Source organism: Enhydra lutris, unplaced genomic scaffold, assembly GCF_002288905.1.
Source record: "Enhydra lutris kenyoni isolate GAN:26980312 unplaced genomic scaffold, ASM228890v2 scaffoldscaffold46, whole genome shotgun sequence".
Taxonomy (NCBI): Eukaryota; Metazoa; Chordata; class Mammalia; order Carnivora; family Mustelidae; genus Enhydra; species Enhydra lutris.
In genome coordinates, this window is record NW_019154130.1 from 538,986 (window position 1) to 610,724 (window position 71,739).

The following is a 71,739-nucleotide window of genomic DNA, read 5'->3' on the forward strand; positions in this document are numbered from 1 at the left end:
TGAGTGGGGGGAAGTTTGCTGTCTTTGGAATTGGTGGGGCCCTTGGTTCATGGGGGGAGCCCTCAGTCTGTGAGGGGAGCCCTCTGTGAGATAAGCTGGCTGTCCATGGAATTGGGGGAGTCCCTCTGTCCGCGGGGGGGCTCTCTGGGGGGGAGCTCTGTGTCCGTAGGGGGAGCCCTCTGTCTGAGGGGGAAGCTTTCTGTCCATGGAATTGGTCGAGCCCTCGGACCTTGAGGGGAGCCCTCGGTCTGCGGGGGGAGCCCACTGTCCGTGCAGGAGCGCACGGTCTAGGGGGGCGCCTTTTGTCTGTGGGCAGAGACTTTGGTCTCTGTGGGGGAGGCTTGCTGTCCATGGGACTGGTGGCGTCCCTCTGTCCTTGCTGGGAGCCCTTTGTTGGTGGAAGGAGCCCTTTGTCCATTGGAGGGGAGGCCTCTGTCTGTCGGGGGAGCCCTGTGTCTGTGGGGGGAGACATGTCTGTGGGGGGAGACATGTCTGTGGGGGGAGCCTTGTGTCCGTTGGGGAGACATCTGTCTGTGAGGGCAGCTCGCTCTCTGTGGGCGAAGCCTGCTGTCCATGGAATTGGTGGAACCCCATGTCTGTGGACAGAGCCCTGTCTCGGTGGGGGGAGCGATTTGTTCATGGGGAGAGACTTCTGAGTGGGGGGAGCCCTCTGTCTGTGGGGGGAAACTTGCTATCCATGGATTTGGTGGGGAAAAATCCTCTGTCCATGGGGGCAGCTCTCTGTGGAGGGAGACATGTCTCTGTGGGGGGAGCCCTCTGTCTGGGGGGGGGGGGGCTTGCTGTCCATGGAGCTGGTGGAAATTCCTGTCTGTGGGGAGAGACCTCTGAGTGGGGCGAAGCTTGCGGTCATTGGAATTGGTGGAGCCCTCGGTCTATGCGGGAGCCCCGTGTCTGGAGGGGGAGCCCCCTGTCTGTGGGGCGCCTGTTTTCCGTGGAGGGTTGTCCCTGAGGGGAGCCATGTGTCCGTGGGGGAAGTCCTCTGCCTGTGCGGGGAGGCTTCTGTCCATCGGGGGGAGCCCTCTGTCCATGGAGTGCCTCTCCTCCATGGGGGGTTGTCGTCCCTGAGGGAGCCTTCTGTCTGTGGGGGGAGCCCTCTGTCCGTGGGGCGCCTGTCATCCGTGGGGGGTTGTGGTCCATGGGAGGAGCTCTCTGTCCCTGGGGAAGCCCGTTGCCCCAGAACTGGGGGCCGTAGTGTTGGGGCGCCCATGGTCTGTGGAACTGGGGAGCTAGGAGCCACCCTATGCAAAGGGCTGGGGGCGTGGCAGCTGGGGTGGCCGGAGGTGGGGTACCAGGGGCGACCAGATTATGGTAAATGGGTCTGAGGTGTCAGAAATGGCTCTGTGAGTCCCTGAGTGCCGGGGAGCCTGGGACATGCCCCAGCTGTCGGCGGGGCCAGGCGGCAGTGCGCGGCGGTGGGGTTGTCCTTGACCGGAGCCCACGCGCCCCCAGGAGCCAGGCCTAACAATCCGAAGGCGCGTGTCCCGAGGGAAGCAGACGGGTTGAACGATAGGGAGAAGCAAAGGCTCCCGCCCACCATAAAATGGCAGAAAGGGGCCCGTCGGGCCTCTGGTCCCAGCTGCGGCCACACCTGAAGTCTGGGACCCCGAGAGAAAATGCCCCCCACCCAGCTGGGTCCCGCCGAGCCTGCGGGAGCGGGGTCGCAGCAGCAGCAGCGGATTATGCCCTGGAAGGCGGGTTCCCGCGGACCAGACTCCTCGCTGAGGGGCCTCCGGGCACGGGGGACTGCAGGCTCGGACACCCGCCCCAGGGACAGCGTGGCCCTCCAGCTGTGCCCCGGGGGTGACAGGAGGGCCCATGCAGAATGAAGCGTGGTCTCGCAGGGACAGACAGACGGGCTCTGACAGACGCGGGGCTGAGCGCGCGCTCGCCCGCGGAAACCTCTCCAAAGCGGGTGGGGGGGGCAGATGCAGGACGAAGCAGTGTCTCCCCACAGACGACGCCGTGCGCGGCCCCCTTGCCGCCTGCACCGGGGGCGGGATGGCCGCCAGGATCTGGATCTCGCTGGGTGGGCGGACTCGGGCTGCGGGACTTGGGGGCTGTTCTCCAGCTCCAGCAGCCGCAGACCCGTGGGAGGTCAAGGGCAGCAAGGGCCTGGGGCAGGGGGGACGCGGAACGTCGAGCCAGGGCTGGTGCTGCCTGCGCTCGCACCTTCCCGACCCCTCACACGCCCCCGGCGTCACCGGCACCTGCGGGCTGGAGACCGTTTCAGGCCTGGGTGGAGCAGGGAAGCCGAGGGCTTGGGGGGCTGACCCGGCAGAGGCTTTCCGGGGGGGGGGGGGGTCGGGCCAGAGGGGGCGGGAGGCGGGGAGGGGGAGGCTCGTGTCCGGGGGGGGGGGGTGGCGGCAAGGACACGGTGGGAAATGCGTCCCAGGTAAGAGTCTGTCCTGGAAACCCGGGTTACACGGGCGAGGCTTTGGGAGGTCACGTTTGAGAGCCACGCGGAGGCTGAGGTGACCAGACGACTTCAAGAATGATGGGCGACTTTATGGACCCAGTGTTGCCCCTTGGAAAAACCGGCCTGGTACCTGGCTTCCAGAACTCCCAGGGGGGCCTGACCAGGTGAGTAAGGAAGGTCACTGCCTGGCAGGCGCGGGAACCTCAGGACGTGTAGGGACCTCCGAAAAGGAACCTGCGGGAGTGTGACGGCAAGTGTCCGGCTGGGCTCAGCCTCCGAAGGCAGTTAGGGCGGTGAAGGCTTGGGAGGTTTCGGCAAACAGATTCCAAAGAACCGGAGGGACAGTCACGGTCTTGCTGCGCTTACGTAAGGACGAGCTTTGTTAACAGCGGCCTTGTCTTGCCTTTGCGAGCAGTGAGGCGGATTTCAGAGCGGGCGTGGGGCACAACCGGTGTCACTAACACCCTTTCCGGGGTGTCTGACCCCAGCTCCCCCGTCCTTGAATGGGTCTCCGCGTGCCCGTCAAACTGGGCCGGGTCCCCACTTCTGCCTTCCTGGTGCCCCTTTCTACGGACCACTGTGCGCCGTGGGCCTACGTGGAGAGCCCACGTGCGGACCAGCTCCTGAAAACGAGACCACGGTCTAAGTGGACGGACGGGTCAGGAAGTGTGGCAGGGGCTGCTACGACGACGCCCAGGAGGCCCAAATCACAGCTCTACGATGGGGCCTCAGCCCAGTGCTGTCCGGTTCCGACCCCCACCCCTCCCAGCGGGAAGGTGCCGGAGCAGCCGTCCAGGTCTGCATAGCAGAACCGGCCCCTGCTGAGGGAAGCCTTGAACCGCGGACGCTCCCTCCAGGTGCGGTGTGAGCGCCCCACTTCTGCGCAGTCTCCCAGGCGTCTTGCCGGGCCCCCCAGGGCGGCGTTCGCTGTGCTGCCCCGGGGCTGGGGGTTGCCCGCAGGCTCCGCACGGACGAAGGGCGTTGCAGACCCCGTGGGCCAGCAGGGTGCCGGAGCAGCGGGCAGGGGTGCGGGCAGCACTCACCCCATCCCCGGCCCCCCGCCGCCTTCTCCCCCCTGGCCTGGGATCTCCCCACCGTCACAGCGAACCCGCATCGGGCCCTGCTCCGCCCCGGCCACGAGTCTCCCGCAGAACTCTGAGCCAGCGGCTCGGGGCGGCTTTGTGTGTTGGAACCGAAGGGTCTTCTCAGTCCCTCATCTGTCTCCTAACGGGAAAGAGAGAGAGCGGCATGGGGGGCAGGAGGGGGCCGAGAGCCCTTTTGTTTTTTAGGACAGGCTGGACACGGCCGGGTCTGTAGGCCGCTGGGAACGAGCAAGGAAAGGCTGTCGCGGGCCTGGGAGTGACGCAATCGCACCGAGCAGCGTCGCTGAATAACTGGGTGTCTTGGGCACACGTGGGCGGGGGCGGTGGGGGCTTGGCAGCGACGTTCCAGAAGCCTCATCCAGAGGAACAGGTGCGCTGTCCTTCAGCCGCTAGGCTGCTGCTCTGCTGGGAGCCGAGTACAGGGGTGGAGCAGATGGGGGCCCGGGGCAGCGGGGGTTCTGGAAGGGAGCAGGAGGGATGCAGGAGGAACCTCGCGGAGAGGCGGGGCACCAATGGGGACTCGCAGCCTGCGTTGCGGCACTCGGGGCCTGTGATGGCGGCCACAGCAACCGGGAAGCGGGGCTGCGGGGCGCAGGGGACAGACCGGTGGGAAAATGCTGGCCCGCGCCGGTGGTGTCGCCAGGTGTGGCAGCAAACGCCAGCGCAGGCCGGGAGTGGAGCCACCGCCGGCCGGAGCCCAGGGGTAGGAGATGCTTAGGAGAGGACGGGCTGCGGAGCGTGCAGGGGACCCAGCGGGACGGCAGGGGTGGCCCACACAGCGGCGCTACCCGCAGGCAGGAATCGTCCGGGGAGCCTGGTGTGTTCAAAGGGCTCCGAAACTCAGGAAGGGGCTGAGACACGACTGTGAACTCGGGAGGGCACGGGGAGAGGTTCGGTGGAGGAGGATGGGGGCAGGAAAGCCGTGTCAAGACCTTCCTCGGGACGCCTTCTCAGCGGGCCTTTGCCCAGAGTCCCAGGAAAATCCCGTGGCGCATGTCCGAGGGGCGGTCTGGCCAGTGTCTCCCCACAAAGTCCTGCCCCGCGCACGTGGCCCGGTGCGGAGCTCGCTGTGCGTCGGACGCCGACGGCTGGCGCTGGACAGAGCGACACCGGGAAGCCCGCCTCCAGCGCAAGCAGCAAGCCGCCCCAGGGCTGTCGGCTGAAGCTAGTCGGAGGTTTTCTGTCCCTCGCAGCCAAGTCTTTGACTTGAGTGACGGTCTCGTGACTGCTTCGGCTTCTCTAGGTCACGTCTGCCCTTCATGGTTTAAAGACAGTTAAAACCTGCTAAGAACGGCACTTTGAGGCCTTTAAAGTTCCCCACTAGCCCTACCGATCTACACGTCAACACCCGAGCTCCTCGCACGCCTTCACAGCGGGTCAGCTTCTAGCAACTTCCGTCATGGCATCCGGTCTCCGGCACTCTCCTGAAACCTCCCGTTTCCTGTGTCTTCTCGTTTGCAGACCAGGAGGTCAAGGAACCGGGCTAACAGCTGACGACACTGTTGGCAACGGTGAGGAGCCCGCAGAGCTAAGAGGAGAATAAAAGGGTTTTCATCCCCGTGGTGACGCTCAGCCCAGAAAGTCTCTATTGGGACCGTGTGCAGCGGTGCGGAGGGAGGGGCTGAGGCAGGAGCGCCGGGGCGCGCAGGCCCTACCGCGGCCGGCGGTGCTAAAGGGATTCTCCAAGTACAGTCTCACGGACGGCAAGCCAGCTCTTTGCCAAATTTCCTGAAAATTCCCACAAGCACGTCCACGTGAATAATTACAATTGTCAACCTCCCGCCATCGCCCGCCCCGCCTCTCCTGATGACCCGCGGCTCTCCGTCCCTTCCCGCGAGCCCTGCGGCTCCGGACCCTGAAGTGCAAAAGGGGACAGTGACTGAGCACTTCTAAGTGGGGCTGCAGCCTTCGGACAGAGTGCGCGCTCCAGCACTGAGAAGAATACATTACATGCAAAGAAAATGTGTTTTCAGTAAAAACCACAGTTAGTGAATAAGGTGAGAATCCAATTTTATTCTGTAACAAGTAGAAGGATGTCCCCATTGCAAACAGAACAGTGATGTGAACAGAAGTTACTGGCCTCTTTTGTGACAAAGTCTTAAAATGTTTCCTTGGACAGAAATTTAAAACTTTTCAACCCCCATGCCATCTAGCCCCCCAGAAATAAAAAATTAGCCTACTTCCCCACAGTCTCCTGCCATCCCCGCGCCTTGCACAGGTTATTCAATAGCAGCTTTTTATCTTTAAAATAGATCAGACACGCAAGTAAAAGCCTACCTCACAGCTGCACTGCGCTCCCCACCTTACGCCTCTCTCCTTTAAATTAAAAATATTTCAAGAAGATGATGAATTAATGTACGTTTACAAAGCAGGACGTGCTCACTACTGAAAGTACTTTCAAGTAAATTCTCACTTTTCAAATAGTTTAAGAAGTTCTATTTATAATGCAAAGTACCTAATCCACATTTTTTTCAAAACAAAAAATTCTCACGATGTATTTGAGAAGCAAACGATAAAATATAAAATTTTAATTTTTACCTATAAGCCAGTCGCAGCAGCAATGCTACAAACGAGACACCAAATCTCCTAATTCCCTTCCCAATATTCATCTATAAAGATAACAGCTTAACCACCCCCCCCCCCGCCCGAAGCTACAAGGTCAAACCGAAGGCGCGGCTGCACTGCGTGGTCTCCGAGGGTCAGAGGTAGTAGAGGCGGTTGGACAGGGACAGGTTGGGCTCCCTGTGAATGCTCTGGCCCACCAGGAAAGCCAGCTTGTGGGCGTACTGGCAAGGAGCGGGGACGCGGATGACACCCTGGAGTGGAAGAAACACGGGGCTGTTACTCTGGACCTGCTCCCTGCAGCACTCGGCCCCGCACTAACTAGAAAAGCCTCTGAAAGCACAGCGACTCCTGTCTGGAAAATCGGAGCTCGCAGATGAGCCAGCACGTCCCCAGGGAGACCCACTCACTGGCCAGTTGTAGTAGACGTGACACAGCTTGTACGTGAGCCGCTGTATGTGGTCTGGCTTCAGGCCGCTGCTGTCGTAGATGACATTATAGTGCGTGGGCGAGACACTGCCGCTTCTCACCGCCTGGCTCACGATAAAAAAATCATACCTGGAATTACAGAGAAAAGCCGCATGGAAGGGAGGCTTATGGGTCTGAAAGCTGAAGTTCACGTGGGTCCCGTTTCCTCCAGAGAAAAGATCCTTTTTTTTTTTTTTAAAAAGATCCCGTATTCTAAGGGATGCGGACCTCGTCGGGATGAAACGTGCTTCCTTCAGGTCCATAACACTTGCTCTCACGGACCGTTCTGGAACACTTACCTGTGACAGGGCTTCAGAAACCACGATGACTTAGATTTCAAGTTCTGACTTAGAGTTCACCACGTGCGCGGGCCGCCAGCCACAGCAGCATCGGGGAGCGCGGCGGCAGCGGGGCAAGGAGAGCAGCTCTCGATTCAGGCACTGCTGTTCCCAAAATACGCTTTTACCCCGGGACCTTTCCCCTCTCGCTGTTCCGTGGTTACGCAACAAAAACATTTTAATCGTTAAGGACGCAAAGCGGACTCTTGGAGGACCCGAGAAGCCGCAGGGCTGGCGGCAGCAGCCGCGCAGGGCCCGGACGCCGCGGCCGACCGCAGGGCGTGCGCAGAGCACAGGACGCCCGTCCCCCCACTTTCCGGGTAGCAGGAGCACGGGCCAGAGATCCGGTCGTCCGCCCTCGTGAAGCCACAAGGGAGTTACCTGTGCAGCTTGCTGGGTCCGCTGAAGCGACACACGTCAGAGCGCCGCGAGCCGACACGCGCGGCCACGTGCTCTCGGCCGCAGACAAATCCCAGCCGCGCTCGAGTCAGAGCCTTGGTCCCGACTTGGGTGCCTGAGCGCCCAGAGTGCCGGCCGCGGCTGGGACAGGCGGCGCCCACCACGGGGCTTCTCCAGGCGTGTGCAGAGCCTCGGCTGCCCGGTTCTACCCAGCGTCCCGTAAGAAGCCATGAGATGTTCTCATACTTCAAAATCCACCTTGGATCGTACCCCGTCCGTCTCCACCAGCGGTCTCCGCGTCAGGGCTGGCCCGGAGCCGCGGGCAGCAGAGCAGGGCGAGTGTCAGCAGGGGGCACGGGGGTGGGGGGCCACTCGGACCGGTCAGAAGGTCCTGCAGGGAAGGAGCTCGCTGCGTTACTGTCTCAGCCACGTCTCCCGCAGCCGATTTCCCCGCAGGCAGAATCCTCCCGCAGCACCGCCATGACGGACACGTGCCTGAGACGAGCCCAAGTAACGTCTCAACACGGCAATGTCCACTCCCTGTCGCGAACACGACTGATTAAAGGTAACTGAAAATCTGTATTATTGTTGCTCTACGTGAAGTTGGTGTAGCGAAGCCTCCTTTACCCGACGTCCGTACAGGAAGGACGTCCCCGTTGGCAGCTTCGCCCCGGGGCCGGCACTTCAGCCTGAGGAAAGCTCCTTCCCCGACCCCACCACACTGGGAACGGGGAACGGCGCTCCCGGCGCGCGCCCGGACTGGCCGGAGCCGCCACCCGGCGCGACTGACTGCACCGTAGGCCTCGCCTCCTAGAAGCGTTTCCGAGGCTCCAGCAAGCCTTAGCCCGACCGCTGCACCCTCGGGTGCCCACAGCACTGCCCCGTGGCCCCCTTGTGGCCGTGGAAGTCCGAGCCAGCTGGCTTTCCTATGACAAAGTGCAGCTCCAAGTTACACAGAAAGTTTCATTTACTCAGAAGCCACTTTTCTGATCTGCAGTCGCGTTTCAGCTGCAACTGCTTCACCTCTGGACGACAGCAAGCCGTTACAGATCAAAAACTTTCTACTAGGGGACAGGAATCTGAGGACAAGTTCGCAAGTGAATAAAATACAAAACAATCCACGGCAGCAGAGCTCACCCTCTGTATGTAGGATTACTGCCGCAGACGACAACCCTCTTCCCCCAAAGGACAACTGGACGGAAACCTGTTTACCATTTCAGAGACGAACGAATCACAGGCTTTAGTAATATTATGAGATCAAACTAATTGAAAACTTTAGTATTTATCAGCAATAGAAGAAAAAGTAAATGTGAAGTTGATAAAGAAGAAAACAATTGTGTCACCGCACAGAACTTACCATTCTGGTCTGGTAACTTCTACGTCAATAACCGTCCCGGGAAGTGGGTTCTGAAGTCTTCCTCCAGACTGAGCGAAAAATCTGGCATTCACTCGTTTCTTTACCACAATGACCGTTAGTCTTGGGCTGAAAGATGATGATGGTGAATGTAATGACTGTGTCTGTCCTGCTTCCAGGCAGCGACCATCCAGACATCCCCATTCCCAACCACCATTTAAATGGAAGCCTCTCTCCCTCTCAAGGCAGAGTATCAGTCCAAGCTGTGAACCGCCCTAGACAAGGACCAGGAGTCAGGTGGCGGGGGGTGGGGGGGGGGGACACAGGACAGCACGTGAGGCAGGGTCGTGTGCACAGCTGGCCTGGCACACGGAAGCGGTACATTCAGCATGCTTCCCAGCACACAACCTGGAACACTCTTCAGTGGGCATTTTCTGCTATGTGAGAGAGAGCATCTGGAGACTAGAGCTGTTGGGAGGGAAGCTCGTTTGAGCAATGTCAAAGTCTAACCCAGCATTACCGTTCCGTGAGGTATCGGGGCTCCCTCTGTCTCCCTCCTGGGGCCTAATCACCTCTCGGCTCACCACATAGTGGCAGAGGACGCACCCTCTGCATCCCCGCTGCACCCCGCCACCCGACGCCAATCTCCAGCTGGTCTTCCTATGCCCAGATCCCTTCCCCCGAGCGTCAGCACTGCACCTAAAGCCATCTGCTGGCCTAACACGCCTCCTGGCCCTTGGGAGACCAGCCCTTCAAGTGGCAGCGCCTGTGGGTTGGAGTGTGGTTCACACCTTTTCTACTAGCTCTGAACAGTCCATTCACAGCCGGTGCTTGAAGTCACAGCCACGCTGGAGTACAGGGACGGGCGCACAGAAGGCACTAGGGAACCGAGCTGGTGTGCATTAGACATTTGAAAGAGAAGACCATTACCCATGCCTCCATTTTTCCTGTACCCTTTTCCCAACCAGAACGTTAGTTCTTAGCAGAAATACTCCTGATTGCAAACTGTGGGACACAGAGAGCTTTACGTACAGTGGGATCTGGAAGGTCTGGCTTGGGAAGGTTGTTTACGGTGTGCTGTCTGGACAAATGGTCGAAAAGACCCTGAAGTGGGAGCTCCTGTTTGACAAGCAAGCTCACTGGGCTCCTTCACAATAGTCCAATAAGCAAATCCCAAAGGGACGGGGTGAGTTTATGTAAGCAGAAAGCACTTGTAGAAGTATCACCATCTGCCCTAGGAGGGCTAGTGCTGCCCGGTTCCTGTGGCTTCGGATGTAGCAAAGCCCAGGATCAGGAGCCTGAGGCCAAAGTGGACCTGAGTCCTCTGACGTCCTAAGAAACAACTGAGCAAATGTCAGGACAGAAAGGTCATCAGTATCCTCTGACGTTTCAGTTTGTTCTTATATCAAATATCTAAAAGTCAGGGTATCAGAATGGATAAAAAACAAAGCCCATCAATATGCTATCTATAAGAAACTCATTTTAGACCCAAAGACGCCTCCAGATTTAAAGTGAGGGGGTGGAAAACAATTTACCATGCTAACGGACCTCAAAAGAAACCTGGGGTGGCCATCCTTATATTGGATAACTTAGATGTTAAGCCAAAGGCTATAATAAGGGATGAGGTAGGACACTGTATCATACTCAAAGGGTCTGTCCAACAAGATCATCTAACAACTGTAAATATCTATGTCCCTAATATGGGAGCAGCCAACTATATAAATCAATCAATAACAAAGTCAAAGAAACATGTCAACAATAATACAATAATAGTAGGGGACTTAACCCCCTCACTGAAATGGACAGATCATCCAAGAAAAAGATCAACAAGGAAATAAAGGCCTTAAATGACACATTGGACCAGATGGACATCACAGATATATTCAGAACATTCCATCCCAAAGCAACAGAATACACATTCTTCTCTAGTGCACATGGAACATTCTCCAGAATAGATCACATCCTGGGTCATAAATCAGGTCTCAACTGGTATCAAAAGATTGGGATCATTCCTTGCATATTTTCAGACCACAATGCTCTGAAGCTAGAACTCAATCACAAGAGGAAATTTGGAAAGAACCCAAATACATGGAGACTAAACAGCATCCTTCTAAAGAATGAATGGGTCAACCAGGAAATTAAAGGATTGAAAAAATCCATGGAAACAAATGATAATGAAAATACAACTGCTCAAAATCTGTGGGACACAGCAAAGGCAGTCCTGAGAGGAAAGTACATAGCAATGCAAGCCTTTCTCAAGAAACAAGAAAGGTCTAAAGGACACAACCTAATCCTACACCTAAAGGAGCTGGAGAAAGAACAGCAAAGAAAGCCTAAACCCAGCAGGAGAAGAGAGATAATAAAGATCAGAGCAGAAATCAATGAAATAGAAAACAAAAGAACAGGAGAACAGATGAATGAAACTAGGAGCTGGTTCTTTTAAAGAGTTAATAAGACTGATAACCCCTGGCCAGACTTAATCAATTAGAAAAGAGAAAGGACCCAAGTAACTGAAATCATGAATGAAAGAGGAGAGATCACAGCCAACACCAAAGAAATACAAACAATTATAAGAACATATTATGAGCAACTATAAGCCAGCAAATTTGACAACCTGGAAAAAATGGATGCATTCCTAGAGATGTATAAACTACCACAACTGAACCAGGAAGAAATAGAAAACCTGAACAGACCCATAACCAGTAAGGAGATTGAAGCAATCATCTAAAATCTCCCAACAAACAAGAGCCCAGGGCCAGATGGCTTCCCAGGGGAATTCTACCAAACATTTAAAGAAAAAATTCTTATTCTCCTGAAACTGTTCCAAAAAATAGAAATGGAAGGAAAACTTCCAAACTCATTTTGAGGCCAGCATGACCTTGATCCCAAAACCAGACAAAGACCCATCAAAAAAGAGAATTACAAACCAATATCCTTGATGAACACAGATGTGAAAATTCTCATCAAAATACTAGCCAATAGGATCCAACAGTACATTAAAAGGATGATTCACACGACCAAGTGGGATTTATTCCAGGGCTGCAAGGTTGGTTCAACATTTGTAAATCAATCAGTGTGATACAATACATTAATAAAAGAAAGAACAAGAACCATATGATACTCTCATTAGAAGCTGAAAAAGCATTTGACGAAGTACAGCATCCTTTCTTCATCAAAACTCTTCAAAGTGTAGGGAATAGAGGGTACATACCTCAATACCATCAAAGCCATCTATGAAAACCCCACAGCAAATATCCTCCTCAATGGAGAAAAACTGAGAGCTTTTCCCCTAAGGTCAGGAACACAGCAGGGGTGTCCACTATCACCACTGCTACTCAACATAGTACTAGAAGTCCCAGCCTCAGCAATCAGACAACAAAAAGAAATAAAAGGCATCTAAACTGGCAAAGAAGTCAAACTATCACTCTTTGCATTTGATACGATATTTTATGTGGAAAACCCAAAAAACTCCACTCCAAATCTGCTAGAACTTGTACAGGAGTTCAGTAAAATGTCAGGATATAAAATCTGCAAAGAAATCAGCTGCATTTCTATATACCAACAGCAAGACAGAAGAAAGAGAAATTAAGGAGTCAATCCCATTTACAACTGCACCCCAAACCATAAGATAAATAGGAATAAACCTAACCAAAGAGGCAAAGAATCTATACTCAGAAAACTATAAAGTACTCATGAAGGAAACTGAGGAAGACACAAAGAAATGGAAAATTGTTCCATGCTCATGGATTGGAATAACAAATACTGTGAAAATGTCTATGCTACCTAAAGCAATCAAGATGTTTAATGCAATCCCTATCAAAATACCATCAATTTTTTTCAAAGAAATGGAACAAATAATCCTAAAATTTATAGGGAACCAGAAAAGACTGCAAATAGCCAGAGGAATGTTGAAAAAGCAAGCCAAAGTTGGTGGCATCACAAGTCCAGACTGCAAGCTCTATTACAAAGCTGTCATCATCTAGACAGTACGGTACTGGCACAACAGACATATAGATCCATGGAACAGAACAGAGAGCCCAGAAATAGACCCTCAACTCTACAGTCAACTAATCTTTGACAAAGCAGGAAAGAATGTCCAATGGAAAAAAGACAGTCTCTTCAACAAATGGTGTTGGGAAAATTGGACAGCCATGTGCAGAAAAATGAAACTGGACCATTTGCTTACATCACACATAAAAATAGACTCCAAATGGATGAAAGACCTCAATGTGAAACAGGAATCCATCCAAATCCTTGAGGAGAACACAGGCAGCAACACTTTGACCTCAGCCACAACAACTTCTTCCTGGAAAACAGCACGGAGGTTCCTCAAAAAGTTGAAAATAGAGTTTACCCTATGACCCAGCAATTGCACTACTGGGTATTTACCCTAAAGATACAAATTTAGGGATCCAAAGGGGCACGTGCACCCGAAGGTTTATAGCAGCAATGGCCATGGTCGCCAAACTGGGGAAAGAACCTAGATGTCCATCAACAGATGAATGGATAAAGAAGATGTGGTGTATATATACCATGGAATACTATGCAGCCATCAAAATAAATGAAATCTTGCCATTTGCGACGATGTGGATGGAACTAGAGGGTATTATGCTGAGCGAAGTAAGTCAATCAGAGAAAGACAATTATCATATGATCTCCCCGATATGAGGAATTTGAGAGGCAACGTGGGGGGCTTGGTGTTAGGGAAGGAAAAAATGAAACAAGATGGAGATGGGGAGATGTGGAGGGAGACAAACCAAAAGAGACTCTTAATCTCACAAAACAAACGGAGGTTGCTGGGGGGAGGAAGGTAGGGAGAGGGTGGTGAGGTTATGGACATTGGGGAGGATATGTGCTACGGTGAGTGCCATGAAGTGTGTAAACCTGGTGATTCACAGACCTGTACCCCTGGGTCTAATAATACATTATATGTTAATAAAAAATAAAAAAGTACATTAAAAGGATTATTCACCACGACCAAGTGGGATTTATCTCTAGGCTGCAAGGTTGGTTTGACATCCACAGATCAATGTGATACAATACATGAAGAAAAGAACAAGAACCATATGATACTCTCAAGAGAAGCTGAAAAAGCATTTGACAAAGTACAGCATCCTTTCTTCATCAACTCTTCACAATGTAGGGATAGAGGGTACATACCTCAATATCATCAAAACCATCTGTGAAAACCCCACAGCGAATTATCATTCTCAACGGGGAAGAACAGAGCTTTTCCCCTAATACTGGGAACACAACAGGGCTGCCCACTATCACCAGCTCTGTGCAACATAGTAGTAGAAGTCCTAGCCTCAGCAATCAGACAACAAAAAGAAATAAAAGGCATCTGAATCAGCAAAGAAGATGTCAAACTCTCACTCTTTGCAGATGATATGAAAATTTATGTGGAAAATCCAAAACACTCCACCCCAAAACTGCTAGAATTTGTACAGGAATTCAGTGAAGTGTCAAGATATAAAATCAATGCACATAAATCAGTTGCATTTCTATCCACTAACGAGACAGAAGAAAGAGAAATTAAGGAATTGAACCTGTTTACAATTGCACCAGAAACCATAAGATGCTAGGAGTAAACCAAACAGGGAAAGGATCTGTCCTCAAAAAACTATAAACCACTCATGAAATAAATTGAGGAAGACACAAAGAAATGGAAAAATGTTCCATGTTCATGGAGTGGAAGAAAAATATTGTTAAAATGTCCATACTATCCAGAGCAATCTACACAGTGAATGCGATACCTATCAAAACGCCATCAATATTTTTCACAGAGCTGAATCAAATAGTCCTAAAATTTGTATGAAATCAGAAAAGACCCCCAAATGGCCAAAGGAATGTCGAAAAAGAAAACCAAACCTAGTGGCATCACAATTCCAGATGTCTAGCTTTACTACAAAGCTGTCACCATCAAGACAGCATGGTCCTGGCCCAAAAACAGACACATAGATCCACGGAACAGAACAGAGAGCCCAGATATCGACCCTCAGCTCTATGGTCAACTAATCTCCGATTAAGCAGGAAAGAACGTCCAATGGAAAAGGGACAGTCTCTTCAATAAATGTTGCTGGGGAAATTGGACAGCCACATGCAGAAGAATGAAACCGGACCACTGACTTCCACCACACACAAAAGCAGACCCAAAATGGATGGAAGACCTAAATGGAATCCATCAAATTCCTAGAGAACACAGGCAGCAACCTCTTCGACCTCAGCCGCAGCAACTTCTTCCTAGAAACGTCGCCAAAGGCAAGGGCAGCCAGGGCAAAAATGAACTACTGGGACTTCATCAAGATTAAAAGCTTTTGCACAGCAAAGGAAAAAGTCGACAAAATCAAAAGACAACCGACAGAATGGGAGAAGATATTTGCAAATGACGTATCAGATAAAGGGCCAGTATCCAAAATCTATAAAGAACTTATCAAACTCAACACCCAAAGAACAAATAATCCAGTCAAGGAATGGGCAGAAAACATGAAGACATTTCTCCAAAGAGGACATGCAAATGGCCAACAGACACGTGAAAAAGTGCTCCACATCTCTTGGCATCAGGGAAATACAAATCAAAACCACAGTGAGATCCCACCTCACTCCAGTCAAAATGGCTAATATTAACAAGTCAGGAAACGAAAGGTGTTGATGAGGACAGGGAGAAAGGGGACCCTCCTACACACAAGCTGGTGCAGCCACTCTGGAAACCAGTGTGGAGGTTCCTCAGAAAGTTGAAAGTAGAGCTACCCTATGACTCAGCAACTGCATTACTGGGTACTTATCCCAAAGATACAAACGCAGGGATCCGAAGGAGCACCTGTACCCCAATGTTTATAGCAGCAATGGCCACAACAGCCAAACTGTGGAAAGAGCCCCGATATCCATCAGCAGATGAATGGATAAAGAAGATGTAGTGTATATGTACAATGGAATATTACTCAGCCATCAAATAATGAAATCTTGGGACACCTGAGTGGCTCAGTCGGTGAAGAATCTGCCTTTGTCTCGGGTCATGATCTTAGGGTCCTGAGATCGAGCCCCGCATCAGGCTCCCTGCTCTGCGGGAAGCCTGCTTCTCTCTCTGCCTGCCAGTGCTCTCTCTCTGACAAATAAATTCTTAAAAAAGGGGAGGGGGGTTGGGAAGGGGGGTGGGGTTATGGACATTGGGGAGGGTATGTGCTATAGTGAATGCTGTGAAGTGTGTAAACCTGGCGATTCACAGACCTGTACCCCTGGGGATAAAAATATATGTTTATAAAAAATAAAATTTAATAAAAAAAAATCTTAAAAAAAAAGAAATCTTGCCATTTGTAATAGTGTGAATAGAACTAGAAGGTATTATGCTAAGCAAAATAAGTCAATAAGAGGAAAACAATTATATGATTTCACTCATATGTGGAATTTGAGAAGCAAAACAGGAGCATGGAGCAAGGGAGGGAAAAATAAGATGAAAATAAAAAAGGAAGCAAACCACAAGAGACTCTTAACTTTAGGAGACAGGGTTTCTAGAGGAGAGGGGGGCTAGGGTAACTGGGGGGGTGGCCATTATGAAGGAGGACATGTGATGTAATGAGCACTGGGTGTCGTATTCAACTGATGAATCACTAAATTTTACCTCTAAAACTCGTAAATACACTGTATATTAAATGAATTTAAATAAATAAATTTAAATAAACATCGATACATCAATTTTTTAAGAAGTGCAGAATCCGCATTTAGAATCCGGCCACAGAAGACTTGGAAGTGTCCTCCAACCCAGCCGGAAATAAGCAGCGAGCCCTTAGGGCTGCCCCACAGACCCTATAAATCACACTCAGCCCGGATATACGGTCAGTCAGTGGATTTCAAAATCCCTCATTTCTCCAACAATACCAAATGCTGGCTAAAGAGGTCTGACAAAAATAACCAGTGTTGCAGTATGCGTGTGCAAGCCCAAACACGACGCTCAGGTTTCCGGAGTACCCTTAAAATCGGATTTACGCATCTTTATGTTACACTAATAAACTCTGAATACAACAGTCCCCGAGCTCCGCTTGCTCACAGTCCGAGAGAGCACAAGACAACTCCCTGAAACAGCAGTCCGGAGTGGGTATGCAGTGCCGCTGCCCGATGGCAGGACGAGGAGGCATGGAGGAGTGGAGGGGAGCGGACCCCAGCATGGGTTTCAGGGCGAGCACACTGCCCTCACGTGTGCACACCATCCAAAAGGAGAAAAGTAACATCTCCTGGGACACTACACACACGTCAACCATCTTACCGAGATCAAGTACCAGTCAAGTTCACAAAGAAATCAAACAGGTATTCACTGTATAAAGAAACTGAGAAAGAGTAAATTAAGACTGTTCAGATTTTATTCCATTAAACAATTCTGTGGATGCCTACAGATGTAGGAATTCTTCGGTCCCCGCACGTCAAGGCTTTAGGAGAGAAAGGGGCAGGCGGAGAACTGGCAGCAGTGTCACTGGTCTTTCCTCCCCTCTAGGGGAGGCCCTTAGGGAGGGGCCCTCTACATGCCCACTCTGCATGCCCAGCCCTCCCCCTTCCACACCCTCAAACCCCACCGCACCCTTGAGGTTAGGTTCGCACTTACCTTTGCATCTGGGAACACTAATTTCAAAGATAAAAGGTACAAAGAGGAAATGCTTTACAGTTTGCGTGCTTACTTGTAACCTCTGCCAACAGATTTGAGGCAATCCAGAAACTGGGGCACTTCATAGCTGACCAGCGTCTTCAGCTGCCCGTCGCCCACGCCGTCCCGGTACACAACGATCCGACTGGGCATGTATTCGTTGCAGCTGTTCCAAGCCCGCAGGGCCGCTGAAAGCCGCCAGCAAAGGGTTAAAGCAATTAACAGAATACGAACGCTGTAATTCTGCCCAGAATTTCAGTAACACAAAGACCAGGACAGCAACACGACAGGACACTAACCTTGTAAGCAGACTTTGAGCCCATCTACAAGTTCTTGTCCTCGATCTTGAAACACACAGCGCGAGAACCAGCTGTTCAGAGAGACCAGGACAAGGGCGGGACCGGCGCGGTCTACGAGCTGCTCCTTCGGAAGCGCCGCGCGCATTTGCTTCCCTCGGCAGCTCGTAACGTTTAACCCTAAGATACCCGCTACCACCTCCGATACTGTGTAAAATCTAGACAGGACCAGATACTCATACCACCACAAACCAAGCTTTCTTTTACTATAAATCGATACTACAACTCCCTTGCTGAAGACAAGATAAAATTTAAACTGCAATACCCAGAGATAGTTCGTAGTCTTAGTTCTAAGAAAAGCACTGAAAAGTAATTCACCACGTTGAAACACAAGTGACTGGATAAACTGAAGTGGATTTTCCAAAGGAAAATCAACACAAAAACTTTAAAGGACATGTCAGCAGTCAAAAAAAAATTATTAAAGACATTTCCGAGGTGGTCGCAGTTAATGACACACCCTCCCCCAAACAGAAATAATCAGAAAATAGCCTGAAACGTAATCTGATTACTGTAGATTACTGTAGATTAAGGGTCAGTGAACAATGTCAAAAACAGCAGGGTAGCTAACTTCCCTTACTTCCCTGACTTTAACTTTGTAAAGAAAGAAGGAATTCAGCCCGCACCTCACGCCTCACAGACCCCCAGAACACGGGCCCTGCACTCCCACCCACTCCTGCCCACACCCACTGCCCGCGCTCCACCGCCCAGCCCTGCGCTCACCGGGTCATCCCCTCGTTGATACTTGCGACAAATCCTGCAATGGACCTCCGTCCAGCTGTGGTGTCATGGTAACAGTCAATGCCGACTATCATCGCCAGCTTTAACTTTAAGAAAAATACTGTAGTTTTAGATACAACAGAGTACCAGCAGTTTTTAGAAAGTAAATCCATTTTTTCTCAAATAATGAAATCTCAGGTACCAGGTAACTCAAACTTACAGGCATGTCAACCCTCCAGAGCTCTCCACCCATCTTGCAGTTCATCTGCAGGGCGATCTTGGTGGCAATGGCCATGACCGTCTGCTGCTTGCCGAGAGTCCGGGCCACCACACACTGACTCGGGGTAGGGCAATCTGTGCACAAGTATTTTTTAATAGCATCATATTTGTCTTTCCGATTACTCGACAACAGACAAACAACCTGAAACCAAAAGAATGTTCTCGTTATGGAGAATCGGGAAGCGGCTGAAGTTCAAGGAAGAGAACGGGAACCACACCTGCCCCCGGGCGTAAACGCCAGCGTCTGCACGCGGAGCTAACACACCGCACGTTCACTGCCGCGTGCTGCTCACCCCACCCGCTCGGGATAGACGACGACACAAGGAAGGAGGCCATGTGAAGCCACTGATTCACAAGTGAACACCACGAGAACTTAAATACGTTCCAGCACCAGCCGGGGATAACTCACAGATGGGAAACAGAACAAAACCACGCTCACAGTTTTCATTTATTGACGATCTACCTAGAATCATGGCTTTTAAACTTTTTTTTTTTTTTTAAAGATTTATTTATTTGACAAAGACAGCAAGAGAGGGAACACAAGCAGGGAAAGTGGGACAGGGAGACACAGGCTTCCTGCTGAGCACAGAGCCTGATGCAGGGCTCGATCCCAGGATCATGACCTGAGCCAAAGGCAGATGCTTCACCAATGAGCCACCCAGGCACCACTTGGCTTTTAAACTTAAAGCTCTGGCCTGAGAACCACACAATGATCACACTATGAAATTTCCTAGGAAGTCCGTGGACAATTCTGGGGACCACACAGAGCGCCTAATCCGAACACATGCTACCGGAAAGGGGAAGATGTTAGTCAAAGACACAAACTTCCAGTTGTGAACTGAGGAAGTTCTGGGGGTCTACTGTACAGCGTGGCAAGCGCAGTCAACAATGCTGAGGTGTGGGCGTGAGAGATGCTGAAGACTAGAACTGAAATGTTCTTGGTACAAAAAAATCAACTTGTGATCATGTGAGGCAGCGAGGGAACTAGCCTGCTGTGATAGTCACTCTGCAACTCACACGTGTATCGAAGGGTCTCGCCACACACCTCCAGCTCGCAGGGCATGTGTCGGTCAGATCTCAGTGCAAATAAAACCACCAGTTCCTGCCCAGTCCGAGTCTGTGTTTACAGCTGAATCCAGCTCTCTGACTCACTGCTGTGTTCTCCAGTTTATACTCCCAGACTCTCCCGTCCTTTCCCTGGCCCCCAACAAAATCACTTTGCCGTCCTAGGCATCTTTACCACTGCAGACAATGGAATCACTCTCTACCTGTAGCATTTAAGTAAGAGATGAAGGGCCAGAAAGGGAACGGATTAGCTGAAGCCAATTTGCTTCTTCGGTTTAAAGCCACATACACATGCTGTTTACCACTACATCTGTCTCTGCCACACTTAGCTGCATGCCGAACAACTAAGTACTAACTTTTACTTTTGTGCCTATTCTCCACGAAATTTCCTGGAATTGAAGCCTTTGAATCCAAATAAATTTCCGATGGCTTTGTCACCCCAGCCCTTCCTCACCAGCTGCAGGGCAAAGAACAAGCTCCCAGACACACGGCTCCAGCCAGAGTTCACGCAGCTGCCTTATGAAGGTAAAATACATATTCCGTGGCCAGTTTGTAAACCGAATTAAAACACTCCAAACTCAAATTCTAAGATTTACAGATACAGTTTTTAAAAAAATCATCTGAGGACAAGTGCCTATGTATCAGTTAGCTACTTGCCATCTGGGTATCTGAGGTCACCTTCTGCTGTAAGACTCTCAAATAGGCTTCGGTTCGATCATCCACTTCAATCCTAGAATGGAAATTCATTATCCTACGTTCAGAAAAAGTAATGAAAGATGTACCGTACATAAAACAAATGCCCTATAGACTATCACACATGAAACACTCCTGTATAAACGTAAAATAAAAACAAGGCAGCCATGTAGGCAGAAGGTTGTTTCCAACGGAGATGGCAGCAAGTATCTGAGAAACAGTGCCACCGGCTCTCCCCCATTCTCCAGTGACTAAAACACATTTCTGCATCCCCATGACACGCGCTGTATCAGACCTTTAAACTAATATAACGTAGTTACCGTGTTTAACATTTTTATCACTTTTGTGTTCCCACACCCTCCAAATGACTATTAATCAACGTTCAGAGTAGAAATGACTTGATAAACTTACATTATTGCTTTTTTCATTTGTATGCCCATGGCTGGTGTAACTTTAAATAGATTTTGTATCAGTGAATTGGCTGCTTCATAATTTCTTCGAGTATAGATCAACAGCCAGTTATCTAGCGGCTTAACACTAATTAATGGTGCACCTCTCGTTTCTTTTGACCAATCTGCAAATTGTGGATTGTAATCGAACTAGAAGAAAGTTCAGAGACACTGTGAATTCCTCTGTCTGTTCTCAGTGACAAAGCCAACAAGTCTATACCCAGTTTCCCATGGCATTCTGACCCTTGAGGGACTACGCCTCCGTCGGGGCTCTAGGGACAGATGAAATGCCCTGCTGGGGGAGAACGGTGCAGAAGTGTGTCCGGGGAGGATGGGACCCCGCCACGGCCCGCATCACGGCCACGCAAGTGCCTCAGCCTCGGGAGCAGGCCCCCCCCCCCCCGGTACTTCCTGGGCCCTCCTCCATCTTCTGAGACACGACAGGGACAGGCGTTACATTCCTTGTGATAAAGACATAACAAACACGGCTTGGGAAGGTAGGCGGCTCGACAGTGTCGGCTCTGCAAGCGAGCAGGGCAGAAAGCTCAGCAAGTCGAAGCACCGTGACATGGGATGCGGCCCCACAGAGGAAACCCCAGCGTCGCTCCCGTGTCCCCACATCCCACACCCGCAGCACAGGGGTGTCTACACTGACCATTTCCATGGGGACAATGACCACACCTACAGGCGAAACACTAACTACATGGCCAGGGGGTCGTTCCTACACGGAGAAGGCAGAGGGCAGTCGTCTATGAAAGGACGTTAAAGTTCTGGCCCTTGCCCTGCTTCCAGGACACAAAAATACTTTGGCAATACTCGCTTTCCTTTTCTGAGGGGAAAGCATAAAAGGCCTCACGATATTTAATACATATATCCCTACAAACAAATGGTCCGGGCAAAAATGAAGTCAAATAAATTGAAAGTTTTCTGTAGAAAAGATCACCTCAGTGGCAGACAAAATACCAACCCACTCGCTTAAAATTCTTCTCTACCTGAAGTAATTCTGCTATGAGCAACACGCTAGGCCAGCCTTTAGTGAAGTCTCCCCGGTGGCCCCCCCATGGCCACCTCCTCGCTCCCCGGAGCTGACAGGGAGTGGAGGTGGGAGGAGAGGAGAGGAGGTGAGGAACGCAGGCCACCATGTAACAGGGTTTTTCGGCTTAACTGAACCAGACCCAAACCTGATGCGATCGACAACTGAAGAAGTGCCTTACTGTTTTTCCACCTTGGTGAATCTTTTCTGCTTGCAAAATTCTTCCTGAGAAGGACAGTAAGTTGGAGTCAAAGCTCAAACCCCAGTCTCGAAGCTCCCTCTGAACATTATCATCTCTGTAAATTTAACATATTTACAGACCACTCAGCATAAAGCAAACACAGCAAAATCAGACGCAGAGATCCAAGCTAACCTACAGTACGTTTTCCTATTTCTCTTAGGACTGAAAGCCTGGAAAGAACGCCAGGAAAACAGACGGGCTCTCCATTTCTCCCTCATCGTGTTCCTGTGTCCCTTCAGAACAGCCTTTAAATTACAATTCTGATGCCCAAACTACCTTCTCTTCAAAGTAAACCCTCAATGTTATAACAAAGAGAGAAAGTAAATTTGTCCAGAACATTTCACCTTCTGCTTTACTGCCTTTCGCTAATAGAAGAATTAGAAAAGGCCACGGGCTACAGCCGTTAGTATTCCCCGACAAAGTGCAGGGTCACCTAGAAACACAAAGAACCCACCCAAATACCACAAATACAAAAGGAAAACAAAATGACTTTCTCTCACTCCCCCAACCCACAAAAAATAACAGCAAATTGGACCCATGCCCCAGTGGGATGCAGAGGACTTACTTATGGATATAATCAATGAGCCTTCCGACTTCACGCTGCCTTTGTTCAGGAGTCAGTCTTGTGTGAACGGCTAAGTCTTTCATCACGTTAAAGTCATTACGCATCTTATCAGTTAGCCCTTCAAGTAAAATACCGAAAGGTGTCCAATTAGACAAACACGGATCACGTCTCAGTGTCTGGGGTACAGGGTGGTGAAGCGTAAGGAGCTGAAGCAGCGGGAAGGGCTTTCCCAGGGGTGGCGGGGCTCCTAGAAAAGGCAGGGAAGGCGGCCCAGCACAGCGGTACCTGTGAGATAGCAGAGTTCTGGAATGAGCATCGCAGGGCCTGGCAAGGTGCCGCCAGGGCCTCGCCTTCTCTTCGGCTGACTGACCAGAACAGGCTGCTTCAAGTCGGTGATTTCTTGGTTGTATTGCTAGTTACGGAAAGAAAGTATCACTGTGCATGCAAATGCCTTTAATAATAGTTCAGTGGACCAAAAAAAGGATTTGTTTTTTTAAGTCGAGAATTGATGCCAATAGCACAGCTGGTATCACTATCCAAGTAAAGCTTAAAAAGCTCATCTTTAATCCTTCCAGGAGAGCTTGTGATTTATAGGTGTTACTGAGTACCTCATCTTTCCTCTTAACAACGTACAGCCTCACTGTCCTTGACCATCTTTCTGAGTTTTACTCACAGTTCACTTTATTTTGTGATTTTTTTTTTTTTTGGTTTAGAAACAAAAGCCTGTGTATCTCTGGGTCCTCATGACAGAATTCCTCCAAAACTACTAGTTATTACAGTGAGAAGTGACGTAGGAAACACGCCTTGACATTAACACATGGGGTGAAGGAAGAAGTTTGCGTGCCAGAGAATATTTTTAATTAGGAAAAGTTTTTACAGAAGGTAGAAGTTGAATTTCAATTCAGTAATCTTTTTGTTTAAAAGATCTGACAAACTATGAGAGACTCTGGACTCGGGGAAACACACTGGAAGTTACAGAAGGGAGGGAGTGGGGAGATGGGGCAGCTCAGTGACAGGCATTAAGGAGGGCACGTGTGGTGATGAGCACTGGGTGTTACACGCAACTAATGAATCACTGAATACTCCATCAAAACCTAATGACGTACTGTATCCTGGCTAACTGAACAAGATAAAACAGACACCAACAAAAAGATGTTACTTGAGAGCGAGCAAGCAGGAGAGTGGGGAGGGTCGGAGGGAGAAGCAGACTCCCAGCTGAGCGGGCAGCCCCACATGGGGCTCACTCCCTGGACCTCGAGATCATGCCCTAAGATGCTTAACGGACTGAGCCATCCAAGCGCCCCTCAATTCAGCGGTCTTAAGATTCCCCACATGCAATCCCTAAGGCACGTTCTCACAACTGGTAAAAAAAGAAAAAACTGTGAGCTTTGGTGAGTTCACACACACCTAAAACGGCTCGCAGGCCTCGCGTCTGCAGCCCTCGAATGGGAGAGGCTTCCCTGTGTCATCTCCACTTGTTTCTGGCCCCATGTTCTCGAGACCCTCTTTCCCGGCACCTCCTGTGCCTTCTCAAGTTCAGAGAGCCACACATCCGCCTTCAGCATGCAGAGGCTGAGCACCATGACCGCCCTTCACCAACAGAGGAAGAAGTACTTCCTGTTCCTTAGTCCCATCCTATGCCAAGGTCCAGGCCACCTACCCTTAGCAACTAAGAGACCAGGAATTCCAGTCTGTTCTGGGGAAAAGTTCATTTTCCTATTTGGGGAAGGAAATTTCAAGCAGCTCTTATCTGACTCTTGCACCCTGTGCCCACGCGACAGATCTCATCACACCACCTTCTTTACTGGCGTCCTCCCACTGACCACCCCCTCCCTTGCACATCACTTACTAGGTGCACACACGAGTAGGCGTGTGGAAGTGGAGTCAGACACGTTCCTACTCCGCCCGATCTCACCAACGGGCCTTCAGTGCATGGTTCCTTGTTGTGCAACTTTGGGAATCCCCTTCCTATATTCTTAGGGGATCCCTAAGGGAAGATGTTCTTTTAACATCTTCCCTTACATCTAAAAACCTACTACTTTAAGTTTAGGTAGTAGGTCTAAAAACCTACTACGACTACTTAATGCATTTAACATTACTGCCAAAACTTTCCTTTTAAAAACTGACCATGATCTTCCCTTTTAAAGGCCCTTCTCTCTTCCACTCTGAGTGCTGCTTAAACATGATTTTTAACATAGAACATCCAAGCCATCGCTTATCATGAAAACTGCACCTGTCCTAGGAAGTCCCAAGAATGCCGTGATTCTTAGAAACATCTCAACCGCACGCCACTCTGACGGACCGTGGACGAAAGATGCCCAGTCGGTCCTGGCTGTGAGACAAGGCTTCCGGCGGAAATCATCTGCACTGAGACTAAGGCTACGATCACGAGTCAGGCGTGTAGTGTCCCAGGCAGAAAGAGCCTGGGGTCAGAGGAGATGGCCAGGGAGAGCGAGGAGATGAGCATCAACATGCAGGCAGGGGCTACATCACTTAGGGTCTCACTGGACACACACCAATGCACGCCAGTACTGTGGGGAGAAGAGTAACATCTGAAAATGGATCGGAAAGCAGGAGAAATGCAAACGGAGACCAGCAGAATGGGCATGGGGCCTGCACAGAATGGGCAGGGCGGCCACCCAGAGGTGGCGGTCGGAGGCATTTCAGAAGGCGAGGCCACCAGCAGCGCTGCACAGTGAGAAGAGGCCCGCAGGCCCGAGGTTTTAGCTACCTGTTACGCATTTGTTCACTCAGATGCCTGAGTGCCTTTCTAGGCACGGGGGAGGGGGGGCATAAACCCCAAACCCTCTGGCCCTGTGGAAGTTACAGTCTCTGTGCTGATCAGAGCACAGCACAGGGGCCAGAACGTGTTCAGCGTTGGTCACATGGAAGGGGTCTTGAGATGTGCAGTTATCGAGAACAAGCAGGCTTACACATGTCTGGGCTAGAGCTAGAAATCTGAGAACTGTGAACTATAGCACAGACGGGCCTGGAGATCACCTAACAAGTTACTATGGAGAAACTGGGAGTTCCAGGCAGAACTTGCAAGTATGTCAACAAGTAGGCCACATGGAGAGTAGTAAGCTGGTGTTTAAGACTCACTACTAGTCAGAGAAGGAGACCCTCCCCTGGCCTGGCCTCAGGTGGAAACCAAACTTTCCACAGGCGCCTCCTTTGGAACCGCTGTTGATACATACCAACTGTTCCTGTCCCGACAGTGATCAGGAAAACCACAGGAAAATGCTCACTTCTCACAGTAACTCCCACACCTAGAAGGAATCTAAGTTAAATATGACTGGGGTCCCCAAGGAGTTAAGAGGGTAAATCAAGCTGAGATGGCCCCTGACCTATTTTCATTTTGCCCAAAAGAAGAGCAGCTTTTTAAAAAGATTTTATTTCTTTATTTGATAGAAAGTGAAGTGAGCATTAGGAAGGCAGAGCAGCAGGCAGAGTAAGGGAGAAGCAGGCTCCCCGCTAAGCAGAGAGCCCAACGTGGGGCTCGACCCCAGGACCTGGAGATCATGACCTGAGCCGAAGGCAGATGCTTCACCAACTGGGCCGTGCAGGTGGCCCAGAAGAGCAGCTCTTACTGTGGCTTCTCAGAGAACCATTTCCTTCCGGGCTGTCGTCGGATCTTTTCACTCCCAGCAGAGCAGCTGAAGCTCGGGCAATAGAACGCAACCAGTACAAAAGACATTTTGAGGTCACCAGTCTGATGTGTAATTCTGACATAAGACACAAACATATAACAGATTCTTTATCCAGCTTTTTAGAAATAAGAATGTACTGAATGTGGGAAAAACATGAAATAAATCTTAGCACTTTAAAGATAAGTGTTAAGATTTTAACTGATTCATGTTTTAGAACTACTCCTCCAGCACTTGTAACAGCACGTCACACAGAACACAAGCTCCGAAGGATTCAGGGGGCAGATGTGCTTACCCCCGAGCGACGACATTAGTGTGCGTTCTGATGTAAACACTGTACTTTCTTCCAGTTGGCAGTGGGTCTTTCTTGCTCCCATTTGCCTCGGCTCTTTTTTCAAGGATTACCACACCAATAGCTAGAACCGCCTGCACAAAACTAGTATTAGAAAATCACACAATGGGGTGCCTGGGTGGCTCAGTGGGTTAATCCTCTGCCTTCGGCTTAGGTCATCATCCCAGGGTCCTGGGATTGAGCTCCTCTCAGCAGGGAACCTACTTCCCCCTCTCTCTCTGCCTACCTGTGATCTCTGTCAAATAATATAAATAATCTTTTAAAAAATAACCCTAAAATTTGTATGGAATCAGAAAAGACCCCCAAATGGCCAAAGGAATGTCGAAAAAGAAAACCAAACCTAGTGGCATCACAATTCCAGATGTCTAGCTTTACTACAAAGCTGTCATCATCAAGACAGCATGGTCCTGGCCCAAAAACAGACACATAGATCCACGGAACAGAACAGAGAGCCCAGATATGGACCCTCAGCTCTATGGTCAACTAATCTCCGATGAAGCAGGAAAGAATGTCCAATGGAAAAGGGACAGTCTCTTCAATAAATGTTGCTGGGGAAATTGGACAGCCACATGCAGAAGAATGAAACCGGACCACTGACTTCCACCACACACAAAAGCAGACCCAAAATGGATGGAAGACCTAAATGGAATCCATCAAATTCCTAGAGAACACAGGCAGCAACCTCTTCGACCTCAGCCGCAGCAATGGCAAAAATGAACTACTGGGACGTCATCAAGATTAAAAGCTTTTGCACAGCAAAGGAAAAAGTCGACAAAATCAAAAGACAACCAACAGAATGGGAGAAGATATTTGCAAATGACGTATCAGATAAAGGGCCAGTATCCAAAATCTATAAAGAACTTACCAAACTCAACACCCAAAGAACAAATAATCCAGTCAAGGAATGGGCAGAAAACATGAAGACATTTCTCCAAAGAGGACATGCAAATGGCTAGCAGACACATGAAAAGGTGCTCCACGTCTCTTGGCATCAGGGAAATACAAATCAGAACCACAATGAGTTCCCACCTCACACTGGTCTGAATGGCTAATATTAACAAGTCAGGAAACAACAGGTGTTGACGAGGACGGGGAGAAAGGGGAGCCCTCCTATGCTGTTGGTGGGAATGAAAGCTGGGGCAACCACTCTGGAAAACAGCACGGAGTTTCCTCAGAAAGTTGAAAGTAGAGCTACCCTATGACCCAGCAATTGCATTACTGGGTATTTATCCCAAAGATACAAATGTAGGGATCCAAAGGAGCACCTGTATAACTCAATGTTTATAGCAGCAATGTCCACAATAGCCTAAATGTGGAAAGAGCCCAGATGTCCATTGGCAGATGAATGGATAAAGAAGATGTGGTGTGTGTGTGTGTGTGTGTATATATATACACACACACACACTGGAGTATTACTTAGCCATCAAAAAGAAAGAAATCTCGCCATGTGCAATGACATGGACAGAACCAGAGGGTGCTATGCTAAGTGAGATAAATCAGTCAGAGACAAATACCGTAAGATTTCACTCATGTGAAATTTAAGAAACAAAACAGATGAACATAGAGGACAAGCAGAAAAATAAAGTAAGATGAAATCAGAAAGGGAGACAAGCTATAAGAGATTCTTAACTATAGGAAACAAACTGAGGGGAGGCGGGTGGGGAGATGGGTAACCGAGTGATAGGCATTAAGGAGGGCACGGGATGGAATGAGCACTGGGTGTTATATGCAACTGATGAATCGCTAAATTCTACCCTTGAAACTAATAATATAGTATATGTTAGCTAAATTGAATTTAGATACAAAATAAAAAAAGAGTTAACCTATATGTAGATTTAGCACAACTGATGCTGAGGATTTACCCACCTTTAACCCCCATCCCTGCGTGAAGTTAAAAGAGAAGTGTTCATTACAGGATATGGGTCACTAAACTTGTATTGTTCATTACCAATTACCTTGTTTGTCCTCCACAAGCTTAAATAAAAAACAATCTTTCATTTTGCTAGGAAAAAGGAAACAGGACCAAGCACTTCTCATGTGATAATGAGCTTTATATAAACTATGTTATTATGGCCTTAATAAATATATTTATATATAGCTTTCAAAGCAACTTGTTCCATGTGTACAAGAAAATCCTACTGAAGATAGGTCACATTTTTCCCAAGACCTAAACAATTGACATGAAAAAGATAAAGCCTACGTGATCTTCTTACCTTCCTGTAGTACTCTAAGAAACTGACTTCAGAACCATCCGCTTTCTTAAAGGTACTCTTTGGATTCTGGTCCCAGTCAATATCATCTACTCTGTAGGTTTTATTGTTATACCTGTGCAACGGTTGGGATTTATTAGTCTTTGATTAGAATTATAGAAAGAGTATTAGTGAATTGGGGGAAATTGGAGGGGGAGATGAAGCATGAGAGACTGTGGACTCTGAGAAACAAACGGAGGGTTCTGGAGGGGAGAGGGGTGGGGGGGGTTGGGTGAGCCTGGTGGTGGGTATTATGGAGGGCATGGACTGCATGGAGCACTGGGTGTGGTGCATAAAGAGTGAATCTTGGAACACTGAAAAAATAAAATAAAATATATTAAAAAAGAAGAGGCTAGATATAGATAGTATGTAGTCTCTGTAAACTTCCAAATCACTTAGTAATATATGATGTCACAGGAAGACAAAGGGAAAACTACGTAAAGACCACGCTAGATGGGTGGGGAAGTGAGTGAAGTACTAGAAAATAAAATGAATAAAAAGAAAGAAGTTATTAAATATTTGTCCTTTTCAAAAGAACATGCTCCCCCTGACATCTTGCATCTTGAGAAAGGTCAAAAACACCTCTTCCCCATTTTCATGCTATTCCCATGTATGTAAACCCTACATCCTAACAGGATGGACTAGAAAGCTACAGGATCTTAAGACCTGCAAAATGATTATTTCATATTTTCAAGAGCAGCTTACTTGGTAAGAACAATTAAACCTATTAGCTCCTTAGAAACTTGTTCTTGAAATTTGTGTTCTTCCGTTTGATGATACAGGTTGAACATGAAATCTAACACGGTTTCGCTGCGAAGGACTTTGTGACTGACGTCTGTGCAAAGCATGATGTTGTTCTCGTACTGGAGGATAGAGGTGGTGAAGCCAGGCCAGATCACCAACCTGTCAGACAAGAGAGCAATGAAGGGACCCTATGAACAACCCTGACATGTTCTATGTACATCAAATTGTGTTCTTCTCCTTTATTAACTAGATCTAAAGTACAACATTCTCGAATTGAGTAAATTTAGTTATTTCTAGGTTTTACATGGGTCCAGATAAAGATCCCTCTAAGATCCTCAACAATGAATGTTGTTTTATAGTAAAATAATTCAAGCTCCATTTGAATTAATACGCTAACTTTATTAAATGATTTTTTATGTTGGTAAAACTTGAAAGGGTTGCCAGTCTAACCAAAAGCATCTATAATTAGTACAATAACCCTAAACTGTGTGTGCCAAGCTTGGATACACTACAGGAACTTCTGAAACGATCTTCATTAGCTCATAAATTTTGTTGCCCAAAAGCAAATACAAACAGTGTTAGACAACCCTTCATGCTTCCGTAGTGAGAGAGGAGTATCACGTGATGTTTTTATATCCAAGTGTTCTAGGAGGTCTCTTATTATTAAAATCAAGTTAAATATTTACTTAACATGACGGGTACCCCTAACAGCCCCAGTAATAAATTTGATTATTTGATTATTTCAAATTAGAACATCGTTTTCAAAGTCTGTGATCATACCTAAGGAACAGAAAGGTTCCACTTCATACAAACCTATGATTTGGAATATCGATTGGGTCACTTGGGTTATAGTAATTCCGTCCAATTTGCTGTAAATTCATGATCTTCAAGAGCCTAGAAATTTAAAGGTCAGAAGACAGGAGCAAATACTGGTAAGTATCTCCACGCACAGGGACTCACCACACTGGTCTTTCAACTCTTCTCTAGGTTTTCAGTTTTTCTTAGTAAAATGTTAAGAAAACACCAACATACCTCCTGAAAATAATATTATAGAACTGCAAACAAGTTGGTGACGTAGGCGGGAGTTCATTTGTTAAGGTGATTGTTATTCTCACGTGCTCTCCATTTCGCGTCTGACTGAACACTTCAGTAACCTGAGCCAGAGCGATGGAAAACCAAACTTTTAATTGTTAAGAGAAACTAATAATCCCAATCACATAATTCCTGCTAAAAAGGCAACAGTGAAAAGTATGGAAAAGTTTTAAAGAAAGAAAGAATGACTTTGAGAAGAGTGGTTCTGGGCCTTATTATAATTGTCATCACGTTTTTCAGGCGGATTTGAAAATGATGCAATAATGCCAAAGGCCCCTCTGGGTTCATTAAAACTCTATGAGACAGAGGACCACTGGAGTTTCTCTAAAATCTACCCTAGATTGCGGCAGTTCTGCTTTTGAAGTGGAAATCCTTCATCACCCTCTCCCCAACCCAACATTTTAAAATAACCTTGTGCTGTAGTCTTTTAGGTAAAAATAGTATTGTTCCATCAAAAGCATGACACCTTCCAATTAAGTCTTCATGTTGAAAAAGAAGAGCTGAGCGGAGTCTTCTGGCTTCCATCAGCGGGTTATAGTCAATGTGATACTGATATAAGGCCCACTGGGGACGGGACGTCAATCGAAAATGATTAGTGCTCAGCCTTACTATAATGCCTGAAGAACCTGTAAGAACGAGTCGCGTTTCATTAACAAAATAACAAGTTAATTCTTCCCTGAGATCTTTCCTACTGTGACAAAGCAGACACAGATCTGTAACAAAAGGTGAAGAAAGGCCTATGGCACTGAACTTCTCAGGCATCTGACTTTGAGTACGACTATCCTACCCATGTAAGTTCCCACAAGCATATGTTTAGGAATGAATCCTCCTTAGACTAAGTAATCTACATCAGAACCCACCAAATCGCTGTGGCAAGAAGTTTTAAAAGAGAAAAGTTATGCGGCACTTAGTAAAACGTCTCAGTGCGGCTGAAGACCCTGACAACCTATTTCATCAAAGCCAAGAGAGAGAGGGAAATGGAAAAGCCACCGGAAAAGCTGGATCCTGACCAAATGTGCTTTTTCTCCCTGCTACTGCACCATACAAATAAATATGTAAAATAAAGGGCTTCAATTCAGTGTTCTGTGTACTCAAAAAGTCATCCCAGGAAACTGCAGTCATCATAACTAACTCACCTGTTTTTGATTCTTTAACATGGTCCAGGTTCTGTCTTGTATTCACACCAAGATCATGAAAGTCTCTACGACGACCTCCTCTCTCTCCTAATGATAACTCTTGAAATCCAGCAGATATCTGGAGCTCTTAAAAAAAAAAATATCATCCTATGTCACATGAAACACGAAACAATGATGACATTAATTCCCAAAGTACTACATGGACCCCAAAAGCTACAGAGGTGCTAAGATACTGTTGAGAAATTTCATAGGTATCTGTTGGCCAGGGCACCTCAGCTAGGACTTCTATAAACCCTTTGCCACTGCCCCAGGTAAATTCGGTTGGTCCCCTGTAAGATATATCCATGTAAAAAGCAAAACAAAACTAAGACAACTGACTTGGGATTAAGAACTCAGGAACATGCTTAGTGGCTGGGAAATCATAGTTCTGTACTGCAAGTTCTGATAACAACCTAAGAGCCTAAACAGAAGTATTCTTCACAGTTTTATGATGCACTTATAGCTACAGGAATTGATAATTCATAGGTTTTAATGTGTAAATGTCTAGTGTCATTTCCTCACTAATTCCCTTAAGAACAGATGGGATCGTCCTATGTGTACCCCACGGCCACCACACACATGGCCCAGTGGGACAGATTAGCTAGCAGTTCATGTGGTTTCCAAAGCTGATTATAATATCCAACATTATTGAATCCTTCAATTCGTACATCATACAGAAGTGCATCTCATCAACAGTGTGGTGTGGGCCAAAGAATGAACGTGGCCTTTGTCATCTGCTGTTACAAATGCAGCTTTCAGTTAATAGGGACCATACCTTGAGTACCAGACACTTTGGTGGACTCCCTAAACCCTCAGTCTTCTTTTTAAAAAGAGGACTTTTTTAGGGAGTCATACCTAATGGACTAGAATTCCATCTTCCCTGCAGGTAAGGATGGCCTAAGAAGTTTACTAGAAATTACTGGATCAACCACTGGGAAAGTGCCTTGAAAGGGAGTCAGCAGCCAGTGTCTATGTTCTCTGGGACCCTTGACCTGCCAGTCTTGCCTGGAATCTGGATGTGACCACCAAACATATGCCTTAATGACAGAAGTCAGGACAAAAGAACAAAACGATTGAAAAGGCCAGTTTTCTTCTTACCACAAATGCCAGGACTAGCCCTGAAATGCCAACTTCTGGACTTTTTTGTTAGAGAAGGAACAGTGCTTTAACAAAATATTGGTTCCTGATATACTCTGGAAGCAAATTATTCCAACATGAGCTTCCACTTCCTTACCTGAAAAACTGATGCACTTCATGGACATGTTGAGTTTTACATGAAAATATAATTTATAAGCCCCTTTAAAGGTGTTGCTAAATATGTAGGTTCTTTTACTTCAGGACATTCAGGGACTCTATTTAAAAGTCCTTTAAATACATAACTGTTCTGTTTCCCTTGAAATTTTTTTTTTTTTTTTAAGATTTTATTTATTCATTCGACAGAGAGAGATCACAAGTAGGCAGAGAGGCAGACAGAGAGAGAGAGAGAGAGGAGGAAGCAGGCTCCCCACCAAGGAGAGAGCCCGATGCGGGGCTCGATCCCAAGACCCTGGGATCATGACCTGAGCCCAAGGCAGAGGCTTTAACCCTCTGAGCCACCCAGGCGCCCCTCCCTTGAAATTTTTATCCCAGAGACTTTCAATTTAAAGTAGCCTTGGTCTTGGTTGATTAACTACACTAATGCAGGCCAGGCATACCTAATCCAAGCTGGTAACAATAAAGGTCACGGCAGCTGTTTTCCTGAAAAATTTGAGTTTGTCTTAAAATTCAGTTCTGGGGCACCTGGGTGGCTCAGCTGGTTATGCCACTGCCTTTGGCTCAGGTCATGATCCCGGAGTCCCAGGATCAAGTCCCGCATTGGGCTCCTGGATCCAAGTCTGCTTCTCCCTCTGACCTTCTTCCCTCTCATGCTCTCTCTCTCTCTCTCTCTCTAATAAATAAAAAAAAATTAAAAAAAATTTCAATTCTGGGTATGTAAACTTGACTGCAAGTTTCTGAATACAAACAATGAAGTCTGTTTCCCTCTCTATATACAACACAACTTTTATAGTTAGCCAAAGCTTACCATCAATCTGTAAAGAGGACAGGTTTTAGAGTGAACAAAATTGAAAAGCCTGCTAATTATAAGGATACCTCACTTTACTGTGCTTCGTGGATACTGCAGTTCTTACAACTGAAGGTTTGTGGCAACCCTGTGGTAAACAAGTCTACTGGTGCCATTTTGCCAACATTTGCTCATTTCATTTGTGTCACATTCTGGTAATTCTCACACTATTTCAAACTTTTTTGTTATTATATTTGTTAAGGTGATCTGTGGTCAGTAGTTACAACTAGTGAAAACTTAAATAATGGTTACAATTTCTTAGCAGTATGTACACTGTTTAGACGTAATGTTACTGCACACTTAACAGCCTATGGTATGGTGTCTACTCTTATAAACCCTGGGAAACCAAACAATTCATCTACTCGCTTTATAAGATCTGCTTTATTGCAGTGGTCTGGAACTGGAACTGCAGTAACTTCAAGGTGTGCCTAGAACTTCCCTTTCTGTGTAGTTGCTGGAGTGATTAAAAACACAAGTCTGATGTTGCTACTGCTGTTTAAGAACCCTCCACGTATTCACGCCCCACTTAGAGAATGCAAACCACAGTCCTAGGCAAGGTCTCATTCACAGAAAATCTGTTAAACTTGTCAATTTCTAAAACTCAGTAGATACTTGAACATTTATGACAAATACTTCTCAGATATAATGCTTACAACAGCAGTGAAAAGTTGTGAAATAGGGCCTTGCATTTGTTATTCCAAGTATTATTTAATCCGCACAGTGACCTTTACATATAAAGTTAGATACTAGCTTTTTAGAGATAGGAAAGTGTCACAGAAACTCAGATATCGAGATTAGAGGAGAAACTGGGTAAAATCCTATAAATTTAAAGAGATGAATGCCCATGAATGAATTCTCATCAGACATCTTGAAAAATAACGTATCTTACATCAAAAAAGTAACAGATAATTAGATACATAAATGAAAGACCCTCTCGTCCTCTGACTCTTCAAGTGTAGCACTATTAACCGATGTTTTTCCTCAAACTTGTCTATGCAAAGATTTATACAATCACATATTCATTAAAGATACAGAAATGACACTTGGTTTCGTAGGATGTAGGGCAGTGGTATGGGGTGCTCGACCAATAGGGCAGTGCTGACTCTACGTGGTCAGGTGTTTGCAGTGTGGGGTACAGAGCAGGACAGTCAGCACCCTTCCACTGACAGACAACTGCGTTCCCATGAGGGGACCCGCTAGTGAATGTACCATCACAACTGCTCCATGGGACAAGATGTCATCCCAAAGCTGGCACAACTCTACAAGCCCCACAGGGAGTAGCAGCAGTTTTCCACTGTCAGCATTTGTAAAATGGCAAAAAATAAAATGGTGCAGAACAAAGAGGTAAAAAGCGCTCACTTGGTTTAAGCGTCTTTACGAAGACTCAGTGTTTTCAACAGCCTCTGCAGGTTTCAAGGCACTGCCCCATCATTTTCCTGTCCACTCTCCCTGGCTTGTTAAACATTGTGGTTTCCCAAGAACACTCCGTGTTTCAGGAAGTTTCCAGGCTGCCCAGTAGTTGACACAGCAGTTCACACCACCCTAAAATCTTAGATTCGTTCACCCTCTACTGTTCACTGACGTCACTAGCTGTGATTTGGAGAAGGGGGGAATGTAGCACAGGGAGGAAAGCAGCTCTGCCTTCTCGCTAGCCGGCTGCCTCCGTGCTAGTTTCCCCAAAAGCACACTTCCCGTGCCCACCCTAGCTGGAAAGCCACGTCCTTACGTTAATTCCCTGTGTGCACAGGAGTGTTTCCTGTTATCAGAACCAAATGTAACTGTAAAATAAATCTTATTTTATCAAGCATCTAAATAATTCACGTTTGTAACAAAGTACTGAAAAAACACAATTTTTGTAATCAGAACTGGTGTTCTGACCTCATCGGCAGTCCTAACTTTGGCCTGGGTTTTGCACCTGAGAAACGTGGCCAGCCAGAACCACCCCCAGGAGACCAAAGTTACACATGTTAAAGGAAGTTCAGCTTGTGATGAAATCACTAATGATGCCAAAAAGTTCTCAATGACTAATGAGTCAGCACATGGACGGTTAGTTCAGAACTTAATCATTCTGCAAGAGCTAACACGGGGCCCTGGCAAGAACATGCTTTTTCATTTCCAAGGAGAAAAATCCTGTGGCACCTTCCTAAGTCCAGGCTGCACAGCTGAGAGGGCCTGTTCTTCCTGAAGGACGGCAGGGGCCCCTTTTTATAATGACTCCGTATGCTGGTTACCGCTTCACGTCTACTACTACACACACGCCCATGAGATCTTTTCACTCTCCCTTCACCTTGGGGCTTGGCTGTTGCTCCCACTGCTCCTCTCTGTCGTCCACGGCCAACTAACTCCCCTTCCGCTGCTGGCTGCTGAGGCCTGGGCTGGATATAGCCAGGCTGCTGACTCTACGGCGATATGCAAACAAACAGCATTCTTTTCATGTCAAAAGGTCACAGATCAGAGGAAACAGTCTTCAGCAAGTCTAAGACGTTCAAACAAAACTGGTCTATGTTAGTAACTAAGTATTCCCATAAAGCAGCTTCTTGAAGAAGGATCACTAACTAGCTGATGGGTGTTAAGGTGGGCTCAGGATGGAAGGAGCGCTGGGTGTGATACACAGCTGAACAATCACTGAACTCTACCTCTGAAACTAATATTACACTATAATTAATTGGATGTAAATAAAATTAAAAAAAAAAGAAGAGTCACTAACTAAAGAACCAGCTCTTCCAATGCTCAGGAAATAGAACAGGATCATTCTTGTTCAGCTCCTGCGTCCTTCACAGAACAGTTTTTAAACTTATCTTCAACAGCCTAAGCCGATAAAGACGTAGGTTTTGTTTTTCAAGGACATGTTCTGTAGGGGAAAGGTCAAGCACTCACCGCAGTGGCCCCCACATGCTGCACTGTCTCCTGCCCACGGGCCCGTCCTCTGGCTCTCGCTCTGGCTCGCCCAGTCATTTTTTTTCCTTGAGAAGAAACGATTGTAAAGACAACACTCAACATACACGATTACATTTGACTGTTTCTGCAATGTTCCCTTTATTTTTTTTCCCATTTTATTTTCTTTTCAGTGTTCCAAAATTCATTGTTCATGCACCACACCCAGCGCTCCATGCAATCCCCACCACCAGGCTCACCCAACCCACCACGCCCCCCCTGAAAGCTTCAGTTTGTTTCTCAGAGTCCACAGTCTCTCACGGTTTGTCCGATTTCCCCCAACTGCCTTCTCCTCTTCATCTCCCCACGTTCTCCATCTTATTCCTTACGCTCCACAAGTGAAACCATGTGATAATTGACTCTCTCTGCTTGACTTATTTTACTCAGCATAATCTCCTCCAGTCCCAACCATGTTGCTACAAAAGTTGGGGATTCATCCTTTCTGATGGAGGCATAATACTCCATAGTGTATATGGACCACATCTTCTTCATCCATTCGTCTGTTGAAGGGCATCTTGGTTCTTTCCAGTTTGGCGACTGTGGCCATTGTTGCTATGAACATTGGGGTACAGGTGGCCCTTCTTTGCACTACATCTGTATCTTTGGGGTAAATACCCAGTAGTGCCATTGCAGGGTCATAGGGAAGCTCTATTTTTAACTTTCTGAAGAACTTCCACACTGTTTTCCAGAGTGGCTGCACAACTTGCATTCCCACCAACAGTGTAAGAGGGCTCCCCTTTCTCCACATCCTCTCCAACACACATTGTTTCTTGTCTTGTTAATTTTGGCCATTCTAACTGGTGTAAGGTGGTATCTCAGTGTGGTTTTGATTTCCTTTAGATGTACTGAAGACTCCACAATAAGTTTCTGAATCAGCACCTGTTCATCGCACCTCTCCTAACAGAGCTAAAGGCAATGTCCCCTACCTTCAATGAACATAAGTGCTTATGGTGGACTGGACATGCTGGGTGGCAGGGCTACGGTGCAGGACTTAATACAGTCACCTGTTGCTGAATTACTATCTCAACCAAACTTAGGGGAAACTGTTAAGAGACATCGGAGGCTGGTGACCAGCTCTTTTCACATGTGGGTATATATCTATGAAACTGGGCCCACATGGCATGTTTGAGGTCAGGCCCTTTCCCTAACTCTTCCACGTATCCACTGCACACTCCTGGGTCTTCCCACAGCACAATGTGCAGCTTAAACACACCCAAACCACCGTCTTCTACAGCACACCATTTATGCCCTACATTTTCATTCTTGGTGAGTGGCACGACCATCTGCTGTGCCTCTAAAGAAAAAGGACAGAGTCCTTGCTCTCCCAATGCCTCCTCTGTTGCTCGTACTCCTTCGCACCCAACAGCGCTCTCCATCTTACCACCACCGTGTAAGTGGCTGGGAGCCAGGGCACATGCTAAGAGCAGAGGTATCGCCATGCATAAAAGCAGATGCACCCTCTCACCCCCACCATGGAGCAGAAAGCGTATCATCAGGTCACACAGGGTGGAGACCTCAGAGCTCGTCTGCCCAAATCCAACTCCTTCACAGAAAGGACATAACCTGAGATTCATGTCTTCCTTTGTGATACAGAGTCTTTATAAACCAGCCCGCAGGTCCAGCGTGCGTTTCAAGTGAGAACATGCAGGAAGGGCTTTTAGAGTGCCTGGTGCACAGTGAACATTCAACACATCTTAGCCCCAGTGGGAAAGGCAGACAAAATTGTAACTACAACTTTGTAAGAGTTTAATGAAGGAACTAAGCAGAACGTTCTATCAGAAAAGCAAGCAGAAACTCATTTACATACTGAAGTCGGCCTCGAGCAAAGCCGCCACTTAAACCGAGATGCAAGAGGACCAGGAGACCGCAGGCAGCAGACGCCAGGCTCTGGAGAAGCACGAAGTGTGGAGCTGCAAGACGCCGTGTGAGGCCGCAGGGCACTAAGGAAGGGGAGCTGCTGCACCAGAACGAGCGGGGCCTTGCAGCCAACAGGAGGGGCCGGATTCCACCTTCACCTCCTGAGACCACCCAAGGTTCTAAACACCGAGGGCTGGCCTGCGACATCACCGACATTTAAGGTCACTCCGCTGTGAGTCAGGTTCTCAACTTTGCTCAGCGTTCACGGCTTCTCAGGTTTCGTTCTAGGCGGACCTTCCTAGAGACAAGCCTAACGACACTGTCCAACATGGGCGGGCCTCCTGCTGTGTGGCACAGGAGAAGCCAATGCGTGGACTCAGCAGATCCGAACACCTTCACAAGCCGGCTCCACCCCAGCAATTTCCCGGTCCGCTGCAGAGTACGGCCGGCGGTGGGGCCAGGACGCTAGAACTAATTTCAACGCCACTGAAACCTCTGTGCCCTGATGCTGCCCGTAATCGGGGACAGGCACACACCGAGCTTGCTCACGGGGCCCGGGGCGCCCACGCTCAGGTCTCGCACTGACGGCGTGCGGAGGGAGACCTCTCTTCTTGCACACGTGGGCCACCGAGGTTCGGTGACTCACCCAGCCCCGCCGCGTAGCCCGCACTAGCGTGCCCTGCCCCCTTCCACCCGCCTTACAGCCACTGCCACACCGCGCGGGGGCTGCTCCCTCCCCCGCGCCCCTGCACGCTAGCCTGTGAGCGCAGCTCGGCCCTGGCACCTAGCCTGGTACCGGGCCGCCTCGCGGTAGTGCCAAGTTCGGGGTGTTCTCCCGCCGCCTCCGCTCTCTCCAGCAACACCTGGGACTTGCCGGAGACCCCGGTCAGAAGGACGAGGTCCCCGCGCCCGACCCAGCGAGCCCAGAGCTCGTCGTGGCCGGCCTCCAGCGGCCTCTCGCGTCACCCAGGGCTCCCACGGAACCGCACACAAGTGGGGTACGCGGCCCGAGCGCAGGGCTCTCCCGCGCAACTGCGGCTCCCCGCTCCACCCTTCCAATCTCGGGATACCCCGGTGGGCGACAGACTACGTGGTCCCCTTGAGAAAGTCGGAGGCGGTGCTCGCTGCCATCCCGGCTGCGAAGGACTCCCGCTCAAACGGCGGTCCGCCCCGCCGCCCCAGCACCTGCCCCCGCACACCGGAAGCCACGAGGCAGCCAGACAGGCTCACCGCGCCCCGCCCCCCGCCAGTGCCCCTCTCCCGACCAGGGGCAGCGCTGGGGAACGCCCTCTGACCCACGCAGTGCGCCCCCAGCCAGGCGGTGCCCACGAATGCCCGCGACCCCGAACAGTGTCCAGGAAAGACCACCCCCTCCCAGACAATGTTCTCCAAACCGGGTAATGCCCCCCACAACCCTCGTACTACCCAGGAATGCCCCAGACCCAGACAGCGCTCCCCCAACTAGGCAGTGCCCCCCAAACCCGAGCAGCGCCCAGGAATGACTCGTGACCCAGAGAGTAACCCCCCAAACCCCAGCAAGGTCCCAGAGCGCGCCCTGACCTTGGAAGTGGCCTCCCCATGCCCTCGCAGGGCCGGGGAACGCCCCCCTCGAACGCCGGAGCGCCCCCCACACCTCAGGCCTTCTCCCGCCCTCAACAACGCCATGCCGCCGCCACGCCCATGTATCCCCGCGTCCCGGGCGTCCCTCCTCAGCAGGCCCACAGCTGCAGTCGCAGGAAAACTCACGCACCTGCCCAGACTGCCGCGACCCCGGATCTCCTCAGCACCCCGCCGTCGCCGCCGCCTTAACAGCTACCGCGCCGCCAACCGTCACACCACGCCAGATCCCTCCGCGCCGGGACTTCGCGTCCTGATGCCCAACCCAGCAAGCCGGCGCTCCTCGGACCCGCGGAGCCGTGCCACTCGCCGTCGCTTCACCATCAGCCGTGGCTCCCTCCCACTCGTGGGCCGTCGCAGGGCGCGGACCCCGGCGGAAGGGGCACGGGGTTCCTTTCCTGTGCGGAAGGACACCTGCGTCTGGCGGAAAACTCACCCGCACGTGACAGCCGGCTAACGGCGCGGCGAGGACGTGCGCGCGCGGCGCCCTGAAAGGCTGGCACGTGCACGGCGGTTTTCGGGGGCGGAGCCACAGGAGCCCCGCCCCAGGCCCCGCCCCGAGAGTAACCGCAGGTGGATGAGGCGAACCCCTGCCTCATTTGCAGCTAGGGGAGCCGCGTGGAGCCAGGGGCACGGCCTGGGTCAGCTGTGAGAGTGGACCAGGTACAAAACAGCGGACTGAACCTTGGGTGGCCCCTTCAAATGAGAGGCTATTTAGCTCCTCAAATCGAGAGATGAGATTCGAATTTTGCCCCCAAGAAAATAAAGCTCATTCCAGAGCGTGAATGCTGGGCGGCTGTGCACCTGCCCATGTAAGTGTGCACAGACTGCCGAGTGCACGCGTGTGGACGTGTATGGCGGTGGTCGTCCGCCGTATTTATCTGCATTTACCTGCATCGTCACCTGCGGGGCGGGTTAAAGCACGGGTGGCCGCGACCCCTCCCCAGAGACTCGACAGGTTCAGTTCGCCAGCCAGCTACTCCCCATCTCTTGACCAATCGCTCCTGATGCTGCCCCAGCTGCTCCGGGGTCCGCCTGAATACGAGGCCCCGGAATTAGATGCCTTCAATAAGAATTTGTTTCGTCGTTGGACAAACCCAACACAATTGAAATTATTGTAAACATCATAAAATAGGGCAGTTTTTTGTCAGACTGGGAAATGGGACTCTATGTAGCTAGAGAAGTCTAGTAATGATTCAGTGGTTTCTTAACGATGGAGTGTAGGGGGGCAGTAGCAATAGTTATCTGGAGGGATTGTCTTAAAGCTGCATTTATACAGCAAACATTTTATTAATGCTTACGCATGTATTCAGGGGGCTTGTGGTGGGGTGGGGCAGAAGTTTTCCCAAGCCATCTCCCCAAGTCTGCTCTCTCCCCTGTGGGTCAGAGGGAGACCGCTGGATTACAGAGTGTACCTCACTCACTTGATTGTCAAAACCGAGAAGGGGGAAACTTCTGAAAAACACATTCCCAGGTAATCCTGATTGAAGAGGTTTGGAATGGGAGACAAGTATTTTAAGAGTCACCAGGTGATTTTTATGCTGAGAAAATTTTGAGAAATGTAAGGCAAGATCTGTGATCTTGACATCGTACACAAACAAAGGATTAATGTGAAAAGGGGAGACACCCAGTAAGTTTTTTGGGGGGGGTGGCTTCACTTTATAAAAATAGAAGGCACCGTTTGGGAAAAAAACAATACAAACCTTCACTTTTCTAAGAGGAATTTAACATGTTGGTGAGAAAGATGTTCTGTGGTCTTGCCAGCAGATGGAGCGAGAAAACAAGAAATAAGTCTACAGTTTCAACTGGGTGCAGGGGCAAGAAATACCAGGAATGCAGCTTACAGGAAAGAAGTCACCCTTTTGCCGTTTCTCTTCTCTGTGTGCCTAAACTTCTTGGGACCGCTAAGCATACACCATCCCCAGAGCATCTCAGTGTGTGCATTGTCTGAAATGCGTGGTTTCTAAAGACATAGGAAGTTGTGATACAGCAAGATGGAGGCAAACCCGCGTGCTTCTGATGGTGCAAACAGTGCAACTCACAAACCTCCCCTAAAGTATAAGAAGAAAAGCTACAGAGAGACATTGGGGAAGCATCATTTTTTTAAGAGTTTCTACATCAACAGCATGACACAGTGGCTCCAGTTACTGGATACAACTGTGTTCCCCCTGCTAGAAACTGCAAAGCGAAGGGATGTAGATTCTCCTTCCAGGAGTTTGGTCAGGTGCTGGGGAGTAGGGGGTGGGTGGAGAGGTGGGAGTCCATCCTGGAGAGGGAGCAGAGCACTACGAGGGACCTGGGTGCTGGGAGGGAGGTCACTTGGCAGATTGCTGATGCTGCGGTCTGAAAGGGTGAATGGGATTTGCAGGGACCCCTGTGGTCCAAGCAGGTGGGGATGTTTAGGGGGCAGCCAGTGATTTGGCCCAGCAGGAGTGATGAGCAGAGAGTCAGGGGGTGACACTGAGCTGCAGACCAGGTTCTAGAAGTTGAATGACAATAAGCCATGTCCAGGCTGCTGAATACACCTTGCTAGATGGTGTGAATAAGACACGCTCTCTGTCCTCCTGATGATGCCAAGCCCCAGGACCCCCAAGGGGAACATGTCACAGCTAGGCCAGGCACAGAACAGAGCGAGAGGCAGGGATTGTGTCCACAGGCCTGTGAGCACCATACCTGAACTGGTCAGAGGCTTTTGGGTCCTAGCCAGACTCTACCAAGAGGGAAGGAGGCTCAGATTTGCTGGCTCTCATGTGATTTTATCATTGTTGTTTGCTTTGATTCCTTGAGGGGAAATTCATATAAGATGAAATTAACCATTTTACAGCGAACAGTTGAGTGGTACTTTTCCACAGTGTTGTGCCAACACCACTTCTCTCTAGTTCCAGAACATTTCTGTCATCCCAGAGCAAAATCCCACTCCTTTTAAGCTGTCATTCCCTGTTCACTCCTCCCTGCCAGCCCCGGCCACTGCAAATCTTTCTGTCTCTATGGATTTACCTACTTTACTTGTGTCATATGAACAGACTCATATGATATGTGGTCCTTTGTGGCTTTCTGCCTTCTTTCACTGAGCCTCATGTTTTCAAGGTCGGTCCTGAACGCTGTAGCATGGATCAGTTCTTCCTTCCTTTTTATGGCTGAATAATATTCCCCTGTGCGAAGAGACCACATCTGTTTATCCATTTACCGGTTGAAGGATGGGTCTAATGATTTTAAAGGGAAGCAGGGATCCTGGACACCTGTGAACTCATGGTCAGCCCATGGACACTGGGTTTGTGGCCACATCCCATCCTCGTGTCCAAATCCAGGGGACACCTTTCGGACCTGCCTGTCTTCTCTATACCATTGAGATTGATGCTTCCTCCTTTTACCCCAACAGTATCGCATCCTGCCTGGACCTGGGTGTTGTTCCTCCATCTCTGGCTAGTCCTTCTGTGTATGATTCATAGATGTGCCTTCTTCTGCCTGGGACCTAGATGTGCATGGCAGCGGTTCCCAAAGTGTGGTCCTCATCACTGAAAGTCTGCAGGAAGTTTTTGGGTTCCACCCCAAGACTGTGGTTGAACCAGGATCTTGAGGGTAAGGCCAGAAACCTGTGTCAAAGCAGCCTGCTGATCGGCTCTGAACCACCGGGCAGTGTGAGATCCATGGAGCCTACCCCCCGAGCAAGGGGTTGAGCTTGGCACCCACTCGGTCTTGGGGTGGCTCACTTATTGCCATGACCTCAGACGGCCTCTTGAGCGCAATGGCCCTAGTGTCTGTGGGTCGCTGCTGAGCCCCATTCCGGTATAGTCTAGTAGGGGTTCCTCTGGTCACGGTCGCTTTGGGAATAGTCTCATAAGCAGGAGGTACAGACAGCGGTGGGAGTTTGGGAGAGCGTCTACTCAGAACGAGCTTTTTCTAAAAACAAGAAAAGAAATGAATTCAGTGATGTTTGAGGTGTCGGTGTCACTGATGCCCTCCCGTGCTCCTGTGTCTCTCTGTGAGGTGTCTGTGGGCAGGGCTCCACGGCCGTCCCGTGTCCTGCCTGTGGTCAGATCACTGAGACCTCTTACAACTTGTGTGTGGCCCGCAGGCAGTGGCTCAGGGTACGGAATCCAACTTCTCCCAGTGGGATAGCTTCTGGAATGGATAGATTCCTGCAGTGGAACCATGGTGGGAAAACACGATGGGATTCCTGAGGGGCTCAGTCATCAAGCGTCTGCCTTTGGCTCAGGTTATGATCCCGGGGTTCTGGGATCAAGCCCCGCATCAGGCTCCCTGCTCGGCAGGAAGCCTCCTTCTCCCTCTCCCACTCCCCCTGTTTGTGTTCCCTCTCTCGCTGTGTCTCTCTCTGTCAAATAAATAAATAAAATCTTAAAAAAAAAAAAAGAAAGAAAAGGAAAGAAAAGAAAAAAAGAAAAACAACAAAAAATGCAAACAGAACTAAACAGCAAGACTGTATTAAAACCAACACTTGCGCTTATGGTATAAGCTTTGGGTGGTCCTACATGCTGAATCCCGCAGGTCTGACAGGCTCGTTGCTCACTTGAAAAAGATTATCAGTAGTAGGAAGGAAGATCTTTTCTCAAAAAAGAATTTTGTCTTTCAAGTTTTCATTTTAAAGATGAAATTTGATGAAATATATAATTTTTAAATTTATCACATAATATAGGAATATATGATAATATACAAATGTAGTCAATGCATATCATAAAAATATGTAAGGAATTAAAATATAAAATAATATGTAAATATAGAAGATATGTAAATATAGAAATATATAAAAAATATATAAATAATAAATTATATAAAATAATAATTTTCTAAAATGAAGGTCAAAAATGAAATTTCAGGGGCGCCTGGGTGGCTCAGTGGGTTAAAGCCTCTGCCTTCGGCTTAGGTCATGATCTCAGGGTTCTGGGATCGAGCCCCACATTGGGCTCTCTGCTCAGCGGGGAATCTGCTTCCTCCTCTCTCTGCCTGCCTCTCTGCCTACTTGTGATCTCTGTCCAATAAATAAATAAAGTCTTAAAAAATGAAATTTCATCTTTTAAAACTTGCAAAGATGAAATTTTTACTTGCGATCTTTATTTTGGAACCTATTTTTCATGTGCATAGTAGAGCACAGTGACTTGTCAGTACACACCGCAGTGTACTGTAACTAAGCGTAAATGTCTTGGGCTTCGGGGCACGTGCCCCAAACACTTAGCGTGAAGCGTGCTGGACATGGCCGGGAGTCTGACTTCTGCCCCGCAGCTGGTCCAGCCCTGTGCCTGGGGCCCTCCCGCAGCTCGGCTCGGACAGCACCCCTCCAAGAAGTTTTCCTTCTGAGTTTGTCCCCTCTCTAGGAGGGCTCTCCTCTCTGGGCTTGCGACTTGTGTCCTGCATGTGTCCAAGCCTGTGGCTTGCTGCCTTGGGAGTGAACCCTTCCCTACTAGTTCCTTTTGTTATTCAGGAAGCTCCCTAAGGACAGGGCCCTCTCTCCCCCAGCTGGGTGTGTGATCTGGCAATACTACCGAATAAATGAGCAGAGATGCCCGCCTTCAGCTTTACGTAAAGCCTGCGTGTTGTGAGCACATGGCCCTTTCCACTCCCAGGGGCCTCCCCGCAGTCAGGTGAGGGTGAGAGTCACCAGCCATCGGCCTGCTGGTGCCTCTTTCCCCTTCAAATACTGCGTCTTGGGCTCTGAAATTTTTTGGGTATTTTTTGCTAATAGCTGCAGGTGTTTTGGGGTTTTGATGTGTTGTTTTGTTTGGCAGTGAAAATAGCGATCTGCTGTGTTTCTCCCAAATTAAGTGGCACACGATTTCTTGGTGCCTGAGTCTCCCACAGGCCATTTCCTACCGTCCCGTGTCATGACCCAGCATTTTGGTGGGTGTCAACCCTCTTTGCAAGTGACTCGAGGGTTCATTATAAATTAGTCTGAAACGTTAGCAGTGGCCCCCAAACCTTTGCCAGTGAGTGCTTTATTTGAGACCGTGGCATGTGAGATAATTCTGGCCAAAGACACAGGAGAGGATGTTGGCCGGGGTCAGTGAAAAAAAAGAAAAAGGAAAAAGAGGGCTTAACAAAGAGACGGTGCTTCCTGCCTCTGGACTTTGAAGTAGATGAGGTCCAGAGCTGCTGTTGCCGTCCTATGACTATGAACAGAACCACTGGAGAGTACTTGTCTTCGCGGCTTAACCCCAGTGAATCCGGTCTGTCACTGCAGCCAGCGACCCCCTAAGCAAAGAAGGGGCTCTTCCCACCCTTGTATGTGGGGCAGCACCTCCACAGGACCTTGGTAAATGAAAATTCCTGGCTCCGCGGCTGAGCGGTGAGCCCACAGAATTGAACTCAGACCGTACCCTCCAAGAATCTCGAGTTTTAGAAGGCTCTCCGGCTGGTTCTGTGTCAATAGTTCAAGGTCAAACTTTAAGAAATACTATAAGTTATGTTTCAAAGTCAGTCTTGAAGCTGAAATTAAATTCAGAATTTAGTCAAGGGCACTGATTTTGACAAATACATAGCAGATTTAGGGTAACTCTGTCGAAGTAAACAAGTATCCTAAGTGTTCTTGTTGTATCCTTCCGGGGTTCATTAATATCTCTTTGGAACAAAGCTATTTTATATTGTTGCAAAAATTATCACAAAGTTTCAGCATCTTTAGCATGCGGAGGAGACACAGGAGATAGAACTTTGAAAAATAATTTTTGGAAATAGGTTCGTATTGTCACAATGGCAATAATGCAATCTCATATAATTAAATTCGTCATTAGAAATTTTAGTTTCTCCTTGTATTTGATGGTATTGTCTGGGTTTCTAAATAGTGTAAGATCCATCTCTTTCAGAAACCGTTGAGCTTATCAACTGATCATCAGCAGAGGGAGAAATAATTTGGATGGGCCATTAGATGTCAACCCAATCTGTATTATTAATTATTCATGTATTGATGTCTTTAAAATTTCATCCAGTGTTACCTCAATCTTTTGCATTCAAAGAGCAAAAAATGAAACACTTGCAATATTGTTTGCTTCAAAATTATAATATATAGGGCTCTGTGACACGAGGTGACACTGGTATAATATTAAGAAATGCATGCGATAAGGATTTTCTTCCTCCGTTGATCAGAAAGGCGACAGTGAATCATACTGGAAAGGTAACTTTGAGACAATATGTGTTGTGTGATGAGCAGAGCTTGGACTTTCACAGTAGACAGATCTTGGATTGAGTATATGAGATTAGTAGTTCTCAACCTTTGGAAATCCGGAAGCTGTGGGCCTGGTTTTAGAAACACACATATGCATGACTGTGCATGCAACTTTCCATACATTACTAGAATGTTCTGGAACCTAGTGACTTCCTGGTGCTATAGGCACTGGTTGTGGACTAGACTGACCATGCTGGGTATTTTGGTAGCCTAAGCACCCAGCCTAAACCAGCAACACTATTAGCATTCTATTTTGCTGGGCCGGGTTGGGGGAGGGGCACAGAGTGGCCAGAGCCTAGGGCACTTGTATGGAAGCTCATTTGCACAGCAGGCCACTGCATACTTACTCGGGCTGGCTTAAGCGGGCTGATAGATTACAGATATTTATGGCTAGAGGCCCCTGAAGCCACCACCACTTGCTTTCACTGTGGCTACCTTACAAAAACAGTGGCTCGGGGCACCTGGGTGGCTCAGAGGGTTAAAGCCTCTGCCTTCGGCTCAGGTCATGATCCCAGAGTCCTGGGATCGAGTCCCGCATCGGGCTCTCTGCTCAGCGGGGAGCCTGCTTCCTCCTCTCTCTCTGCCTGCCTCTCTGCCTACTTGCGATCTCTGTCTGTCAAATGAATAAATAAAATCTTTAAAACAAACAAACAAACAAAAAAAAACAGTGGCTCAGTGATTATCTATTGAATGAGTAAATGATGGAACACGCAAGTATGAGTGAATGATCCTGAGCAAGCCACAGCTCTCAGCACCGGGTGTCTCACGGTCACACTGGAATCAGTAATTCCAACCTCACGGGACTGTTGTGAGCATCAAATGAGATAATACCCATAAAACGCCTAAACTATTCCCACCATGTAGGTGCACAATAAATTCTTGTGTCGCACCAAGACAGGCGAGCTGCAAACCTGAGTTACGGGTCCCGTGAGTTACGGCAACTTTGGTTTTATGTACTTGAATGAACATAAAACCTTATTTATTTAGTAAGTGATGATGCAGGAGGAACTTTTGCTGTGTTGAGTTTTGTTAATGAGCATCAGGGCTAATGCAACCTTAATTGGGTCCAAGTTTGTCTTTGTACAGCAAGGAGGGCTTCCGCTACTAATCAGTTGTGTCAACACGATTGCTGAGACAGGTCTAACCTATTTAGGAAAGAAAACTGTTCTTGAACCAATGGCCTCTTGCACTGCATACGACCTGCTAGTATTCTATGATCTTTATTCCTATTTGTAAACTCACTGCTACTTTGTTGCCATGGGCATTTAAAATTAATCAAATTCTTTTTTAAATTCCAAATTTCTTCACATCTCCCCATCCCAATCAAACCAGTTGCTTTTCTAGGTAAATCTGATAAGTAACATGTTACATTTTCTTAAATAGTCAACACAAATAATGAAATTTTTGAAAGCTTTGGAAATAGAGGGAAAAGCTCAACTATCACGTCAGGAAACCAATGATGCCTTTAACAGTTTTGCATATTCTCCGACAGGCTTTCCCCTACTTTTTTACATATTTCCAGTTGTAGCCTATGCATTCAATTTAAACCCTACCTTTCCTCTTAGTAGGTGATGATTATGTTACATGTATTTCAAATTACCATTTTAACGACTTATGCTATTAAGTGGATTTATCATAAGTTGAAAGTCATATCTTTTTTATTGGATTTTTTTTTATTGATTCTTAATTCTCAACATTATAAACAGTGCTTTGCCCCATATGTAGCCTTTTCTCTCTTTTGGAAATATCTTTAGGATGAATTCCCTAAAGCGTGATATTATCTTCCAGGGAAATGTTCATTTTTATGACCCCCTTATATATTATAAAATTGCTTTTCAGAAAGACTTGATCGGGCTACTTCCCATTGCCAGTAGCTACACAGATATACGTGTCACTGCCATCCTCTCCACTGTTGGGTGTTTTCATTTAACAAAAGTGTAGGATCTACATGTAGAAACTATAAAATTACATGACGGGCATAGAACAAGATCTGAACAAATGCAAGGCCATATCTGGTCCTCGGATGGGAAGACAATAATTTAAAACGTCATTTCTTCTAAATTAATGTATAAATTAAAAGCTATTCCAGTGAAATCTTGTCTTGGGGAGGGTTTAAAATTGTCCTAATAAATATAAGGGAGAATGGAATCGTTACCATAAAAAAAAGGAGAATGTGAACCAGTAGACTTTCCTACCAAGTATGAAGGCTTGATTCAAAACAATATGGTATTGATATCAGAGTAGACAAACAGACCCGTGAAGAATAAAAGGGAGGTAAGAGAGAGTCCCCAGTATAAGTGGGAATTTGATATAGCAAAGGTGATTTTTTTCAATTCAGTGGGGTAGGGGGGAGATAGATTTTTTTGAAATAAATGAGTGGCACAACCAACATAGTACCTAGAGAAAAATCACGTAGCATTCCCAACTTAAACTAGACATGACACAAAATAAAATTCCTGATGGGACACAAATGTACATGCACAAAGTAAACAGTTCAAACATTCAGGAGCCACTGGGAGACTGTAAGTTCCAGCCTGGGTACTGAAGAGATCTTTGTAACTTTAGAAAACCCAGAAACTATAATAGATGGAAATATTGAAGAGTCTAAAAATTCTGAGTGGCAAAGGGTAGCATAAGTAGAGCATATGAACAAAGGATATTTTGGAGAATTATCTGCAGTAAAAATGAGAGATAAGGGGTTTGTATCTATAACATGTGACAAGCTCGTGTAATCCAATAGAACAGCAAGAGAATGATATGAATCGTTATTTCAGAAAGGAGGATTACAAAATGGCCACAAGATATTAAGCCTCTCAGGTAGTAAAATGCAAGAGACGGTAATATCAGGGACTAAAAAAACGATACCCACGTGGCGGAAAGAGTCTGCAAGTCCAAGACTGCTAATGAAAATAATACCAGACCACTCAGGACCAACGCGGAAAGCTGGATACTGCGTCACGCTCCTTCATGGAGACACCCTGAAAACGTGATACTGAAGAAAGAAGCCAGATGCCGAGGTCACAGTCTACGACCGCATTCACGTGAAGTGCCCAGGACAGGCAAATCTGCAGAGACAGAAATTAGATTAGCAATTGCCCACACTGCCATGGTTGAGGTGTAACCAGGGCATGACTACTGATGGGCACAGAGTTCCTTTTGGGGGGTGGAGGAGAATGTTCTAGAATCGTGATGAGGATTACGCAACCCTGCCAGTGTATAAACCCCACAAAGGGGATGAATATATGAGATCTCGATAAAGGCCTTATTGGAGGTAAGAGGAGATGATGTGAAGAAATGGTTAGCACAGAGGCTGTGCTTAAACTCTCCCTGAAGGAACGCCTTGACCATCAATGATACCAGCAACCCCAGTAAGCTTCAGGGAACGTCCCAGTGTGATTGGCCAAGTGAGGAGCCTCCACATTCACTTGGGACAAATTGCCATCTCTATAACGCTTCATTCTTCCATCCCAAAGAACAGCAGCTACTCCGTGAAATACTTATGTAGCTCATGTGGGTCAGACATGTCTGGGCCACGTACTGCTCACCTGTCCTTCCTGTGGCTTGGTCAGCCATCAACCACGTCCCATCTCCATCATTGTCATCATCATAACAGCTTCTGCCTCTGCTGAACGCTGGCCGTGCATCGGGCATCATTCATTCAGCCCTCACCAGCCTCCTGAAGCAAGTCCTATTGTTGTCCCTTCTTTCCAGATGGAGGAACAGGCTGGAGCAGTCAGGAACTGGTCAGAGGACACGTGTTAGCCATTGGAGATCGAGAGGACATGTGTTAGCCATTGGAGATCGTGGGTCGGGGTCTGTCTGACCTTGACGCGTGTGCTCTTCCGTGCTCAGCCGTTCATCTTCCTAAGTGCGAAGAGCCTGCCCAGGTGTTCGTATGTTTTCACTTAAATAAATGCACCTGTGTTTCAATGCCCAGCAAAGGAGGACCTTACAACCATGTCAACACAGTTCTCCATGTATCGCTGAAGGACATCATATTTGGCATGAATTTATGAATACAAGGAAATGATATCATTAGATTTATTTAAAGTGATGTGCTCATGGGCTACTTGTCCTCCCAACACAAATGGCTAGATTTAGGGTTTGGTACAGTTTTCATTTTTATATTTTTAGGGGGGAAGGGGCAGAGGCAGAGGGAGAATCTTAAGCAGCCTCCGTGCCCAGTGCAGAGCCTGACACGAGACTTGATCCTGAGATCACAACCTGAGTGGACGTGAGAGATGGAGGCTTAACTTCCTGAGCCACCCAGGTGCCCCTTGGGTTTGGTACGCTGGAAAAGCACACTACTGGTATGTACGACCATAAGGAAGAAGATACATCACCAGTTGAAATCGAAGTTATCAACATATGCAAAATATAGTCGTTTTGTAGGTATCTGTTTGGTTTTTATCAAACTTACATACCCTGTCCCTAGGAGGATCCTCCAGTATTTCCTAAATCTGTCACGTTGTCATGTTTCTCTTGCTTACCTGGTTCCCTTCTTCCCTAAGCCAATCCCCTTTTTGTTCCTCGAGGAGAATGGATGTATTAAACTAAGGAAGTGAATTCGTAAACACCAAGTTGGTAACAGTGGAGAACGAACTGATCATTCTGTTCAAATCTGACTTGTGTTCATTTGCCCTACGGCTGACTGAGTGTGGGTCAGCCTCTAACCAGCATCACGGAGAGCAGGGGGCGTTAAAACCCACGTTCCTCGGAAGGAGCGGACAAGCCCAGGAGCAGGAGAGCATCTGAATAAATCATGGGATGGATAGTAGTCATCTGCAGGGTTGTCGAAAAATGATGTGCTAGTCCACGTCCATTGACAAAAGGCACAGCATTCACTGTTACTGGCTAAACTAGTTGCAAGCTAGAGGGAGAAGGAGGCAGAGATACAGGCAGGGAAAGGGGGAGGGGAGGAGCAGGGAGGAGGCAAGATGGGGAGGAGGGGGACACCAGAGATGGGTGGTGTGCCATGGTCTAGCTTGCAACCATAAGTTATAAATTTGTATTTTATAATTATAAATTATAAATCTGGACTCCATCCTCTGTGTGCAGGCGCCCACAAGTGTGTGTGTGTGTGTGTGTGTGCGTGTGAGTGTGCGTGTGTGAGTGTGTGCACTGCAGGTGGGTCTGCAGATCTGGAAGGATAGAGATACGGTGGAGAGAAGCAGTATTCCCCATTTTTATTTCTTCTTTATGCATCTTTTTCCAATCATTGGAATTTATTTAAAAACTCCATTATAGTTTGGATAAAAGCAATATTTAAAACAATATTTAAAAAACAATATTAAAAAATAAAGCAACATAGGCGACTGATCACAGCCCTTGTGGATGAAAGGTTTCCATTGTGTTTGGGTCTCCATTGCAAAGGCCAGGAGCCCATATCGTCAAATCCAAATGTCGGTGACCTTTGAAAGGATGATATTTAACAGGTTGGGACTGAGCCCACGAAGAGGTTATGGAACTTCTCAGCCATAATTTTTATTGCTTCGATATCAATATAGATGAATATTTCATCAAAACAGAGCACAGGGACGCCTGGGTGGCTCAGTTGGTTAAGCAGCTGCCTTCGGCTCAGGTCATGATCCCAGTGTCCAGGGATCGAGTCCCACATCGGGCTCCTTGCTCAGCGGGGAGCCTGCTTCTCCCTCTGCCTCTGCCTGCCATTCTGTCTGCCTGTGCTTGCTCTCTCTCCCTCTCTCTCTGACAAATAAATAAATAAAATCTTTAAAAAAAAAAAACAAAAAAAACAGCACAGTTATGCAAGGCGTGCTCTCTCCTGATTAGCACTGAACTTGCCCTGGGCGCTTTCTCCGCAGTGGGGAGATTTATTATAGAGTAACTGGCTGAGCTCTCCTGCGGGTCAGGGGTTAAAGCTACAGAAACATGATTTGAGACTCATCTGAGCTCAGCTTTGTCGGAAAGATAAACAGAAGGATTATCAAAGCCTTTTCACGATATTAGTTAAATGCCCTGCCATGCGGGTGGGGGGAGAGGGGAGGGCTTCCAAGTCTAACCAAAACTGAGCCGGTAAACACCACGACCACTTTCACGAAATCATGAGGACTTGAACGCCGCTGTCCACTTCCCGAAGTTGCATCGACAGGCATGCGTCATTTCTAGTCCGGAAGTGTTCAAGGTTGTCTTCTCCCGGTCCCTCCCCCGATCCGTGACGTGCTGTAAATTAAAATAAACATCTGACTGTGGTTCCTCTTAGATCTTTCACTTCTCACAGCAGCGGAGCAAATGGTTTCAGCTCCAAGTGTTCCTTGAGGAGGAGGGGATGGCCCTGCCTTTGCAGGGAGCCGGGCTGCACCCCTGCATGGACAGCAAGCCGCTTTCACTTTGGTGTCATGCTCAGGTGGGGTGACATTGAGGCAGACCAGCTCCTACCTCTGTCGCCAGGCTGTCCACCGTTAGCACTGCTGCCATCTGCACGGTGTGACCACATCTTGCGGGACGCAGCTGGTTCTAAAGAGACCAGAGTCAGGGGCGCCTGGGTGGCTCAGTCGATGGAGCGTCTGCCTTCAGCTCAGGTCATGATCCCAGGGTCCTGCGATCGGGTCCCACATTGGGCTCCCCGCTCAATGGAGAGCCTGCTTCTCCGTCTCTGCCTCTCTCTCACTTTCCCATGAATAAAGAAAATATTAAAAAAAAAAGAGAGAGAGAGAATGAGAGAGAGACAGAGAGTGGAGTCAGTGTATGAAGGGGGTGTTAGGAGGAACTTAGCAGTTTGGAATTTAGTTCACCTGTTGATGATCAAAGAGAAAGTAGCTTTGAAGCAGAAAGTTCCAGAAAAGCTCACGATATGCCATTTCATATAAAATCTCCCTGAAGGAAGTCCACATTTCGGCGTGCCCCATCCTACGGGAGGAGCAGCGGCCAGGCGTTATTTGGGAGGTATGGCTTTGAGATCTGCCTTCTCATCGTCTGTGCGTGTATGTGTGGATGCGGGGTGTGTGTGTGTATTTTTGGGTGCACGTGTGAGTGTGGTGTGTGTGTATGTGTGTGCACATGTGGTATGTGTGTGTGCGCACATGCTGTGCACGTGCCATGTGGGGTGTGTGTGTGCGCACCCTGTGCATGTGTGAGTGTGCGCCATGAGCATGTGTGGCATGTGTGAGCGTGCACTGTGCGTGTGTGTGTGCACTGTGCATGTGCGTGTGGTGTGTGTGTGTGCACTGTGCGCGTGTGGTGTGTGTGGATGTGCACTGTGCATGTGTGTGGTGTGTGTGTGTGCACCGTGCACGTGTGTGCGCACTGTGCGCGTGCATGTGGTGTGTGTGTGTGCACCGTGCACGCGTGTGGCATGTGTGAGTGTGCACCGTTCGTGTGTGGTGTGTGTGAGTGTGCACCGTACACGTGTGTGCGCACTGTGCGCGTGTGTGTGGTGTGTGAGCGTGCACCGTGCGCGTGTGTGGTGTGTGTGAGTGTGCACCGTGCGTGTGTGTGGCATGTGTGAGCGTGCACCGTGCGTGTGTGTGGCGTGTGTGTGAGCATGCACTGTGTGTGTGTGTGTTTTCTTTGCATAGCTCGCATCCTTTCCCAACATCCCCAGTTGCCGCAATAAGCCACTTCCCTTTACATGTCATCTCTAAATGGAAACAGAACAAAGAAAACACGACAAAAGAAATCAGGGAATTTTCCAAAGGCACATTTGATGTACAAGTATAAACAGGAAAGAGATGCCTGGGGAGACCGGAATTGCTCAGTAGACAACTGTTAATGCATATCGTCAGAGAATGTGCAAAGGAAGAGACGACAGGAAAGGAGAGGGTTCGAGAAAGACTCCACCTTCCCTTGTGCTATTTTAAGTTCCATCAGCACTAGCAGAAGCGAGCACGTGTCTGATTTACTCAGCGTTACCGTGGGAGTTGGCCCAGAGATACAGGGACGGGCTTCAGAAAGAGTCCCAGCACCTCCTCTCTGTATGCCACTGAGGCCAGCTGGAGGCATGGGGGTCCCCCACACTGCCGAGGGTCAGGTTGCTAGTAATTCGGGGTCACCGTGTCCTCACATGCTGCCCAGTCAAGCCTCAATGTGACACAGGCTGGTCCCACTTTACAAAACTTGGAACGTACACTGCATCAGTCTTGCATTGGTTGTCAGTCATTGTGGATAAAAACCACAATCCTGTTACTCATTTGATTTTTATGGAGAGACCTTGGGCTCTCAGCTGTCATGTTAAATACGTTCTAGAAAACCTTGAGCAAGAAACAAACATTTCTGGTGAAATCCAACAGAATGAAATGGGAGGGGAGTAGGGAAAAGGATAGGAGAGACTTTGGGTGATGCTCTTGGACCGGAACCACCGGCTTCTTTCCACAGCCACGGCTGAGCTGGGCGTCTTTGCTCTCCTGAACACAGGGTTTAACTTGCTTAGGGATGCAGAGCCCAAGGGCATTTTCTGCTTTCTGAGAGGCTGTGACTGTGTGTGTCTTTCTCTCCTCCGAGGATCTTCTAGGGGACAGTTTACTCTGGTGACAGTACAGTTAGCAGCAGCATACAAAGCAGGGAGCAAAGTCTACACAGTGCGTGGTACGAAGCAATATGTCCACACCGGGTGTTGCTTGACCCCTGACCTTCCCGTCTCACTCATTCCCAGGATCATCCCTCGACGTGGAGGCTGTGCCTACAGCACAGACGGGAACAGGGGATGCCTGAACCGGTACCCGGCTTGCTCAAGGCCACGTGGCAGGACGTATGAGCCATGATGCACACCTACATGCATGGACCCACATTTTATGAACAACCCCCACCAAATCATGGAGAGCTATGTGGGGATCCGCAGGGTTTTCTGGGCATCCCTCCTCGACAACATCATCTCAAGATCCAGTTAAACTCCGCTGGTGCTGAAGAAGACCAATGAATAATTAAAAAAAAAAAAAAACAAAAACAAAAACAAAAAAAGAAAACCAAGTAACTCTGGGACGCAGTGCGCCAAGTTAAGACAGAAGTGAATTTGATTGTGAGAACCAACGTGCGGCACTCCCGGTATGGAACAGAGTTTTCAAGTTAAATTGTTGATGAGGAGATTCGATCGCACTTTGGTCCTCAGTGATTTTACCTGACCTGCAGCACGAAGGCGAGCTGTGTCATCACGTGTTGTGTTCTTCAAGCGTCAGATTGTCCGTGGCTTAACCTTGTTAATGCTGCACAACTTTGTTCCAGTCAGCTACTTTCTTCTCTTCTTTTCCTTCCCAATGCTCCCCCCACCTCCTTTTTTTGTTCAGATGCAGCTGCTGGCCTGGAGCCCTTATAAAGAGCAGGAAGGACCCGAAGCCACAGGCAGGATTAAAGGGCTGATCCGAACCTTAGATCTCAGCTTTAAAGTTGTAATGTACAGTGAATTTGGTTACATGGAAAAGGAAACAGTAATTGTTGAAGTATGTTTTCTTAAGCTACAGAGTAATTTTTCAAATGCTTGCCTTTAATCCACGGACAGGCTTGCGTTTGAGAAAATATGGTCTCGCTGCTCAGGATCAGTCTGAGCATCTGAAACCTGGATCTTGGAGCTACGTTTTGTCATTTCTTTCAAAAAATAAAAAGATGACTGGCATCCAAGGATCAGGTTTGAAAGGTTGCTTTTTCTGGCTACCGTAATTCGTTGCTTTGGTTATCGGCTATTGGAATGGCTTGATGTCTCGTGTTTCTTCCTTAATATTTGAGACAGTGCCCTGTTTTTTCTTTTTTCTTTCCTTTTCTTTTCTTCTCTTCTCTTCTCCTTCCTTCTTCCCTTCCTTCCTTCCTTTCTTTCTATCCTTTTTTTTTTTTTTAGGCACCTGTGAGCTCACTGTGACCAGAGGAGGAACCTATCTAATCATGCCTCGGTGGGAAGGTTGGGGATGGTGAGAGTAGGGTCTGCTTGTCGGTAATCAAGACAGCTCTTCCCCCCACGCCACCCTCCAAGTTCACCACTCACATCAGAGCAACGTGGGTTTCAGGACCCCAGGAACACCATTTGAATTCTGTCTGTGCTGCTTCCCAGATCTAAGCCCTCGTGCAGTTGGCTCAGCAACCAAAGCCTCAACTTGCTGTTGGGAACCTGGGGAACCTAAAACAATCCTTTCTGTGCGAAGTGTTTGACACAAAGTGTACACCTGGCGTGAGTGCCGCCTGGCTGGTCCTGCCTGTCTCAGGCAGGATCTGCAGGACTCCTGAATTTCTGCAGAGATGAAGTCCAAAGCCTCTGTACGGCAGAGCTCCCACCCCATCCGCCAGCAACGACCATTGTGTTGTGGCCGTTTACACCCCACGTGCAACAGACTGCTCCTTTTGTAAAACAGGACAGAAATAAATGCCCAGAGAAGCGAAATGAGGAAAAACAAAGACATACAAAATACAAGCTTGTTTTTTTTTTTTTAATTAGCATTGACAAACAGCAAACATTGGCAAACTTTGCACCCTCAGGTTGCATTGGTGCCTACTCCAAATTTCTGTACTCATTTCTCTCCAGCAGACTTTGGGTGGTGCTTGGTTATGTGGCCCCAGGAAACTCACATGAGGGAATTATTATTATTCCCTTGTACAAATCAGGAAATAGACACAGAGAGGTGACATGACTTGCTTTTGGTCATGCAGCAACTGGTGGGGACTGAATTTGTTCTCAGGCTGTTGGAATTCGTGATCAAACCCTAAGGACCCTAGCATAGGGTGGTGGCCCAGGGCATGGGGTCTGGGGCCAAGGTTTGAATCGTAACACCTATATGAAACTTCCAGGGGCAGAGACTGGAGGCTGAGACATTGTTTGGAAATCTATAATGACAAGGGTTAGAAGCAAGGATGGCAGAGGGATTGGGAAGGGCAGATGGGAGAGAGGAGTTCAAATTTCCAAAAGGTGACAGTTCCTTAGTTTGTGCACATAGGGAAAGATGAAATCCTTCCCAGGCTGTTTGGCAAACAAGTGGAATCCTGCTTCCCCAAACCCAACAGTTCAAGAAAGAAAATAGAGATTATTTCCTTTCTAATTACAGATCTTGAAATCCTCCACAAAATACTAGAAAATAAAATTCAGTACGATGTGGAAAGATAACACACTGTGGCCAATTCAGGCTTATTCTGGTACCGCAAGGATAGCTCATTATTTAGAAACTTCATGATACAATCCATCCCGTGAAGTAGATAAAGAAGGAAAACTACTGGGTCAGCTTGACAAATGCTAGGGAGGCATTTGAACACAAAAGAAACCAGGAAGAGAAAGACACAGCCAGACACAAGGATGAATGTCGTCTGGTCAGCTCCTTTCCGGACAGTGAAAAACAGGGACATTCGCATGAAGACTAGAATCAAAAGACTTAAAAACTCACTACCTGTTTTGATCATGTTTTAGCTGATGCAAGAAGGCAAGAAATAGAAGTAAGAGGTGTAAACTGGGAAGGGAAGGTATGAAGATAAAGCACGTATAAGAAGAAACCCCAACACTTCGGGGCTGCCCGCCTCGATTGATGGGGAGGAAGTTATACTCCTGGACAGGAATACTGAAGGTTGCCAAGGCTTCATTGTCTCTGACTAACTTGATTCCAGTGGTGTGAATTCTGTGACAAGATAAATACGACACTAACCCACACAGAGAAGGGCAAGCATGCGGTAGCAGCAGACACCTGCCTGAGCAGCACACGCAGGGTGCACGGCGCCTCAACCACCCAAGCCCCAGCGCAGCCTGACAATCACGTCCTGCAGTCTCTGAGAGTGGACACCAGGGGCTGCAGGCTCCTGCCTGTGCGGACGGCCCCGTCTCTGCATGCCAGGTACCTGGCCGCCGGCTGGGGCTCCCCTGTGCCTCACTCAGCAGGGGCTTCTCACCATTGCAGTGAGTGGGCACGGGTCTGGCTCGGGCACACCGGCAAGTACTCCACCGCCCAGAAGTTAGACCTGCACCTCCCCCATGACGTCTGAGCCCAGGCTGGGGAGAGCCCTCCCCGGCTGGGCTTCCTCAACCCTCGTCTCCCAGCTAGGGTACCTTCTATTTTATACTTCATCATCATCATCATCATCAAAGGATTCTCCATATTAAACTTCCCTTGTTTAACTCACTGTGCAGTTTCTGTCTCCAAGTTGGACCACGACTGATACAAAGGTGTATTTTGAGAAGGAATGATAAGGAAGGGCTCATGTCACAAGTTAAATACATTTTTATAGCAATGAAGTCAGAAGGGGGCTCGCAGGCATGGGAACAGACAGAATACAAACTCAAGGAAGGACCAGGGAAGACGGAAGAGAGCATCTCAGGTCAGAGGGAAAGGGTGGATTACTTAATAATTTGGGGTCAATTACATAACCATTTAGAAGAAAATTAATTAATTTAAGCTCATAATTTATAACTTTCTCTAAAGACATTTTGGGTGGTTTAAATATATTTAAACATAAAACAAGGAACCAAAGAAACACCAGAACCCAATTTTACATGGATGTATTTATGTTTCCACGGTAAAGAATCTTTCTCCGCAGATAAAAAAGGCAGACCTCTTACATGATGTGAAGGAAAAAAACTGATATACGTGATCATGTCAAGATTTAAACTTTTCCATAAAATTAAAGAATTTCAAAAGCAAACCTAAAATGTGGACAAGAAACAATGAAAAATATTTTTGATCAATACTAACAATATTAACAAGCCACATTAAACCTCACTAGCAATCACAGAAATACAAACACAAAGGGAATTCATTTTATGCTTATCACATGATAGCCTACTGGTGTGAGTCTACATTAGCCCGATTTTTCTGGAGGATATTTTTACAGTATATAACAAACTTTAAAATATGCAATCCTTTGACTTACATATCCTACTATGAGGAATTTGGCTTAAGGAAATCATCAAAGATAAGCTCCAAGATTTAATAGGCAAAGATACGTATTACAGTACTACTTATAATATTGAAAACCTGCAAACAAATTAAACACCCAAAATTAGGTGATTAGCCAAACAAGATAAAAGGCATTGAATGAAAATCTATGCGATAATTATCGGTAAAATCGTAAAATGATCCTTAATGGCATGAGAAAATGTTCACAGTGTATTTTAAGTGGAAAAAAAAAAGGCACCTAAGAGCAAGCTGCATACATACGATGATTGTTTATCCAAATATTTTGGGGAGCTGTATGGCCAGCGTCGAATTATCAGCTCAGACTGAAGGGGGCTCCTTTCTGGAAGACCTGGTTCTTGTCTGGTCTTTTTGTGAAATGACCCATTGGCGGTGGGGAGGGGCTGTCCCTTGGTCTGCCCATGCAGCCGCTAGCCCTCTTGTCTTACTTACCTGGAGGGTTGTAAATAGAAGATGCTCCCCCTTCAGAAGTGCGTCTGTCCCTCCTTGTTGGTTGTGCTCCTCTCTCTGGCAGCCAGGCCTTGCCCCCGGATCATAGGACACCTTCCCTTTTCTGCTCCCCAGAGTGTGGCAGGATGTAGCAGCAAGTGGGACAGTCTGTGGGACTGGTCTGTCAGAGGAACGTTATCCAATGAGACACCGGCGGTACATGGTGCCGGGAGGATAGCACACAGGTTAGACGGGACACGGCAGATTTCGGAGACCTTGGGAATGAGTGGAATGTGCACCGAGGTAACCAAAAACCTATTCCTCAGGACTCCTGTGTTTTAGGGCTGGCCTTAGCCAGGAAGTGTTTATAGAGTGCTGAGCTGAGCCACCCATCCCATCCCCGTGTTGCTGTTTTGCAGATAAACTGGAAAAAGTCACCCGTCTCAGGAAGGACTGTCTGCGGTTTGTACCAAGAAAAATAAGTAAATGATCATCTTTGTGTCAGTCAAGTTTCCAGCAGGAGAAAGAATTCATTCAGATGGTTCCCTGCAAGGTATTTTAAGGAAGGGACTTCTTGGGAAGGTGGACAGGGTTAAGGGAAGCAGCGCTAGGCTGATTCTCTCCCTGCTAATGGGGACACCGGGCAAGCTGCAGTAAGGGGTGTCCCCCCGGGGCCCGAATGGTGGAGCACCGAGTGCTGGAGGTTTAGGTGGTCTCGGTCAGCGGAACCCGCAGGTGGGCAGGAACGCAGCCTCCACTGAAGCCAGGGCTGCTCCACGAGACGCTCTGTAAGAAATGCTTTGCCTGCCTCTCCTCCTGCCCTGTGGTTTCTGCCTGTGCCCCCTCCCCAACCCCGACGGCAGCCGGCTCAAAGGCAGCCAGCAAGGGGGGCCTGGGTGACGCTGCCTGGCTGACCATCTGATGTCCAATCCCACCCCCTAAATTCACGTTCACACACAAGCTCAGCATGTGGCCTTATTTAGAAAAGAGTCTTTATAGCTGTAATTAGCTAAAGATCTTGAGATAAAATCATCAGGGACTTAAGGGGGTCTTAAATCCAGTGATGGGTGTCCTTAGAAGAAGGGAGGACACAGAGTGACAGCCAGAGGAAAAGACCACATGAAGGCAGAGGCAGAGACTGGAGTAGAATGGCCATGAGCCATGGGATAGTAGGGACTAAGGAGGGCCACGGGCCGCTCTCCTTGAACCTTCAGAGGTCACAAGGCCTTGTCCACACCTTGATATCAGACGTCTGGCCTCCTGAGCCATGAGAGAAAACTGAGAACATATATCCACTTAAAAGCTTATACCAAAGAGCCAAAGGTGAAAACAACCCAAATGTTCATCAACCGACCCACAAGAAAGCAAAACGTGGTACATGTAGCAAATGGATTATTATTCAGCAGGAAAGCCGCCCGCCTATGGACACCTGCTACAACTGGATGAACCTGGAAGTGCTGCACGGAATGAAGTGCCAGGTGCCGAGAACCACATACCGGACGGTCCCCGGTGCGGGAGACGTCTTGACGGGCAAGTCCGCAGAGACAGGAAGCAGACTGATGAATCTCGGCTTGGGGCCAATGACAGGGCCAGCGGCTGCCAGGGGTACACGGATTCCTTCCCTGCTGATGAAAATGTCCTAAAATTAACAGTGACATGGCTCCACTGTGTGGATATCTGAAACCCCACTGAATCATAGCCTCAAAAAGGGTCCATTTGATGGCACGTGCATGCTAGCTCAATCACTTTAAAGAAACTCCAGACCCTTGAAAAGATGCACTTTCTTGTGGTCTTGCCAAGATCTTTGTAAAGAATGTATATTATAATAAAGCCATTTGCAAGTCTTGAAATTTCCCATGAGAATCAACCCGTATCGTTGTCCCTTTACCCTACAACTTATGTCCTTCCAAGTTGGGTCACTTGCATTTGTTTTCGGGGGGGGGGTTGCCAGCAGGAGAGAAGGGGTCTCCTTTGTGGCCCTATGCTCAAATTGCTTCACATTACATTTGTAGAAACATACCCACTTCTTTCAAAGCGAATGATGCTGTCACGCCGGTGTCTTCTGTCCTCATTTAAATATGTTCTAATATCTCAACTTTTCAAAAAATCACTTCTCAGCAGTGAAATAAAGTATTTTTTGTTTGTAAACATCAAAGGCTCTTTTAAAGCATTTTATGCTCCTAACATACCATCAATCTTTTTTAATACCTCTGGTTTAGAATTAATCAAGCAGCATAATATGATCTATAACACCATATCATATAATAAGGATTGGATCTCTAGGGCTCTGTAGAAAGGGATAGAATATTTGTCACCATAGATAGCTGTTTATCAAAGGGATAGAAATTAAAAAATAAAAACTCTCCATGCTCCCTAAATGCATGACTCATTTACGAGTAGGAAGAAATCTCCATGATAGGATTTTTTTCTTTCCAAGGCTGGAATATTTAAAGCTGCATTTCACAATGGAGTTTCATTTACAAGGGTATTTAAATGTGAAAATATCTGTGGGTGGTTTTAGGCTAAAAAATGTCACATATTTCTAAATCCCCAACTTTGGATTTTATCCAGCACTCCAATATACTGGTCACATGAATAACTGGGAATGCCTCATTTTGGGGGGCCCTGGCTTTGGTACTCTTGTACCCCGTGTTCCTGAAGCAGGCTGTGTGGGGGACCTCCCATTTGGGTTTGTACCTCTGAATGTTCGGGAGTTCCTCTTAAAGACAGGGCTTTGTTTCCGTGAAAGGGAAAGTGCCTTCGGAGTGTTTGCACAGATGCGCCCAGAAGGGAAGATAGGAGACAGTGGGACGAACTCATGAACAGCCAGTCAGGGTCTCAAGTGCAGGGACCTAAGAGCTGCTCATCGGCTGAACACACGTGAGTGAGTGATGGGCCAGGCATATTGTTCGAAGGACGCTGGTGCTGATGATGTGTTCCCTTTGCGCAGTGCCCTGGGTCCTCAAAGCCGCGTCCCCATTTGCACACAATCCATGCAAGCAGCTGGCGTGTCTCCCACACCCGTTTGCTCCTTTCAGTGTGGAGTCTACCCAGGGTTAGCGTATTTAACCCACATGAATACCTCCCGCCCAATTTTGGGAGATACGGACGTTAATTAAACACTAATCTGACATTAAAAAAAAAAAAAAACTCGGATTACTCTCCTAGGTAGATTTTTTTTTAAAAAACTTAGCACATTTTCAGCACATCTCAAATTCAGTCGTGGAATAGTCACAAAACTGTCCTTAGCGAGGGGCAAGCGACAGCCTTTGGGAAGTACTCATGCCCCATGGACCATGAGACCCATTTCTCATCTCTGCATTCAGCCTCTGGTTTGCCTTGACAGCGTCCTAGAATAGCCAGGGCTGGGCAGCAGGGGCGACCCAGCTGTCACAGCCTCCGGCCGGGGCTCAAGCTCGGTCCCAGCAGTTCAACCTTCACTGTGTCAGTGACGTCTGCCTGTCATCTGCCCCTCTCATGTTGTGTTTGGTGGTGGGAGAAATGTTATCCAAGAACCACATGGCAATCTGGTTCTGGAAACCAGACGCCAAGGCAAATATTTGAGAAGTGACTCCAGTTCCACATTTTTCTTCCAAGGCAACATCCAAGCGCTTCAGGGGATCCAGGGAAAGAAGACACGCACAAACAGATGATCCTAAGATACGAGCAGCATTAGCCACCACATGCCAAGCAGGACAACTAATGGTAGCAGGGACTGCCAAGTCTCTCGGAAGAGATGAAAGAAATTTCACAGCCCAGAGGCATGATACAACCATGTCATGGGTCCTGTGCGATTGTCATTAAGATATTCTGTCATCCCGTATCTGTCAGGAACTTTTCTTTCTTCGTTGCTACCTACCAAACCAGCTTCAAACGTCACTGGGTAAAAACATCAACCATTTACTTTGCCTTATAACAAAAAGTCAAGAGAGATGGATGCAGCAATGTCACAAATTTACTGGTACCAGAGCTTTCTTTTCTCTTCCTGCTCACCATCCATAGGGAGTGATTCTGAGCATCATGGCCACCTCATGGTGGCAAGACAGCTGCCATTGCCCCAGACTTGCACCTGTTCCTGGCAGGAAGAAGAAAGTTCATCCCAGATGAGAGCTAAAGTTAAAACTGAGCATTTAGGGAAGTATCAGTCTCTAAGATCTTCTGAAACAAATTTTTGAAAGAGTGCTTAGCATCTTCAGGAAGGGAAAACCAGGTAGATGGCCACCAGGTGCTTAACGCTAGGTTGCAAGGAACCACAACAGTTCAGCAGGCAAGATGTCACCATAGATGATCAGGCAACAGCAGGGCTCCATTTAGTTGGGGAAAGCAGAAGGGAATCTGGCTACTCATAACAGGCAAACTCGAGCCATCATATACAGAAACAGGTTCTGGTCATTCCACAGTGGCATGGCCCTGGACGGCACCGAGCAGACCCTCATCGCAGGTTCCCACGCTGCCTGAAGTATTCTGCCCCCGGGGGTCAACACAGCAGCTCATTCTCTGACTTCATGTAGATCTCTGGGCGGTTCCCAATGAGCCGTAGACTCGCCCTTCCACGCTCTGCCTCAGTGCCAGGCTGGGACTGTGCCAAGGGAGTCCCCCCTCCGGTGAACTGCTTCAGCCAATGGAGGGGAGGGGTGAGTGCAGGAGAGAGGCTGCTCCTCCCTGCTCGCTGGCAGAATCACTCAGGGGGGTGGGGGCGCCTCACCCCAAGGGCAGCATGTACTTCCAGCCCCCGATGTCGTGCTCTGTGCAAACTCGGGGTGGGGGGGCTCCTTTCATTCACTGGCTGCTCCTCCCCCAGCCCTTGGCACACCATGGGAGTCTACAAATGCACCCTGAATGAAGCCACTTGCTCTGGTGCCCAGGAGGGAACAGGGGCCTCCAAGAGCCAGCGTGCTCTGCACATTCCTGGACAGGAGCCCGTCTGCACGTCGGCGGGCGAGTCCACTGCCACCTCAGTGCCAACCAAGGCACGGAATCCCCTCAGTATCGTGCATGGCCCCATTCGTTTGCTTCTTATTCGTGATCAGAAAACATAATATCAAGGTCCTTCGTCAGCTCGGCTGCTATAACAAAATGCCACGAACTGGGTGGTACAGACGGCAGAGAGCTGCCTCTCACGGTTCTCGATGCAGAAAGTCTGGGACCGGGGTAGGCACTGGTCTGGCCGGGTTCTGGTGAAAGCCCCCTGCCCGGCCGGCTCACAGCTGGCTTCTGGCTATGTTTTCACTTGGTGGGGAGATAGAGAGAGAGAGAGAGACAGAGCGAGAGAGCGTGGCCCACGGCTCTGTACTTTCTGGAGTGTCCCTTCTCCCAAGGGACGAATCCTATCACAAGGGCCCCCTCCTCATGACCTCATGGAAACCTAATTACCTCCCCAAGTCCCCACCAATAAATTTCATGTTGGGGGTTAGGGCTTCCACATATAAATTTGGGGTACATAGATCAATCCCTAGCAGACTCTCTCGCTTTCTTTTTAGTGACTCTGTTGAGTGGTACATTCAATTTTCCTTCACCTTTTTCTCTTCAGTTGTTGGATTGATTGTATCCGATGCCTTGACCTCTTCTGAAAAGGATGCATCTCAGATCAAATGACATCTCCCTGTAGATTCCATTAGTTATGAAGCTCGTGTGGAGTCCGACGGCAATTGCGGGCGTGAGGCGGTGCACGGGCTGCTCAGGCCCAGGTTCCCAAAATCTGGGCAGAACAGATTTTGAAGTCCCTTAAAAGCATCGATACATCACAAGGACATAAATCCTCCAGTTCCCACGGATCGCCTCTTCAGAAAATGGAGTCTTTATTAATTGTTCTCTTGGCTTTTCTTGATGTAAAAGGATTTTTCTTTTTAACGCTATCGGCAGAACGCCAAGATGCCTGTTGAATCCTGGAGTGGAGAAGTCAGCATCGGCGCGAGCTGCCTGGTTGCAAACGATGAGTGTGTGCTCCCTGCAGCGGGCCGTCCACGGGCGAGGATCCTGTGGTTCGGGGACACAGACACTGCCCTCTGGGCACTTACGGTCAGCCACGTTCTGTGCTGGGAGCTGCAGAAAGCCGCTTTCGCTGATTGAAGCAGGAAAAGGATTTACTACAAGGACACTGGCAAGCCCAGAGGGACGGGAGTAGGGCAGTGGCCGCCAGGTGCTGGAGGAGTGGAGCGTGGGGTTCTAGCTTGACGGGCACAGAGCTGTGCAGGATGACAGAGCTCTGGACATGGGGGGCGACAATGCATTTAATGTCCCCGAGTGGTTAGGATGGTAGATTATATGCTACGTGTATCTTACCACATTATTTATATGGGACAGGAATGAAAATTTCTAGGACAGCGGGAGCATCGGGCTTGGAGGCATGTGTGTGGGAGTGTAAGGCAGGCTCCGCTGTGGGGCTGGGGCCCTCCCATGGCACTGACCCCTTGTCCCATCCCCGCTGGTCAGGGCGGACTCCAGGCATCCCTCCTTCTCTGCAATGCAAACAGTAGATCTCACATCTCCTGCGGAGGCCTCTGGTGGTCGGAGCCCAGGCCATCTGCTGCAACTAGCTTAGCTGAGACGGGGGACCGGAGTCTCCACCCTGGTTTGCCTCCAACCCAAGAGGTGGGCAACGGGGCCCAGACTAGCAGGTTCCTGAGCCTGCAGACTGGGGGACGGCAGCCATCATCACGTTCCTCCCAGACATTTCCACCTCTTGTTCTGGGGGTGAGGGCTGCCTGCAGACTGGGGGAAGTTTAAGATCCCAGAACTCATAAGCCTCTACTCCAACTGTTTTAGGAAATCAGCTGCCACATGGGCCGTGGTCCCTGACAAATGTTCATCTCTGAGTTACAAGGGACCCAGAGGTTGACATCTCGTTTATGCAACGAGATCTGGGATCTTAAACTTAAACTTAAAAGCTTACTGGTGGAGGAAAATTATTTTGTTTTCCTCAAAATAAATATTTTAGACCATCTTGCTGCAAAAGAATTGGCCTTCTGTTAGCAGCCGTACACACTGGTAATCAGAAATACTAAGTCTGAATATTTTAGTTCATTTTTCAGATTGATAACATGAGTAATATCATTAATAATGTCTTTAGTATTACTTTGGGATTCTTAAAGAATGTAATCAAATTTTAGCTAGAGCGTATTTCATTATTTTTAAAATTTATTTCTGTATGGAATAATATTACATATAATCTATATTTATATTATATATTATATATCCATATTACATATAATCTATATTTTGTAGGCTATATACATTTTACATATAACTTAGAAGTAATTTTTAAGAAAGAAGCAAAAATTTTAGAAGCAAATTTTAAGTATGTTTAACTGTTATGAAAAAAATGGACCGATTAACAGAAGTATAAGCAAAGGAGGACCAAATAAATACACTGACAGAGCATCAGCATCTCTGCCTCCTTGTCAGACTCAAGACCCTCAAGACCCATCAAGGACAAGAAGTATCTTCATGCCAAGCCTAACTTAAATGCTTTCCCTTACAGGAATGCTATGAACATTTCTTTTAAAATAGTCATGTTCGGGGACGCCTGGGTGGCTCAGTGGGTTAGGCCGCTGCCTTCGGCTCAGGTCATGATCCCAGGGTCCTGGGATCGAGTCCCGCATCGGGCTCCTTGCTCGGCAGGGAGCCTGCTTCTCTCGCTGCCTCTGCCTGCTTGTGTGTACTCGCTTGCTCTCTCTCTCTCTGGCAAATAAATAAAATCTTAAAAAAAAATAAAATAATAAAATAAAATAAAATAGTCATGTTCGCATTTGCAAAATCCAGTTTAACTAGCGTCTCTGGTTACCCATCCCAAAGGGCTCTCTGGTTACCCATCCCAAAGGGCTCCCACCAAACTATTATCTCCGGGGGGGAGGGAGAGAAGCGAGAGAAGACTAAGGGGGACATTGCACTTTCCCCCTACAAAATGCTTGATTTGATTTCTTTTAATAGGGACGGGTGTCCTGCTTTACGAATTTAGCACCCCCTCCCCCACCCACACAGCACAAACCCACCTTATATAGCTTTCTGTCTACCTGCACCCTTACGGCCCAGAAGTGAGTGTAAGCGCACGTGAGGAGTTTGGATAAGGAGGGTGTTGTGCGCTGCTGTGGGGTAAGCGCGTCACACCCGAGAGAGAACACGCGCTCGCTTGCCGAGCCTTGGTCCGGATCCCTGGCACCGAGCATGTCAGAGGGGATGCTCAGTGGGGGGCGGAAGTGCGGCCCGCCCCCCTCAGCGAGCCCTGCCTGAGACTCAGGCCCCGCCCCTCGGACCCCACACTGTCCTCGGGACCGTCTGCTGCTTTCGGGATTGTTCGGGACGTGCCTCTACGCTTCTTTCTAAGAGTTTTCAGCCTGGAGTGTTTGAACGCACTTCAGAAGGAGGGTGGAAAGCCCGGTGTCTCCCTGGAGATGCACTCCTCCCTGAGATCCCCCTCCAGGGGGACGGGGTCCCTGACCCCTGGGGCCAGCCAAATTGCTCGCGGTCGCGATGGCCTCGCGGGCCCCCAGTGGCTACAGTGCAGGGTCCTCAGCCCAGCTCAGCTCCTCCCAACAGAGGGGGGCCGGGAAAGAAGGTGGAGATCCGTGGCATCCTCAGTTGGGTGCTCTCTAGAAAGGGGATGGTGGACGGTGTCTCCAGACAGCCCAGTTCAAAAGACTTCTATACACTGCCCCAAATTAGATGGCAAGAGGCTTTTCTTGAGAAATCTTCTCAACATTAAAAAATAAATTTACTCCCAGATACGCGTTTGGGGATTTTGTTGCAGATTACCTTGTGATGACCTTGGTGCTGATTACCCCCCTAAACGATGACCTTGGTGCTGATTACCCCCCTAAACGACGACCTTGGTGCTGATGAGGCTATCAGGAGTGACAGTGGAATGACACCGAGCTCTCACATGAAACTTGCTCCATTTCTATAAGCTCTCACGGTGTCTTGGCTGGCAGAATGGGAAAGACAAGGGGCCTGACGTCCAACCCCCCCACCCCAGGAGTTTATTATGAAATGATTCAAACGTATAGAAAAATAGGAAGAATTGTAGGAAGAACACCGAGTGCCCACCCCTGGAGGCTGCCATCAAGTGTGCTTCCGCTGCTTTACTGTCCGTCTGTCCGTCCGTTTGCCCACCCACCAACCCATCTTCAGGTTTTGGCACCTGGGGCCTGGTCTGAACTCTGCCAGCCTCCCTCTCAGGGAGAGGACTTGATGACACCTCTTTTGGGGGCCCATTTAGACAGCATGATGGGGCCAGACATCGCAGCAGCTGGAAGAGTGTATCCAGGGCTGGCCACTGTCCCCTGTCCTGACACTTGACTGTCCATCCCAAACCTCCTGCGAAAAGCTCTGAACCCAGCAACCATCGTACAACAGAGGTCTTGTCATCCAGACAGGAAGAAGCCAGGCATTCCCGTGGTCAGACTGGGGAACGGACGTTAGATGCAGAATCCTCACTGTCCCATCCCTGCGCGTTCAGAGAACTGCCTCCCAGTTCCAGGGGGCAGATACCTCCAGCGTCCGGAAGGCTCTGTCAGCCCGTCGTGGTCAGCACACCCATCCCACAAATACAGTCACAAACCTGCTCTCCGGAGGCCAGTGGGTGGCTCCTGCCCCCGGCTTCTGGTGGCTTTGAGACTCTCAGCACTGGGTACAGGTGACAGCTATATGGGAGGGGTCCCAACCTCTGAGGGTGGTGGTTCTATCGAGGCCCGGTGCACAGCCGTGGCTCCAGTCCCTGCCACTCTGAGTGCAGCTGGAGGAGGAGCATCCCAGCCGCTTGTTAGAAATGCAAGTCTCACTGTCTCCCCAGGCAGGCTACTGAACCAGGACGCACGTTTTGTCAAGATCTGGCCGTGACTCTTGTGCACGTCAAAGCCCACGAAACCACAAGAGATGATGTAGCCCGACTCTCTCCAGCCTCAACTTTCCACTCTTCTGCCAGCTCTGTCCCAGCCTTGGCTTTCTTCACCTGGCCGGCCCCACCCCTTCACCTGGGTGACCCCACTTCCTCACCTGGGTAGCTCCACCTCCTCACCTGGCCAGGCCCACCCCTTCACCTGGGTGACTCCACCTCCTCGCCTGGCCGGCCCCGCCCCTTCACCCGGCCAGTCCCACCTCCTCACCTCGCTGTCCTGCCTCCTCCCCCGGAGTGGCCCAGCTTCAGTGTTACCAGCATCACTCACGCCTGACCCCATCCCCCTGCTCTGTTTCCCTCCTCGCTTGTATCCCTATCTGAAATTCGATTTTGTATTTGCTTGCACGGCTATTTTCTGTCCTCCCCCTCCTTGCAAGTTCATGTGTGGCCCTTATAGCAGTGGACTCTGCCTGTCTCCTTCTGATTATGCTCCCAGAACCACGAATGACATTGTTCATTAATTTCCGAACAAGCGTCCGCGCAACTCGTTCTGCAAACAGAGGCTCCTGACCGGCTGAGATGTTCCACTGTGTGCTATGCCAACAGGCTGAAGGTAAAACATTCATCGAATAATATCCTGAATTAGGCGTGCCCTTTCTCTTTTGATAGAACGCCTGTCTCCAGCTATCTGGGGTCTTGAAAACCCATCCCTCTGTTGACCTGCATGTCTCCTGAGTACCTAGCCTAGGCCTTCTTGTGCATAGCAGAGCCACAGTAAGTGCCTGCTGGTGGTGAGCGAGGTTTATAATTCCGTTCATTTTTAAGTCATATATAAGCTCAATGTCCAATGTCTCACGGAAAGGCAGAGAATGTGCTCTGACTGGACGGCTCAGGTCCTGCCCGTCCCACAGAAATAGTGACGATCGGAGCTGCTCACCCCAGCGGGACTGGTAATTCCAGATTTCACTTCTATTTCTGACCGTCTCCACTGAGACAGGAAGATCCTGCATTGCCCAGGGGG

At 48.4% G+C, this 71,739-nt stretch overlaps 1 protein-coding gene across 1 annotated transcript; it reads right to left on the minus strand.

Moving 5' to 3' along the window:
* Positions 1 to 6,100: 6,100 nt before the first annotated feature.
* Positions 6,101 to 37,008, minus strand: LOC111156466 (piwi like RNA-mediated gene silencing 1). Its single transcript, XM_022517389.1, has 20 exons — positions 36,929 to 37,008; positions 36,339 to 36,450; positions 31,912 to 32,037; positions 31,187 to 31,401; positions 30,716 to 30,837; positions 30,497 to 30,577; positions 29,645 to 29,842; positions 28,904 to 29,015; positions 22,977 to 23,103; positions 22,692 to 22,809; positions 22,067 to 22,181; positions 20,815 to 21,002; positions 20,368 to 20,440; positions 18,587 to 18,787; positions 18,370 to 18,473; positions 17,593 to 17,663; positions 17,328 to 17,481; positions 8,665 to 8,790; positions 6,513 to 6,660; positions 6,101 to 6,356 (listed from the first exon to the last, which is right to left on the minus strand). Exons 1-20 carry the CDS (start codon positions 37,004 to 37,006, stop codon positions 6,240 to 6,242), a joined length of 2,586 nt encoding a protein of 861 aa, XP_022373097.1. The 5' UTR covers positions 37,007 to 37,008; the 3' UTR covers positions 6,101 to 6,239.
* Positions 37,009 to 71,739: the final 34,731 nt, after the last annotated feature.

Bases quoted from the DNA above. Each gene is read 5' to 3' on its own strand.
- LOC111156466 (XM_022517389.1), bottom strand. From the start codon at position 37,006: ATGACTGGGCGAGCCAGAGCGAGAGCCAGAGGACGGGCCCGTGGGCAG. The intron at 30,838-31,186 runs GTTATTTTAAAA...GCTCTGGCTCAG, and splicing joins CTAAAAGACTACAGCACAAG to GTTACTGAAGTGTTCAGTCA. The intron at 17,482-17,592 runs GTTAGTGTCCTG...GGCGGCTTTCAG, and splicing joins GCTCAAAGTCTGCTTACAAG to CGGCCCTGCGGGCTTGGAAC.